This window comes from Sciurus vulgaris (assembly GCF_902686455.1).
Source record: "Sciurus vulgaris genome assembly, chromosome: 10".
NCBI classification, from domain to species: domain Eukaryota; kingdom Metazoa; phylum Chordata; class Mammalia; order Rodentia; family Sciuridae; genus Sciurus; species Sciurus vulgaris.
The window spans coordinates 55,700,836-55,772,924 of record NC_136470.1 but is presented as its reverse complement, the minus strand read 5'-3'; the positions used below and the strand labels follow the sequence as shown (position 1 = coordinate 55,772,924).

At 38.3% G+C, this 72,089-nt stretch overlaps 1 long non-coding RNA gene across 1 annotated transcript; it reads right to left on the bottom strand.

Moving 5' to 3' along the window:
- Positions 1-29,375: 29,375 nt before the first annotated feature.
- Positions 29,376-61,864, bottom strand: LOC306670536. The gene is made up of 3 exons (XR_013766437.1): positions 61,775-61,864; positions 31,022-31,218; positions 29,376-29,414 (listed from the first exon to the last, which is right to left on the bottom strand). It is a non-coding gene; the product is annotated as an uncharacterized lncRNA (long non-coding RNA).
- Between the last annotated feature and the right edge of the window lie 10,225 nt (positions 61,865-72,089).

The following is a 72,089-nucleotide window of genomic DNA, read 5'->3' as shown; positions in this document are numbered from 1 at the left end:
TATGGAGGAAATTTGAATGGTGAAGAGGAAAATGGGGCAGGAGGGGTGGGGAAGGAAAGATAGTAGACTGAGATAGACATTATCACCCTATGTCTTGGTATGATTACAAGAATGGTGTGACTCTACATCATGTACAACCAGAGAAATGAAAATTTGTACCCCATTTGTGTACAATGAATCAAAATACGCATATAAAAACTTAAAAAAGAAGAAACTACTATACTTCCACACTTTTCATCTCAGTGACGTGGGAGGCTGAGGGAGGAGTATCACAAGTTCAAGGACAGCCTTAGAAATTTAGAATGGCCATAGATAACTTAGTCAGTCCCTATCTCAAAACCAAATATCATAAGGAATGGGGATGTAGCGTCAGTGTAAGGCACCCCTGGGTTCGATCCCTACTAAAGAAAAAATAAACTAATTAATAGCAGAATATTTTTAAAAAGTTACAATCTGTCATCTTTATAGACATAATTTTTGATTAGATGTGCATAACATATAAAAAATAATGGTTGGACAGAAGGTATAAAAAGGCTTAAAGGAATGATAATTAATAACTTTTTGAGAACTGAGCACTAAATTTGTATTCCTTCCTCTCTGCACAAGGAACCCTATCAGGCATGAGTAGAATCCAACAGCACTTAAGCACCCTGACCAGCCTCTCTCCATGGCTCCTCTCCTCGGACTCCTGCTCTAATTCTGTGCCTCAAATGCCCTCATAATGCATAGGACCAAAATCAAGTGGCATCTTCTTCTTCCCCATCTTCTACCCACCTTCCTGCTTCCTCTCCTTCTTCCTATTTTCTTGGGGGAATCTGGGCAACAGGATTCTCTCTGTTCCTTTACTGCTTTTCTTCTACCCAAAATGATGATTTTTTGTTTTTTGGTTGACTCATTTATTCAGATTTATTTTCTTTGAGTGCTGGGGATTGAAGAACTTTGGGGCTAGCACTTGCGAAGCACATGCCTGACCACTCAGATGCACCCCAACAGAAATTGTTCAGGGCATCAAAATCACCTCAGTCAATGGGTCATGGTGGCACCCATGTGTAATTCCAGCAACTCGGGACACTGAGGAAGGAGGATCACAATTTCAAGACCAGCTTCAGCAACAAAGTGAGACCCTGCTTCAACATAAGACCCTAAAGGGCCTGGGGATGTAGCTCAGTGGTAAAGTGCCCCTGGGTTCCATACCCAGTAGCAAAGAGGTAAAGCCCAGTCACTGCACTGGAGGTGGAAGCACACTGCAAACAGCAGGGCTGGCCTACGTTTTATGTGGTGTCACCAACTCTACAACTAGACCCTGAGCACCATGGAGTGCTCAGGAATGCGCAGAGAGAGGGGATCATGGGAACCATGCAGGAAACTCAGCCCACAGCACCCAGGTACAAGCAGAAGAGAAGCCCTGAGCTTTAAGCCCTAAGACATGCAAGAGGACTATTTCAGCTACTTCTGGATGCAGAGGCTGTGTCCTGGGCAGAAAGAGCAGTCTGAAGGATGTCTGCTGGCTTTGCCCAATGATGAGAGCACCTCCATGACAGCCTGGGCAGAGTCTGGGCTGATGAGGGCCAGGGAATGAAGGATGGATCTGGTGAGCAGGATTAGCTCCACCAGGGAATAAGGCATAGAGGGTACAACAGGTGGAGTGGGCACCTCAGACATTAAGGGTGGGGGTCTCATGGATTTAAGATGAGACACAAACATGTGTAGAGGACCAAAACAAGGAATGGTAGTAATAGAAGCAGCCACTTTCTGGTACCATTTACTGTTTTCATACATACATACACACAGACTGTTCTCATTGGTACATGATTCCAGAAGGTGAAAAACCACAAGGACTTAGGGAGAAAAAATGACAACAAATGATGAAACGCTTTTCTGGGTTAGAGAAAGTGGTTTCACCTTGATCATGATGGAGAATACACGACAGTATCCATTTGTCATATTCCCTAAATCGGGTGAATCTTACTGTTTGTAAATTATTCCTCAATAAATGACTTCATCAAACAGTTCTACCGTGGCTCCCAGGTTTCCACTTCTTCCCAAGTAAAGCCATGCTTGAATTTCTGGGCCTTTCTAATCTCGACCCTCACAGGTTCAACCTCATTGCCCATGCCACCCAGTGCTTGAATTACAGCCCTTTCCTCATCGTTCTCCTAACACCCTACTTTCTTGTTTCTGTGCATGTTTGCAAACTGTGCCTCTCACAAACAAAGCCCTCCTGGCTTCTTTCTCTCCAAAATCACACGTAGGATACACAGAGTGTCATGTCCAACTCTACAGCTCAGTCATCATCAAACTCAGTTCCTACCAGTCTGCGCCACCAATCTCAGCAAGTTCCTGGGAGTTTCCCAGCGATTTCTGATTGAAGGTTGCTTATCAACACAGGTGCAAGATGGATGTACCTCTATATCCATCCCTCAAATAACATGCAGCCTAGCACACACTAGGCTCTCCATTCAGTGCAGCCAGGAAGGAGAATGGCCCCAGAGATCCAGGGTGAGAAAAGATCTGAGCTGTATCTTAAGAGGTGGGTCTGGAAGGACTCATGAGCACCCTCAGGGCCAAGGGCAGTGGAGAAAGCACAGAAAGTGCCTAGTGGGAGAAAGATGCCTCCTCACAGCACAAGATTTGGTTCAGCTTACCAGGCCTTCATAGGGCACCTGGCGGTGCTCACTGCCAAGATCTGCATGAGCAGCTGCATGATGAGCGGGAGCAGGAGGCCAAAGTTGGGTACAGTCACTAAGAAGCTATACTAGGGTTAACCAAGGCATTGGACAGATCTGCCTTGGCCCCTCCTTTTGTCTAGACCCCTCCCTCTGATCCCACCCCACCTGGCCCCCCCCACCCATTTTCCTCCATGGACTGGACTGTTAGTCCAGTACACCCAGGGTGACCTCACTCCACTGCACTGTCCTGGTGCCTGTTCCTTTTCAAGATTTATTATTACTCTCTGTGGCCCTGCTCCATTCTTTATTCTAGAGTCCATCCTACCCTGCCTCTCGCCAGGAACCCTCTGACCTTCAACATGTCCTTCACAGGTCCTAGAAGTGACTGCTCAATTCCCACTCTATCAGCCCCGCCCTTGGTTACCCTCCCCCACCCTCCCACCACCCCTCTTCTTCCAGTGTGTGCACTTGGGTGTGTGTGGATACGCCATGGCCTTGTCTAGAGAGAAAGGTGTGAGTCTCCTACGGACCAGGAATACCACACAACACACCAGCACGGTTCGCAAGTACAGACTGAAAGAGAGGAGGAGGAGCATGTATCTTCTGATGTTCCTGTGGACCACCTAGTTGTTCAGTCACCTGCAACCTGGTAAAACTCCTAGGGGAGAGGAAGCAGGACTGAGGGTCTATCTGCTGTGGACTCCATCACCCCCAAATATTGAGACCTCCCCAATCCCTGCACTGTAGGCTGCTTGCCTTGTCCCAACACAAGGGCTCCCACCTCTAGGGATAAACTGCCATTTACATAGTTAAAGCACAGTTAGGACTTCATGTCACCTGTCATTAGCAAGCTCTCAGAGACAAGACCTGCCGGGTGTCACTCTGAGCATCATATAGAATATCTCTGGGACTTTTTGCTCAGGTACTGGATAAAATTAAAAAAAAAAAAAAACACTTTACCCAGCTGCCTTGTGCACTTGTAAACCCAAGTGGCATGTGCACAGGAGAGAAAAGCACTCAGAACACAGGAAATTCTCCTACTTGGACACAAAAAGGTGGACATGCAAAGAGGCCCAGAACAGGGCAGCAGCCAGTCTAAAGGTCTAGGTATATAGTATCAGCAAGCCAGGGGATGGGACAGGCACTGCTCTCCTACCCATGAGTCCACCAGGCCCAGCACACATGTGATGCCTTTTGCATGTTAGCACTTAGGCAAGCAAGGCCAACCTCACAGGACAGGTACAGACACAGAGGCCATGGCATATGGAAGGGACAAACAGTTGCGGAGAAAATTGTACTTATTTGGGTTTGTGTCCATGTCCTCTATTCTGTACCATTGCTCTACCTTTCTATTTTGGTACCAATACCATGCCGTTTTTGTTACTATTGCTTTGTAGTAGAGTTGAAGTTCTGGTATTGCGATACCCCCAGCTTCATTTTTCCTGGGAAGGATTGCATTAGCTTTTACGGGTTTCTTATTCTTCCAGATGAATTTCATAATTGCTTGCTCTATTTCTGTAAGGTACGTCATCGGGATTTTAATTGGAATTGCATTGAATCTGTATAGCACTTTTGGTAGTATGGCCATTTTGACAATATTAATTCTTCCTATCCAAGAACATGGGAGATCTTTCCATCTTCTAAGGTTTTCTTCAATTTCTTTCTTTACTGTTCTGTAGTTCTCATTGTAGAGGTCTTTCACCTCTTTTGTGAGATTGATTCCAAAGTATTTTATTTTTTTCGAGGCTATTGTGAATGGGGTAGTTTTCCTAATTTTTCTTTCCAAAGATTCATCCCTTATGTATAAAAATGCATTAGATTTATTTGCAACGAGCTTATATCCTGCTATTTTACTGAATTCACTTATGAGTTCTAAAAGTTCTCTGGTTGAAGTTCCTGGTTCCTCTAAGTATATAATCATATCATTAGCAAATAAGGATAGTTTGAGTTCTTCTTTTCCTATTGGTATCCCTTTAATCTCTTTTTCTGTCCAATTGCTCTGGCTAGAGTTTCAAGGATGATATTGAATAGAAGTGGTGAAAGTGGGCATCCCTGCCTTGTTCCAGTTCTTAGGGAGAATGCTTTCAGTTTTTCACCATTTAGAATGATATTAGCCATGGGCTTAGCATAAATGGCCTTTACAATGTTAAGGAATATTCCCAATTTTCTCATACTAGACAAAGGGGCCAAAAATATGCAATGGAGAAAAGATAGCATCTTTAACAAATGGTGCTGGGAGAATTGAAAATCCATGTGCAACAGAATGAAACTAAAACCGTATCTCTCACCATGCACGAAACTAAATGCAAAATGGATTAAAGACCTCGGAATCAGACCAGAGACCCTGCAGAGTATAGAAGAAAAAGTAGGTCCAGATCTTCAACATGTTGGCTTAGGACCAGACTTCCTCAACAGGACTCCCATAGCACAAGAAATAAAAGCAAGAATCAATAACTGGGATAGATTCAGACTAAAAAGCTTTCTTTCAGCAAAGGAAACTATCAGCAATGCGAAGAAAGAGCCTACAGAGTGGGAGTAAATCTTTGCCAATCATACTTCAGATAGAGCACTAATCTCTGGAATCTATAAAGAAATCAAAAAACTTTACACCAAGAATACAAATAAACCAATCAACAAATGGGCTAAGGAAATGAATAGACACTTCACAGAAGAAGATCTACAAGTCATCAGCAAACATGGAAAAATGTTCAACATCTCTAGTAATAAGAGAAATGCAAATGAAAACCACCCTAAGATTCAATCTCACCCCAATTAGAATGGCGATTATCAAGAATACAAGCAACTAGAGGTGTTGGGGAGGATGTGGGGAAAAAGGGACACTCATACATTGCTGGTGGTGCTGCAAATTAGTGCAGCCACTCTGGAAAGCAATGTGGAGATTCCTTAGAAAACTTGGAATGAACCCACCATTTGACCCAACTCTCCCACTCCTTGGCCTATACCCAAAGGACTTGAAATCAACATACTACAGAGATATAGCCACATCAATATTCATAGCTGCTCAATTCACAATAGCTAGATTGTGGAACCAACCTAGATGTCTGTCAATTGATGAATGGATAAAGAAACTGTGATATATATATATATATATATATATATATATATATTTATATATATATATATATAAATAAAATGTAATATTACTCAGCCATAAAGAATGATAAAATATGGCATTTAAAGGAAATGGATGAAATTGGAGAATATCATGCTAAGTGAGATAAGCCAATCTCAAAAAACCAAAGGACTAATGATATCCCTAATAAGTGGATAATGACACATAATGGGAGGAGGGAGGGGTTAGTGTTAGGCGTAGAGTTACGGTTAGGGAGGGGGGAAGAATGGAGGAAGGAAGGACTGTATAGAGGGAAAAGAGGGGTGGGAAGGGTGGGGGGAATGGAAAAATAACAGAATGAATCAAACAACATTACCCTATGTAAATGTATGATTACACAAATGGTATGCCTTTCCGCCATGTACAAACAGAGAAACAATATGTATCCCATTTGTTTACAATTAGGGAAAAAAAAAAAACCAACCACAGTTTTTTGACATTCCCTCCCAATGGCTCCTTGTGCAATCAGAGCAATAAATGACCCAGTCATGCCTCGGCTGACACCCTAGTGGTCATTTCCCTAGTAGGCCTCCAGATCTTTTTCCATTTTCAGAATAGGAATATAAAAGGAGTAAGACATTTTTTGCTTCTATGGGTTATGGAGACTTACATTTATTGTTTAAAAATTAAAATTTGAGCAATAAAAAAAAAAAAAAAGAGTGGCAGAGAGACACTTTTAAAGTCCAGGAACATGGACTCACCCACTCCTGGCCCATTTTTGATGTGAGGTTCCAAGTCCTGGCCAGGTGCCCCTGATGGGTTGGTAAGAGGACAGGTGGGAGGAGTACTCACTTCCACACAGATGTTACAGGAAGAGCAGTGGAAGGTGCAAGGTGGGCATTGGAAGCCACAGTGTTCTGGCTAGGGCCATTCCACAGTGAACCTTGAAGGTTTCACCATGACTCCTGCCCTGACTGACCTTATCAGGTATCCTGTCGAGTCTGGTCTGTGATAAGGCTCTGCGCAAAACCCCAGGATCCACACCTCCTAAAGAACCAAACTGCATTCTCCCAAAGTCATTCCTCCCAAGCAGTCCCCTCACCTCTCCCATGAAGTCATTGAGACAGGGACATTTTTCATGGAATGATTCATGAAGAAATGCTTGGGTTACCTTTCATCAAACAGTAAGTCTTTAGAAGCTTTAAGATATCTCCTCATTGTTATTTGTGTACTCCCTGAGTTTCTTTGACTACAAAAGGGAGGCATTTTCCATACTGCCCTTCTGTAAACTCCTCCAGGAAAAGGGTGTTAAGCATTTAAAAACCATAGATCCCCTCCTTACTCTACAGAGATTCCTTGGACCCACAGAGCAGAGAAATATACCACAAGTAGGTCTCCATTTCCCCCTGGATTGTCACATTTGGAAGTTCATCATGGCAGGAGAGGTCAGTCACCTCTCTAAGTCTGAACTCTCCAGGTTCTTGGCCATATATTCATTCTGCCAATGGTGCCACCAATAGACTTGGCAGAACCATGTGATGACAGACAGGTTTGCTGGCCATCAGAAGCTCATAGGGAGAGGTCCCTGAAGGAAAAAATGGAGTTTTCTCTGGCATGGATGCATGAGATCTGTTTTCTTATACTCAGATGGTAAGTTCTTTCTCAACAGTTATGTTCCAACACTAGCCTACTCATATGTACAAAAAATCAATTGAGATTTTCATGTTGTTCCGAAGAGATCGTTGTCCTCATAAAAGAGGTGTGGAAACTGCTGACCACTACAGGCTCTGGGAAATAGATACTCAAAAATGCCTCATTTTCTTCTGCTGCCAGTCCTGGAAAATGACATCATTGCTGTTGGAAAAAGATCTTTCATAATTTTCTGCATCCTATCTGCCCTGATTACCAATTGGGGGAATGAAAACTGGTCTTCCAGGCAGACATAAACCAAAGAACCATACGTTAAGGGCCTGATTTTACAACAGAAAAACAAATGGTTAAAGTGCCCTATGTAGGAGGCACTTTTCTCTCAACTCAGGACAGTAGGTTCTCTTACTTCTTACCTACTTCAAGATTTCTATCTCTCCATGGTTGATAGAACTTTAAGAGCAGGCAAAACATACAAGGCTTGCAGAGGACTGGTGTGAGACCTAAAGAAACAAGAGCTGTCACCTTGAAATTCGAGTCATTGTAGGACCTAAGTAGCTGGCTATCTTATCTGCTCTTATGCTCTACTACCCTGGATTTGTAAAATGTCCTTCCCTAAACACTACTGTAGAAGAAGGAAAAATGGAATGATCTTGTATATACAAACCTCTTTACCTTGGGAATCTTTACCTAAGGATTTCAGGACTCTCATAGTTTCAGATAGATGGGCCGACTCTGTTCTGAATCAAATGTGCACTCTGATCTGATGAAGATGTTCTTCATGCTCCCTTTCTCTGGTAACTATGGCTGTGTCAGTTTTTGGGTTTCCTTTTTTTTTTTTTTTCCCCGTTTTTTGTTTGTTTGTTTGTTTTTGTTGTTGTTTGTGTTTGAGCTCATGCTTGTATGGTGAATTCACTTTTGATCCTGTGTCCCTAAATGAAAACATTTTTCTCATCAATCTTACTTTCTTCAACTGTGGGGTTTTGACTCACTTTCTTTGTTCAGAGGTCAATTTTTCAAGGATTGGCTCTCAAATACATTGCAAACTCTCCTTCACAAAATCCTAAGAAGAACATAGACATAGTGAGGTTAGGATTTAATCATCTGATAGCCATTGGGACAAATGGGTATCTGAACACTTGATTTCAGTATCCCCCATGGTTGTTGGACTTTATACCTGGCATTTGCAATTAAACAGGCTTGCTGGGAAATTTAAATCATAATATAACAATCTGATAGGCATGCACTTTCTAACAGGTTAAATCTTATAAAAGTTTGAGTAAACATCTGTTGCATTGCCTCCTACATGTGTTGTACTTCTACAAAAAAATACAAGATCTCTGTTTCCTGGCTATTTTATTTAGCTGTGCACACCTGTCTATTATACTAACTCCTAAGTTTTTCTAAGTAGTTAGACCAGTATGAGAGTGTTGGTTTGTATAAAATGTCTACAATGTAATATCCATTGATTCTAGGAGTTTTTGTCAATAGAGAGAGAAGGTTAATACTGTTAACTACACTTGTCTGGTATCTTGGTATTTATAGTTAAAACAGATTTAGGTTTAACATCAATGGGATTAATCATAAATGTGTTTGTTACCCAAGACATCTGAGTAAATTGAAAGTTATAATGCTAAATCCTCAAATGCCTAATACAAAATCAAATACATTTCACTTCTTAAAGTCCTTACGGTAATTTATACAAATTCAGAAAATTCATAAATATTGTTTGGAATATGAATATTTAAATGGGACTACAAAAAAGGCACTATATATGGTAAGTGGTTTTAGTAGTGAAAGTAGAAGAAAAAAGAAGTGTTTCTGGATTAGAAAGTCTTTTTCGTGGTGAAGAGAATAGTTGTAGAATAGTTGTAATTTGCAGAAGTTTTGTGGAACTTAATTTTCAAAAAAATTTCATATAATCAACTTGGTTATATAAAATTATCACAATCAGTTAAAGTTATTTAAGGATTTTTTCTTATGCTCAATTATTAATGTATTTCTATAAACCAATTTTTTTCAATTTATTGAAATAACAAAATTTCATAATACATTAATCTGCTCTTAACTATCAAGATAACTTCTTGTGTTGATAAATTTTTAAAAGTTTTTTTTGTTGAAGATGAATAAGATACCATTATATCATTATTTATTCCTTTTTTACTTACTTTTGTAGTGCTGAGGATCAAACCAGGGCTGCAAACATGCTAGGGATGTGCTCTAGCACAGTTCCAAAACCCCAGTCCTAAGTTTTATTATTTTGAGAATCTAGTCTTAAGAAAGGAGGTATGTACAACTCTGGTAAAGAACCACTGTGTATGGGAATATTATACTACATTAGATTCTGATTTTTCTTTCAAAACTAACATTGTTGAAGACAAGAACATCAGTGTAATTGTGGTGCTATTACTGGATTCGTGGTATAGATGTATTCAGGTTTTAAGTACAGAAATCATTTAAATACAAGGGTGAGAAGAACATTCCATCAAGGTGATATTCTTCAAACTGAAATTTAACGTAAAGATATGGAATTATAAAACTTATATTTCACGGATAACAACTACTATACAAACTCAATATTTTTTACTCTTACTAATATCATTTTATATTTTCTTGAAGCTTTATAACAATTTTCTGTTACTCCTTGACAAAATTAGAACTTTCAGTATGACAATCTGAGTTCACTTGAGATAATAGACCATAATTGATATCAAAATGTATAAATGCATTCTAGTTTCATGTAGAAATATGGGCAAAATATAAAAAAAATTTTAAAAAGCCAAGGGGGAAAAAAAAACATGTAAGGCTAACTCTCAGTACTAACACTGACCCCAATTAAATAGAAGGGGTAAGATAAGTACAAAGTTAGACATTAAAGTTACAAAGCAGTATTTCTACCTCAAGACAGGTAAAACTGGATTGTTGCATATTCAAGACCAGAGATCAAAATGCCATATGTTTTCTCTGATATGTGGATGCTAATTCACAATAAGGGTGAAGTCTTTGAAAGGATAGAGCTACATTGAAATAGCTAGAGAGAGTGAAGGAAGGGGAGGGTTATAGTCATAAGAATGATTGGAGAATGAATCTGACATTATTACCTTTGTACATGAGTGACTATATTACCCATGTCATGCAACATGATGTCCAACCAGAAAAATGACAAATTATACTATGAATGACATGTCAAAATGCATTCAATGGTCATGTATAACTATTCAGAACAAATCAGAAGAAAAAGAATGAATGGTGGAAGCCAGGGGCTTGAAGAGGTTATCTAAGCAAATTTTAAATGTGCTGCAAGATTTTGCTTAATTTCTTACAAAGGGAACCTAATTAAAGTTGAAATTTATAACAAACAGTGAAGCAGTCTTTATTGATTTGGAATAGTATCAGCATGGAGTCATTATAAAGAAAAATAAAAGGTATATTTGGGAACAAATATCAAGGATGTGGATAAGCAATGATTTGATAAGGAGATACTTATGGACAGAAAGAATCCAGAAGCTATTCATTAAGATAATGGGACAATGACCCTGAAGGCTATTCTGAGATCTTTAATGATATTAATTCCACCACATTCCCAGAAATTTAAGGGAAGAACAGGTTCGAGGAAGGGTCCTAGAAGATCCACAATTTCTTGGTGTTTAGGGTCTCTCCGATTAGCACTGCCTCAGCTCTCTTCTCTCTGTTTTCTAATGCAATGCTATTATGCCAGCCCTGCCATTACCCAAGCAGTCTTAGGTATTATTCAGTACACTGGTATCAAATATATAGGTTGTAATCCGGAGAAACATATGTACAGTGCTAAATTTGCAGGCACAAGCATGGAAGAGGTGTAGAGACAAGGATACCCCATCGTGGATAAAAAAAAAAAAAAAAAAAAAAAAAAAAATCTCATAGACCCTTCAACTTGGTCAGAGAATTTCCACAGAGGCTGGGCTGTGTACAGAGTCCCCACTAGGCTAATGACCTGGGTGGTTATGGGTTTAAAAACATCACAATAATATTCCATTAAGACAAAGCTTAGTGGAACCATGAAATTGGGCTTATCCAGAGGTCCCAGAGCTATAGCGTCACCAGCATGTAACCCCATCCTGGGAGAGCCCAAGGCACATGATTTCAACATAGGATAGTAGAGTCTGTGCTCTACCCACCAAAGACATGAGGACATGATGTCCTGAAATTTGGAGGAACTAACCCCCATCCCAGTGTCTGGAAGGTTGGTTACAGAATCCAAATAGTTATTCTCAAGCCTGAAACTTTAATGCTGATTTTCCTGTCAGGTTTTGGATCATTGAATCGGATACTTTCTTCTTGTCTCTATCTTCCTATTGGAAAGGAAATGTCTATCACATGCCTGTACCACCATTGTGCTTTGTAAGCACACAAAGCTTGATTTCACAGCCTCATACCTGAAGGATATTGTCCTCAGGAAGAATCACATATTGAGTTTCATTCACATAAGATGCAGATGATATGACTTTAGAGTCAGACTTTTTATGGTGAAAGGTGTCAAAAGTTTTTGGGGTCCTGGAATAAAATGAATACATTTCATATAAGGATATGAAAGTTGGGGATAAAGGGTGGGATGCTATATAGCTCACAGGATGGTGTTCCCTTAAGAATTCATATTGAAACCTAATCTCCTATGCAGCAATATTTAGAAATGGGTCAAAAACTTGCTTAATACAAGATGAAAGCTGAGGAAATAATTTCAAGATTTATTCAAGAAAAGGTCATCAAGTTAAAAATCTTCTTCAGAATGAAGGACACAATTACAAAATTGAGGAGAGAGCCTACAGAAAGTCGTTTCTAGCTATCCCCTTTCAAAGGACTAATATAGATAAAGAACTAAAACAACAAAACACAACATCAAAAAAGAAATCATCCAAATAATAAATAAACAAATGAATAAAACAGACATTTTTTAAAAGAAGAAATAAAAATAGCCAAAAAATATGGAAAAAATATTCAATGTCATTAGCAATAAGGGACATGCAAACCAAAATTTCCCTGAGATTTTACCTCACATAGTCAGAACAGCAGTCATCAAGAATGTAAATCATAATAAAATGTAGAGAGAATCTGGAGAAGAAAAGAACACTTTTACACTCTTGGGGGACTGTAATGAGTAGGACCACTATGGAAATCAGTATGGAGCTTCCTCAAACATTTAGGCATAGAACCACCATATGATCCATCTATACATTACCTCTTGGGATATGTCCTAAAATACTAACGTCATCATACTGTAGGGATAAATGCATATCCATGTTTATGGCAGCACAATTGATCATAGCCAAACAATGAAACCAGCCCAGGTTTCAAGAAAAAAGGCAAAGAAAAGTGAAGGGAGGGCAGAAAACATAATGAAAATCAAACAGAGATCAGCAGAATGGAGGAAAGAGACCAGGGGGATGGAAAAGAGCAAAGGAGGGTAGAGTGATGTGATGTGCAGTGACTTTGTCCGAATTATATTGTTATATTGTGTGCACATACAATGGAACAACAAACCCCATCGTCAGGTTGAACTGGAAAGCACCAATAAAAACTAGTGGGGAAATGCAGCACTGTGGCTTCTGGGTTGAACACCTTTATAAAAGGTTTTAAGGCTGAAGAAAGCACTCTCTTGTTTATCTGCCTTGCACCTCATGAGGACAGAGCAAGATGTCACTTTGGAAGCAAAAAGCAGCACTCACTTGACACCAGCGTTGGCACCTTGATCTTGACTCCTCCAGAACTGTAAGATATTAATTTCTGTTCTCAATCTACTACTCACTATGGTGTTTAAATTACCTATCCTGAAACATGTTGTTATAACAACACCTACTGGGGCACTAATTTAATCCAGCTAAAAGTTTTCATTTAAATATGATGAGCTTTTTAAAGAACCAAACAAAATCAATAATTTTTTCTATTATCTATTTTATTTTTTCCTTGACCTAATTTTATTTTTTTTCTTCCTTCTATTAACTTTGTGTTCTTTTTTTTTTATTGTTTCTTTTTCTGTTTCTTTTGTTGTTTTTTTGTTTGTTTCTCAGCTTCCTAAAGGTGTATTTGAGTCAGATTTCCTTTTCTAGAATAACAATCTGAGATGACTCAACTCATACTGAGAGGAGGCTTATTGTGACTCAGTTTTGGAGGTTCTTGTTGATCATGTTACTTTCAACCTCTGGTGAGAAGGGAACTCATGATGGAAATGCCTGCAAGAGCAAAACTGCCCACCTAATAGCTGGGAGTGAAAGACAGAATAGGCAGGGGCTGGAGTCCCACCACCCTCCTCATTCAAGTCAGCCCGCACTGAGATACACCCCTTACAGGTTCCCACATCCCCCAGTAGTATCAGACTGGGAGCCCTGCTTTTACCATATAGCCCTTGGGGAAACACAAAGTATCTAAATTACATCAAGGTCTAAAGACAGGCTGGTTATTTAAGATCTTTCTTCTTTTGAAGTACAGGTATTAGTCACTATAAGCTTCCATTTTTGTACCCCTTTTGCTTCATCCAATCAGAGTGGGTATTTTGTATTTTCAATTTTGTCCACCTGATGGTATGTTCTCATTTCCACTTTGATTTCTTTTTGATCCATTGCTTGTTCAACTGTGTGATTTCATTTTTGCCTATTGGAAAAATTTCCAGTTTTCCTTCTACCATTACTTTCAAGTTTAATTGCATATTAGAATTGAAAAATATATACTTTGTGTGATTTCAATCTTCTACATTTATTCTTATACAGAGACTCAAATAGATATATAGTTATATCTGTCCTAGAGAGTGCTTGAGAAGAATGTATTCAAATGTTGCTGGTTGGAAAACATCATGTATGATACTTATGGTCATTTAATCTGCAGTGTTATTCTAGCCCTCTGTATGTTTAATGATCTTGTATCACTATGTTGTCTCCCTACTGAAAGTGGGGTATTAGTATCAAAGTAAATAAAATTACTAATGTGTTACTATTTATCCCTTCAGTTCCTTCAATGGTTTATGTATTCTGATTCTCTGTTACTGAGTGCATGCATATTGATAAGTTTTTTCTTTGTGCCCAATTAATTGACCCAATGTCCTTCTTTGCCTCTTTTCACAGTTGTTGATTTATTCTATTTTATCAGATGTACATGTGACAACCCTGCTTGCTTATGGTTACTATGTCCATGAAATACTTTCCCATCCTTACATTCTGTGAATCCTTAATTATAAATACAATTTCCTGTAGATAATATTTTGTGGAATCTAGTTTTTCCTATTTTTTATCCAGTCATCCACTCTAAGTTTTTCGATTGATATTTAATTCATTTCCACTTAGTGTAATTATGGATAGGGTAGTATTTACTAATATTCCATGACATTAAACCAAGAAAAGCAGAGCTCCTCTGTTAGGAGGTTGAATGGATAAAAATTTGGATGGTCTTTGCTGGAATTTAATATTGTACACTCAAAGAGATTGGAAACTCAGTCCATCAAATATATTAGGGAAGGAATTCCTAGTGCCACAGCTATGAAGCTACAGCAGAAACCATTGGCACAAGCCGGAATAGTTACTCCATGAACAGGGTAAATTGATAACGGATTCAAAGTAAACTGCATATTGAGGAGGACTGTGGCATGTCTGTGTATGGAGCATTTAGAGACCAAAGACACTGCCAGGGCTGCTGTACAATATCTTGTGCAGGAAACAAAACACTGCATCTGTCCCAACACTGTGCAGAGGGCAAAGGAAGGTACCATTTTGCAGCCTGAGCATGGTCCCCACAGCATTTGAGGAAGTCAATTTTTCACAGACCTGAGTCAGGCCCAAAAAACTAGCCTGGCAAACCAATAGTACATGAGAGAGAGTGGGCCTAAATGACCAGGAAAAAAGCAGGCAGGTTGTATATTGTTTGCATTATATGAGGTTATTATTTGTCTCTCCATTTATGGTGAGGAACAGTGTCTCGAGGTGAAAATTCTACTGCCTAAGATCCATATTGCTGCGTGTGTAGACACCCAAATAACATGAAAAATAAGAAACACATTTTCCCAAACAAACCAAGATTCTCCAATAAAAAAACCACTAATTCCAATGTGGAAGCTCTATCAGAGAAGAAGGAGTTAAGAAGGTACTTACTAAAACTCATCTGCCAGTAAAAGGACAATTTAAGAAGTGACATTAGACAGAGATCACAGGAAATGAACAAGCACCACAATAAAGACATAGAGATTCTGAAAAATAATCAATCAGTAACACTTGAAATGATGCAATCAATAAACCAAATTAAAAATTCAATGGAAAGAATGACCAACAGACTAGACCACGTTGGAATACAGATTTTTAGGCAATGAAGACAAAACTTATCTTGAAAAGCATGTTGACCATGGAGAGAAGATGTTGAGAGACCATGAACAGAACTTCCAAGAAATATGACATAACTGAAAAGACCACATTTAGTATTTAACAGGATAGATTAGGGCATAGAGATTAAAATCATGGAATGCACAAATTTTTCAATGAAAGTATATCAGAACACTACTGAAACCTAAAAAATTAAAAGGAAAATTAAATAGAGGAGGCTTGCAGGACACCAAAAGTACTAAATTATAACTGACCCACATCAAGTCACATTATAATGAGAGTGAGTAATATACAGAATAAGCATAGAATCTTAAAGGCCATGAGAAAATGATCAAATTACATATTGTGGGAAACCAACTCCAACCTCAGCTCATACCTCAACCCAAACACTCAATTCTTGGAGGTCCTGGAATGATATATTTCAAGCTCTGAAAAAAAAGTAAAAAGTAAGCAAGAATTTTGTATCCAGCAAAATTAAACTTTAGATTTGAAGATGAATTAAAAATCTTCCATGATTTAAAAAAATTAGAATTCACTACTAGAAATCCTGCACTATACAACATTCCCAACAAAATATTCCATGAAGCTGAAATGAAAAAGGAAAATCAGCAAAGAAAAGAACACCAAAAGAATTATCAAGGAAAAGAAAAATTAAGTTAAATTAAAAATCATAAATAAACCAAAATGAGCAGAAATACAACTTGTATCTCAATAGTAACCTTAAACGTTAATGGCCTAAACTCCTCAATCAAAAAACATTGAATGACAGATTGGATGAAAAAAATAGACTCAACAATATATTGTCTCCAAGCGACTCACTTCATAGGCAAATACATGCACAGACTGAAGGTAAGACATGGGGAAAAAAAATGTATCATTCATATGCATTGTGTAAAGGAGCAGGGATTTCTATACTCATATCAGAAAGAGTGAGCTTTATCAAAGTTAATCAAAAGGGACAAAAAAGTACATTCCATACTGCAAAAGCGATTATCTATCTATATCAAAAAACATTCTGAGTTTCAAGCATCAAATAGATGACAAACAACAACACTGGGTGTAATTCACATATCCCTCTCATTACTGGACGGATGTTCCAAACAAACACTAAATGCAGAAAGTACAGAACTAAAGAATACAATCAAAAATTTAGAATCAACAGACATATATAGAATATTCCATCCATCAATGAGCAAATACACTTTCTTCTTGGCATTACAGAGATCCTTCTCTAAAATAGAACATGTCTTATGCCACAAAGCAACTTAGTAAAAACAAAAGGAATGGAGATATTCCCCTGAATTCTATCAGATCATAATGATGTTAATTTAGATATCAATGATAAAATAAAAATGAAAGCTACACTAACACCAGGAGGCAACATAATACACTAAATCTGGGATGATTTTGATTTAAGTAAGAAGGGTAAAAGTTCCAGAAATTGATTTGAAGATGGTATCAAGACAGGCAGATTGAAGAGTACTGGAAGGAGGTTCTCCAGGGAGGGGAATGAGGTGGGATTAAGATGAGTTCAGAATTGCAAAAGATTGAATCTGAATATTCACATGACCAAATTTTCTCTCTCTACAGGATCAGTAAAAAAATTGTGTTCTTTTCATTTCTACTAAAGCAAACAACAAAATAAGTAGCAGGGAAGAGTGACATATGCCTGTAATCCCACCAATTTAGGAGATGAGGCAGGATGATCACAAGTTCGAAATCAGCCTCAGCAATTTGGTGAGGCTGTAAGCAACTTAGCCAGATCCCACCTCTAAATAAATAACGAAAAGTCTGGCAATGTACCTCAGTGTTTACTGCTCCTGGGTTTAATCCTGAGTACCAAAATAAGTAAATGAAATCACTTCCCGGAATCCCTCATGGTGCACCTGTTACAGGCTTCTATTTTATTGTGGCCTTCACAGCTAAGTGGTTTTTATGTATGTTCTCCTTGCACAAACTACTATTTAACACTTCTTTAGTTTCAGTTCCTGACTCCACTCCTGCAAAACTGCTTTGACAAGGGTCAGATGTGTCTTTCCTAATGACAAATCAAAAGGTCAATTTCTGTTCTCAGTTCCTCAAGAGCATTTGATAGAATCAATCTACTCTTTAAGTCCACAAATTCACTGACTTAGCACTATCTATCATAAGAACTAAAGAGCGAGAGCATAATAACACATGCAATTTACATTAGTGAATGCTTTAATGAATAATGCAACCATGCATTTATGGGCATTTTAGATGGAATGTTAAACTTTTACAATGGATAGTTCAAAACCACAGTCACCAAAGGCATGGCATTTTTCATCTTATTATTATTATACCAAAAACTAAAGCCTTTGCCTTTACTTTGGTCCTGTTGTCTTCTCAAAAATGCCAAGATTTCAAAACAAACTAGTCAAGGGCAATAGCAGAGAAGAGAGTGAAGCTACTTTTAAGACCATGTCACCCATTATTTCCATCATTCCAAAGCATGATTTATGCTTACATTTTTTCTCACTCTGAATTCCACATAAAAATTAAAACACAATTCCTTTATATTAGCACACTCAAAATGAAATACTTAGGTATAAACCTGTCAAAGTCTATATAAGATCTACAATACAAAAACAAAATCTGATCAACAAAATCAAACAAGAACTAAATAACTGGGAGATGTTCCATCTTCATGGAGAGGAAGACTCAAACTTTTCAAGATCTTAGTTCTTCTCAATGTAACTTATAGACTCAATGCAATCCCAAATAAGTTCTTAGTAAGTTATATTGTGGATATTGACAAAGTGATTCTAAAATCTGAAAGAAAATACAAACGACTCATAATAAACAATGCAACATTGAGAAGAACGAATTTGGAAGACTGATATCACCTGTCTTGAAGAATTATTATCCAGCCACATCATCAAGTGAGAGCAGAAAAAGATAATATAGAGATAAAAACAAATCATAGACTAGTTGATATTGTTTTCAAGAGACACATGTTTGACCCAAAATATACAACAAATTTGTAAAAATCACAATAAGAAAACTGTCTTCTTCTTCTCCAGTTCTCCTATTAGATTTTCAAATATTTTGTGTTTCTTGTAATCTGTTTGTGTTTATTCCCTTTAAATTATAATGCATTTGTTATTACCATGCTCCTCCTCAAAAGATTTAAGGAAACTTCATCTCCAATAATGATGTTATCATCTTCTATGCATAGTTAAAGAGTATTTCTGTTTTATCTTTTTTTATATCCAAATAAAGTATTACTATTTTTAGCTAACTATTCTTTAAATATTTAATTGTTCTACACATACATCTCCTTCTTATATGTGAATTTTCCTTTGAAATTTCATTTTATTTGTATCTACAGCACATTCTCTGAAGTCTCTTAATGAATTTCTTTTCTGGAAACACAGTTTGATTTAAAGGATAGGACAGACAAGGACTACTCCCAAGGAAGAATCAGATCCAGATGTGGAATTCCACACGACAAATTTTTGGTGCCACCTTCTTTAACATGTTTTTCTGAAATGGCTTGATTTTGTCCATGTTCTTTTGGTTTCTTTGATTTTCATTGGGGTGCTGGGTGTTGATCTATGCACACACTCTAACATAAGCAGCCTGCATTCCACCTTATTCTTTATTATACTTATATGTCAAGACAATTTAAAAAAAAAACACAGGAATCTCATATTTCTGGTACTAATGCTTTATAACTTAAATATATTAGTCTTCTGACTTTTGGTTTCTATTAGTAATATTTTTTGGGGGGATAACTCCAATTGTGGTCCTTTGAAATATACTTCTTTTAATGTCCAGATGATTTTAAGTTTTTTTTCCTTAGGTCCTATATAGTTTCAACTTGATTTGCTGAGCTATGTTTTTTCATCAGTTCAGCTTGAAGATACTGTTCTTTAATTTTATAATCCACTTGCCTAATTCATACTGGAAACTCTGTGCTTATTCTACTCTGATCTTCTCATGCTTGAATTTAGTACTTTTAATAACATCTGTCTACCATGATTTACATGCTCTTATATTATCTTCAGTACCATATTTAGTATTCTAAATAATCTTAGCTTTCTGAAGCATATTTTAGGAAGTTTCCCTAATTCTTTCTTTTCCTGATTTGATCTTCGTTCCATGCTGGGGGATTTAAATTGCAGGAGAATATGTTCTCTTTAATTTCTCAGGTACTTTCTGGTTTTGATTGGTAATTATGCCTCTGCTGTGTTGATAATATGCAATTACACTGTACACTTTGAACTTTGAATTCTATAGCCACTTAGAACTGATCATTACACGCTTAATCTGGTAATTTAAACATGAGAGTCTTTGACATCTAAATCTGTTGTGAAATTTATGGAAAAATAAGATATCCAGAATGGCCAAAGCAATACTTAGCAAGATAGGTGAAGGAGGAGGCATCACAATACCAGACCTTATATTATATTACAGAGCTATACTAACAAAAATAGCGTAGTGCTGCCAATAAAACAGACATGAAAATCAATGGTACAGAATAGAGGACACAGAGACATATGCACATAAATACACTTATCTCATACTAGACAAAAGTTCAAAAAATATTCACTAGAGAAAACAGCCTATTCAATAAATGGTGCTAGGAAAATTGAAAATCCATATGTAACAAAATGAAAATTATCCCCTATCTTTCACTGTGCACAAATCTCAACTCAATGTGTATCAAGGATTTAGGCATACAACAGAGGCCCTTCTTCTAAGAAAAGAAAAAACAGGCCCAAATCTTCACCATATTGGCTTAGGATTAGGTTTCCTTAACAAGTCTCCAAAAGCACAAGACATAAAATCAAGAATCAATAAATGGTTAGGATTCTAACTAAATAACTTCTTCTCAGCAAAGGAAACAATCAATAATGTGAAAAGAGAGTCTACAGAAAGCAGGGAAATCTTTGTCATATGCACCATAGATAGAGTATTAAACTCCAGGATATATAGAGAACTCAAAAAACTTAAAAATATGTATATATAAGCCAATCAATAAATGGGCTAAGGAACTGAACAGGTATTTCACAAAAAAGAAAAATAATCCATCAACAAATATATGAAAAGATGTTCAAAATCTGTAGCAATAAAAAAATTGCCAATCAAAACTACTCTAAGAATTCATCTCATTCCATTCAGACTGGCAATTGTGAAGAATACAAGCAAGAATAAATGTTGGTGAGGATGCAGGGAAAAAGGGACACTCATACATTGCTGGTGGGACTGCAAATTGGTATAACCATTATGGAAAGCAGTATGGAGAGTCTTCCAAAAACTTGGAATGGAAACACCAATTTTCCCAGGTATCCCATTCCTTGGTCTATACACAAAGAGCTTAAAATGAGCAAAATACAGTGATGCAGCCACAGCAATGTTTATAGCAGCTCAACATACAATAACTACACTATGGAACTAACGCAGTGTTCTTCAAGACATGAATGTGTAAAGAAATGTATATATACCCAATGGAATATTACTCAACTTTAAAGAGGAATGAAAAGATATTTTTACCAGTAAATGGATGGAGCTGGAGAATATCTTACGAAGAGAAATAAGCCAATCCACACGACAAAAAACTGCATGTTTTCTCTGATATATGGATGCTAATTTGCAATAACAAGGGTGGCTATCAAAGTATAGAGTTTCTTTGGTTGTGGCAAAGGACATTGAAAGGAGGCACAGGCTTATGGGGAGAGGAAGAATAGTTGAATGCTTTGGAGATTACCTCCCTATGTGCATATCGGACAAAATGACTGATAAGGTGTACATCACGTACAACCAGAAATATGAGAAGTTATACTCCACTTACATATGATGTGTCAAAGTGCATTCTATTGTCAGGTATAACTAATTACAACAAATATAAGCGGGATAAAAATTAGTGTCAGCCAGGGACTGGAGGAGGAGGAATGGGAATTTTTACTTCATGGTGACAGAGCTTCTGCTTACAGTAACAAAACTGTTCTGGAAAGTTTGTACAATATTTGAGTGTAATTAATGCCACTGGGTTCTCCAATTAACATTGTTAAAATGGCAATTTTCATGTCACATGTCTTTTACAACAAGAAACACTTCATTAAATTTAAGAAACATTTTCATGTTAGAAAATGGAAAAAAGGACATGAACCACGTCAGTGATGTTAATGGCGACTCCTCTTTTCTTTCTTAGCTGCCGGGATCAGTGTTGTCAATGTGGACAATGGTTTGGCCAGTTTCAGGAAGGGGTACTGTCAGGAAAAGGGGAGAGAGAAGAGCATGAAGTTTACCAACAGAAAAATAAAACTCTTCCTTTCAACTAAGCCCTGAAAACTACTTATGAATACAATTTTCTTAAAAATCACATTTCAATACCTACACAGAACACTCCTCATCAGTACATAAATTCCATAGTTGTACACAGAGTTGTTTAATTTTCCTAATTTCCAAACATAAACAGTGAAATAGTTCATAAATACACTCATGATAACGTTGAATGGATTCAATATTTCATGATATACAAGAATGTACATCAAATGTATTAAACTTTTATGTGTATATATGTATACATTTTAGTTGTAGGAGGACACAATACCTTATTTTATTTTTAGTGGTGCTGAGGATCAAACACAGGATCTCACATATGCTAGGCAAGAGCTCTACCACTAACCCACAACTTCTGCCCACAACACTAATCTTTCATTCCTGGCAGATGAAACCCTAAAATGTTGCTGCTGACTTATTGGTAGTGATCAATGAATAATGAAATGTTATTACCACTGTTGGTTATTCAAAAAGAGTCAACATTTTCCAAAATGACATCTTTTCCAAATTTACCTGCAACAATTCTGTGACTGGTGCCCTTATCTCCACATACATTTCCAAACATCCATTTAAGAAATCACAAAATATTGGGGAAAATGTCTCTGCATTCGGAAGTTCTGGAGTTCCATTTCTTGCAATCAGCTCTAAGGCCTAAAAATAGAACAACATCGGTGACCTTCTTTTGGGGGCAATGGCAGGGGTGGGGTTAGTTAGGGAGTGATTGCAGGGTTGCTTTATCAGTGAGCTACATTCCTAACACTTTTTTAAAAAAATTTGAAACTTGGTCTCACCAAATTGTTGAGGCTCCATCAAACTTGTGATCTTCCTTTTTGGCTTCCTCAGTCACCGTGATTACAAGTGTGCAAAAATTGCATAAGTCCTGACAGTCTTAATGTAGCTCAACAAATTTATAATGAACTCTATCAAGTTTATGGAACTCTCCTGTGTGTGTGTGTGTGTGTGTCTGTGTGTGTGTGTGTGTGTGTGTGGTGCTGGGATCAAAACCATGGCCTTTTGCATGTTCTACAAGTGACCATCTTCAGCCCATCTTAATTCTTCAGAGATAATCACTAAATACTAAAGTGAGGTCCTGATTATCTCTACCTTTTTGAATTTTGTAACCACTCTCCTTCACTTCCTTTATTTTGTATATCTCTCTCCCCCTTCCTCTCTATCTCTCTCTCTCTTTTCAGTGGGTGCTCCTGTCATTGAACCAGGCATACTCTAGTCAAGTCATTGCTCTAACACTGAGATGCACTCCAGGCCTCTATTTAATTTATTTTGAGACAGTGTATCTCTAAGTAGCTCAGGCAGGCTTCAAGCTTGAGATCTTCCTGCCTCTGCCTCTCTGGAAACTGAATTACAGGTGTGTACCACAAGGCCTTAATAATCATCTTTTCCGTGTTGGACTATGAATGCAATTCATCTTGATTAAGAAAACAAAATCAGCAACGACATGAAAAACATCACCTATGGTACATAAAAATACAAAGAACAGTGATGTCATCCTTCTATAAATTGTACAATCCTGGTAAACATTCCCAAGCTATTTAAAACTCACATTTCAAAACAATTGGATTTACTGAAACTCTGTTCCCAAACTAGCTATATGCCAGCTTTGTCATTCCTAATAACACATTTTAAAATAGATAACTGAACAGTGACTTACATGTGTATTCACAATTTAAAAAATCCCAATCATAAAATGATTGTAATCTTTCAGTTTTGATTTTATATTTAAATTTCTGGGAATGAAATTATATCTAATTAATTGACTATTTTATAGTAGAAGTTAAGTTTTTAAATGAAGCAGACAATATACACCATCGCTAAGTTGCCATGTGAAACAGAAGGAACCCTTTAATCAATCTCACTGAACTCCTTTAACATTGTAGACACAGCTAGAGAGCTTTGCAAATGTACTTTCCAAATGCCTACCTGATCTTAAAATGTGGATCCTGTACTGTTACCATATTAGACATTCATTTTATTATTAATAGCCTTCATTTCTGTACAGAATACTTATCAAAAATGATGTATATGTGTATGTATATTACTATATATAAAAACATTTTGTTGCTTTTGTGTGGTCCTGGGGATTAAGTGCTGGGGACTCATGCATGCTAGGCAAAGACTCTACCACTGAGCTACACCCCCAGACTAAGAAGAATGTAATTTTAAGAAGACCAATGTATTCTTTCATGGTTAGTCCTTTAAACAGTGTGGTACATACAACCACTGTGAAACCCAAGGTCACCCAGATTTTCTCCTGCATTAATTTTATTCTAATACCTTATGTGTCAGACAGCAATTAATTTCAGTTTAAAATATCAAGACTGTTGGAAACCCCTATACCTCCATCAGAAGGCATAAGGATGGGAGCCCATAAAATTCTCAAGCTTAGTATTACCACCCCAACCACCAAAAGTCCCCCCACCACTACCCCATTCTCCTCCCAACCTTGATATGTGATTCACTTTACTCTTTACTTTGTTTATGTTAATGATCATAAGCAGCCCAGGACTCCCAGTCCTTCCACAGTATTTCCACCCTAATGCCCATATGGCTCTGAATATGCTCCTTACTTTAACCAGCTGTGCTATCTGGGAAACGTATCATCTCACCCAACTCTAGGTCTAGAGATAAAGCAAGTGTCTTTTTGGCTTCTCATTGCTCTCTGAAGTCTTCACTGTTCTTTTTCTCTAATATGCAGACTTTTGAAGACAAATGTACCTTTCCTTGTTTTCAATGCTTACTAATCCCCAGGTCATTCCCTCCTCACTCTTTGAGATCACAGCTCTTTGCACTGTTAACTCTCACATTACTCCTGTCCTGATTGGTGGCTACTTCAATAGCTACACAGATGCCTGCTGCTGTTCCTTGTCCTCTGCTCTCATGCTCTCAGGAGCTTGCCTTTCTCACTTTATACACTATGTCCTTCCCTCTACCAGGACAGATACCAGCAACCACCACTCTTCTCATGTTGTTGCCTCTACCTCCTATCCTTTGAACACCCAGTACTCCAAGGTCAGCAATCCTCTGACTCCACGGGGACCTAGAATCCCATAGGACTTTCAGTGTTCATCATTCCTTTCATATGTCACCTCCATGACCCTCTCCCACTCACTTGACAGCATTTATCTGGCTAAGATGTGCTTACAAGTGTGGACTTCTTTCCTGTATCCATCAGCTCAATGTAGTGGATAAATACCACGTATCTGCAATGGCTGGCATCACTTACCATTGATGATCACTAACCTCACATGGGCTCTTGGTGCCTTCAGCAGTCACACTACATCTCCCTACTCCACTCACTCTCCTACTCTCCATTCCTGTCCTAAGACACATGCACTTAGTTGACATGTCTCCTTAGCTGCCTCTTGACTCCTCAAATTTCTCAGAATTCCCTTGTTTTTGTGACTGTAGAGAGTTTTTAGGAGCACCAGTCAGGTACTATATAATCCTTTGTAGGATACCCCTCTAATACAATGTATCTGATTCTTTCATGGTTATCTCAAAATTATGGTTTTAAAGAGGAAGGTGTTGAGTTAACAGTGCCACTTTCTTTACTTTCTTTTTCTTCGCTTTCAGTACTGGGGATTGATCCCAGGAGTTTACTTCCACTGAGTTACAGGTCCAGTCCTTTTTATTTCAAACTTTGAATCGGGGTATCACCACATTGTGGAGTCTAGCTTCCAAATTGTGACCCTCTTGCCTCTGCTCCTCACATAGCTTGGCCACCATGCCTGGCAACACTACTGCTGTCATTGCATCATATTTGGGGACATACAAGCAACATGATTTATGACTGCTGGTGTTGGCCTTATCAACTGAATAAACTTTTGTTAAGTGTTTCCACTGGGAAGCCTCTCTTTGCTTTCCATACTGTGTTCACTGGCAGTCATTCTATGCAGTCCATACTTGTGTAATCCCCTTCTTCCTGCAGAGTGGAGCATCCACATAAACTTTTAGAATTCTTCAGCTTGGGTGATTGACCTGTCTATTCTCCCAAATGTATTTATTCAATCACTTATATCAGCATGCACTCACAAATATTTACTTTAAATTTCAAGTTACAATTCCTTACAACTGTATATTGATGTTCAAATTGTCCCTGCATTCGTTAAGCTGCTCTTTCAATTCTCCCCTATGATATACCTTCCTCAATCTGGCCTCTTTTTAAATTTCACAACTTTATTTTAAATTGAGCACTAATAATTGTATCTATTTATGGGGGACAAAGTGATGTTTTGATATTTGTATGCATTACACCATGGCGTTTTCATTTAATGATTTATTTTTGTGGTGCCAAGGATTGATCTCAGGGCCGTACACACACTAACATTATAGGCAAGTCTCCACCACTGAGACATTTCCTGCCCAGCATTCCCTCCTCCCGTTTTTTAAATTAATTTTTGTTATTAGTCACAACTCTCTCATTTACAATTTAATGTTTGAATCTTTCTATGATCATACTCTACCCTTCTACCTTCCATTGATACACCCAGTGATACAGGACAAGACCCCTAGGGTTCTTCCCTTGTCCTGAAGCTTTTTTTTTTTTTTTTTGTCATTTCACAAATGCATATCTCCAGCCTCCACCATATTTATTTTCATATAACTAATTTTAACTTTTAAAGATATTCACATAACAAAAATTCATATATTTACCCATATAGTTAGAACTACATTCAACTTTCACATGTTTGAGAAAACTGTTATTTAGCTATGAAAAGGTAGATTTCTGGGCTCATTTTCTTCATTCAAAACATCATTCCACATTTACTAAAACACTTGAAACTGTATCCCAGCTCACTGATTTTATTGCATTTAAAATTATATTTCACCTCTATCTTTATGCTTCACTATGGCTCGTTTCTGTTGCTACAATAATCTATCACCAATCCATCCTCAAATATTATCATTTCCATAATGTGCTATTCAGTGTGGTGTCAATGGGACAAAAATTCCTGAAGAGAAAAACTTAGAGGAACAGGTATTTGGCTCACAGTATCAGAGGTTAAGTCCATGGTGCAGAGACTCCACTGCTGTGGGCTCAAGGTGAAGCAGAATATCATGACAAAGGGTTTGATGGAGGAGGGCTGCTCTGCTCCAGGTGCCAGAAAGCACAGAGTGGTAGAACGGGAAAACAGAGAACAGGGAAAATGAACCCTGGGAGGGCAGCCTCCAGGGTCCCATCCCATCCAGCCACACTCCTGCAGGTACCACCCAGTGCCTTTGAACTAGGAGAGACTGACTGTGATGACTCTCCCAATGCTCTCATTTCACTTACAAACAGTCCTGCATTAACACAGGAGCTCTTCAGGGACACTTCATATCCAAACCACAACACAACATTAAGGTAAATGTGGGTCTTTTCAAAATATGTCTTCCAAATATTTGACCCTTTAATACCTGGGTTATAATTATAAAAATTATTTTCCTGACATTTTGTGCTAATTCTTGTATCTGTGTCAATTCTGGATAGGCTTTAGCTAAATATTTGCTCCTCATAATGAACTTGGTTTTCCTACCCCTTTACCTGTCTATTAAAACTTTGGATATCTGGGTGCTTGTTGGTCCTGGTCACTGTGGATTCCTATAAAAATTCTCCTATGTATTCCAGGCAGATAAACGCTTCTTTTATTTGAATGACTGACCTATATAACTATGGAGGTCATACAGGAGGTAGAGCTTTTTCTCTGGCTCTCTTCATCTTTGAACAGTCTTGATGATCTCCTTTTCATTTCTTCACCTGGAGGTGATCCTCACAAATCTTGTGTTCTTCCGTTTCAGATGATTGGGTCTCAGCCAGTTCAGGGAAGATTCTCACATGTCTTATCTGCCTTCATCTTGTGGGTATGTTCCATGAGAATCTGCTTTGATTTGGGCCATGTCCCTTCATCTTCTGGACAGGCTCTGATACATGTGGATCTTCTTAGATTCCTGGTATCTTGAGAGCACCTGATGGACAATACTCACCCTTCTCATGCAGGATTCCTTTCTCACTGATGCCTGGACAACTGCCCTTCCTGAAAGCTAAGGTGCTTTTCCATATTGAGTCTGGGAATGCACAGTCAAACTCATACATGACCAGCCCATCTGTGGTCAGCTTCTGAATCTACTGATAGTTGATGACATATGGAATTTAACTGATTTCACTGGAGTACAACTAGAATTCTCTTGGAGACAGCGGAAGATGCTGAAGACTAGCCTCTTCTGAGGCCTAAGTATAACCATGGCTGGAGTTATCACCATAAAAATATTGCTAAGGTTTGTTCTTGGATGCACTTCTAAGCTATTTGGGTCTTCCAGTGACATCTGAGAGCAATCTTCCCCCATCCCCACCTACACACATGTTGTAGACTCCGACATGCTGCTCTGACAATGTTGGCTATTTGGAGCTTGTGATGTTGTGGATGTGTTTTTTTCCCCAAGGACTGGAGGCTTGGTCCTCAGTGTGACAATTTTGAGGTGGTAGGACCTGTAAGTGGCGGGGCCTAATGTGAGGTAATTCAGTCTCACTAGGGGATGAGGCCTTAGGAAGGGAGTAATGTACTTCACCTGGGCCTCATTTGTTTCTGTGAGAGTCAGTGGTTATAAAAAAGCAAGACTGTTCTGTACCCAGTTTTCTGGCCATGCAAGCTCTACCTTATGCATTTCCTGCCACCATGATGCCATTCACAATGTTGCGATGACCCTCACCAACGTTCAGTCACAGGGGATGTCAAATCCTGGAATCTGAGTATACCACCAAGTTAATGTTCTCAAACTAAAGTGTAAAGATATGGAATTATAAAAATAGGTTTCATGGACAACAGCTACTCGACAAAATCGATATGTCCTACTCTTGACTAATATTATTTTATATTTTCCTTGAAAGTTTATAAGAGTTTTCTGTTAATCTGTGAAAATGTAGAACTTTCAGTATGCAAATCTGAGTTAATTTGAGATAATAGGCCATAATCGATATCAAAATATGTAGATGCATTCTACTATCATGTACAACTAATTAAAACAAATTAAAAATTAATTAATAAAAACATTCTAGACAAAAATGATGTAAGGCTCACTGCCAGTGCTAACACTGACCCCAATTAAATAGAAGGGGTAAGATAATTACAAAGATAGAAATTAAAGTTACTACCCAGTACTTCTAACACAAGACAGGTAAAACTGGATTGTTGGATGTTTAAGACTACAAATCAAAGGCCATATGTTTTCTCTGATATGTGGGTGCTAATTCACAATAAGTTTTAAGGCTATGGAAGGATAGAACTACATTGGAATAGGTAGAGGAAGTGAAGGGAGGGGAAGGGTAGGGGGATAGGAATGATTGTAGAATTTTGTTTGTTTTCTTGGCAACATCTTAAATACTGCCTGGCAAAAGGAAGGTACAAAATTTAATATTGGCTTAATGAATATAAGAAACTAGAGGTTTTTAAAAATTGTTCTGAAATTTATTCTAAATAAATCACCTGAAAAGTATTATAACTGCTTACTTGAAGTGGAATCTTTGGCAATGGAGCAAAAAACTTTGAGGAAAGAATATCCAAATCCCATTTCCTCTGTTGTCTGGCCTTCTTTTGCTTAGCCAAATACTTTCAAGTGTCAATGTTACACACTCATCAGTACCTCCTTCCCTGTTACGGCCAAATAATATTTCACTGTTCATCAAATGACAGCTAATTGGGTAGTTGACTCGATTTGCTCTTCAACATAGTACTACTATGAATAGTTGGTGCAAGTTTTGTGTGCACATGTGCTATCGCTGCCTTTTTCCTTTTGGCAGTGTTGTGGATTGAACCTTGGGCCTTGTGCATGCTGGGCACTCTATCATTGAGCACCCTCTCCCACTTGAGGACATATGCTTTTCATTCGCTTGGATATATACCTAGTAGTGGAAACGCTAGGTCATGTGGTAACTGAATATTAACATTCTAAGGAACTGTCAAATTGTTTCTAAAGCAGTTATGTTAAATTCCCACCAGAAATATATGAGCATTCCATCCTGATTTTTCTTTTTTATTTTTGTGCTACTAGGTGTTGTACTCAGAAGTGTTCTACCTCTAAGCTATATCCACAGCCTGCTTTCTTTGGAGAAGGAGTTTTGGGAAGCTCCCCAGGCTGTCTTAAAACTAGCAAACCTCCTACCTCAGCCTCCAGATTCCCTGGGATTACAGGTGTGTAATCAGCAATTCTCATTGTCCCACATTCTCACCAGCACTGATTGTTGTCTGACATGAGGTGTAAAGTGGTGTTCTCTGGTTTTGGTTTATATTTCCTTAATAATTAATGATATGGCATCACAACACAGGTGGGACAATGGGCAAAGTTCTTCACCTCAACAGCTAAAGTATTTATATTTGCTTAAAGTCTACTCTGTTTGAGAAAGGACTTGAACATTGTCAGTTATACACCTTTTTCAGAGGTGTCATCTTGCTTTCCTCTTTCCTGGACCTTGATGATCAGAGGCTGAAGATGAAAGTTGATAACATGATTTCAAATCCAGGGTACATGAAAATGTGTGAAAAGGTACCTCTAACTTTGTAGTGAAAGCATCTATGGCTGGAGGTGTGGATCACTAGTAGATGCTTGCCTGGCAAGCATGAGTCCCTGGGTTCCATACTCAGCAACACATATAAATAAATAAAATAAAAGATCTACTTACAACTAAGAAAAATATTTTAAAAAACATGTATCCTTCTAGGGTACATCAACTATGAACAAAGGTGAGATTATTCTTACTGATATGCCAAAGAAGAAACCATACCACTTACTAATAAAAATCTACACTCTTGAGCATATACTTTCAGCTGTGTAACTAAGAAGTAGTATGATTTGTAGATTGAAAGTAAGGGCAGAGATTAGGTTTTCTAAAGTTTTGATTCTATGTTCTTGACCAATGAACAACAGAAGGAAGTTGTATGTACATATTAAGGAAAAGTATTTTTCTTACAGTAAAGTTGGCTTTAAAATGTTCTTACCCTTGAGGGACCTTCCTGGAGGTATGGAGGCTCTCCTTTGACCATCTCAATAGCCATGATACCCAGAGACCAGATATCCACTTTAGGGCCATAACTTTTCCCTCTAACCACTTTTGGTGCCATCCAGCAAGGTGTTCCAAGCACAGAACTGTGTTTATTCTGCTCAGGGGTGATGTGAGCACAAAAGCCAAAGTCGGCTAAGATACAGAAACAAAATATCTAGAGTTAATAGTTCTAGGAATGGTTTTATAAGAGAGCTCAGCTCAGGTAACATAATTACATTTTAACTATTAGGTTCTTTTATTGTTTTTTTTTTAATTAATCATAAACTAATCCAAGCTGGGATTAAAATATATTGATGATGTTAAATGCTTCCACTTTTGCTTTTTCTTCCTACAATAGATTGCAAATTATTAGGAGAGATTTATCCTGAAGAAAGTATTTCATCCAAACAGTTATATTAAAACTGAAAGAGATCCAAAAAGCCGGAGTGGGAAATCACCAAAGGTGGACACCAAACCAAAATGCAGTGAATCAGGCAAAGGTCAAGACACTGAAACTTCTTTAGAAGAAAATAAAGAGAAACGAGAATTACTAAGCATACAATTCACCAGAGAGCTTAGAAGGAAAAAAACATATCTAAGTGCAGTTGCACTGTCAAGGTACTCACCAGCACTAATATACTCCAACTTTCTCAACTAAAACAGAGGAATAGAAATCCTATGTTAGTACTTGAGTTTGATTTTGTGCAGAGTCAGGATGTGTATTTACAATCTTCTCTTCCACTGTTAATGCCAATGACTTTGCACTGTCAGTGTCAATTTTTTCCTCAATCCCTTTGAAAGAAACCTGATAGCTTGCACTGGAGACTCATGGATATATGAAATGCAGGCCACTTAACATGAGGACTGCAGCCATATTCATCGAAGCCCATAAGATTTCAAAAAGTCACAGACATCTTATTCATGTTTGGGGTGGGGGCATGTAAACACTTGAGTCTGACATGGTGACGCCTACCTTTTCTCAAACAAATGAGCACCACTGATCTCTCTTCTGGGTTGACACCCTGAGGCCATGACTATGGCAAGTGTAACATCACAGAGGTTTTGGAATGTGGGCTCCAGCTGCTTCCAGTGACATCTGACAGCAACCTTCCCCATCCCCACCTCACACATGTTGTAGACTCCGACATGCTGCTCTGACAATGTCGGCTTTGGAGCTTGTGATGATGTGGATGTGGTTTTTCCCCCAAGTACTGGAGGCTTGGTCCTCAGTGTGGCAATGTTGAGGAGGTAGGACCTGTAAGAGGTGGAGCCTAGTGTGAGGTAATTCAGTCACACTAGGGGATGAGGCCATAAGAAGGGAGTAATGTACTTCACCTGGGCTTCATTTGTTTCTGTGAGAGTCAGTGGTTATAAAAAAGCAAGACTGTCTGTACCCAGTTTTCTGGCCATGCAAGCTTCTACCTCATGCATTTTCTGCCACCATGATGCCATTCACAATGTTATGATGACCCTCACCCAAGTCCAGTCACAGGGGATGCCAAATCCTGGAATCTGAGTATGCCACCAAGTTGATGTTCCTCAAACTAAAGTGTAAAGGTATGGAATTATAAAAAATAAGTTTCATGGATAACAACTACTCTACAAACTCAATATGTCCTACTCTTGCTAATATTATTTTATATTTTCCTTGAATGTTTGTAACAGTTTTCTGTTCAACTATGAAAATGTAGAACCTTCAGTATGGCAATCTCAGTTAATTTGAGATAATAGGACATAATCAATATCAAAATGTATAAATGCATTCTATTTCATGTACAATTAATTAAAACAAATAAAAAATTAATTAACAAAAAAATTCAAGACAAAAAAGATGTAATGCTCACTGCCAGTGCTAACATTGACCCCAATTAAATAGAAGGGGTAAGATAATTACAAAGATAGAAATTAAAATTACCACCCAGTACTTCTAACTCAACACAGGTAAAACTGGATTGTTGGATGTTTAAGACTACAAAATCAAAGGTCATATGTTTTCTATGATATGTGGATGCTAATTCACAATAAGTTTTAAGGCTATGGAAGGATAGAACTATATTGGAATAGTTAGAGGAAGTGAATGGAGGGGAAGGGTATGGTGATAGGAATGATTGTAGAATGAATCTGACATTATTACCCTTGTACATGTATGACTACATAACCCATGTCTTCCTACCGGGTGTCCATCCAAAAGAATGAGAAATTATACTCTAATTATGAATGATATGTCTGAATGCATTATAGTGTCATGTATATTTAGAAGAAATCAGAAGAAAAACAATGAACGGTGGAAGTCAGAGGCTGGAGGAGGAAATAAGCAAATTTCAAATGTGCTACATGGTGTTTCTTAATTTCTTACACAGAAACTACTTAAAGATATATTTATAATCAACAACGAAGCATACTTCAAAGATTTGGAAAATTACTGAGTTGAACCCATTATAACACAATGTTAAAAGTAGATTAGGGAGAGAATATCAAGGGTGTGGCGAAGCAATGATTTGATAAAAGAATAATATGTACAAAAGGAAACCAGAAGCTATTCATCAAGATAATGGGAGAATGACCCTGAGGCTTTTCTGTGATCTTCAACCATATCAACTCCACCATGGTCCAAGAACATTAAGATATAACAGGTTCAAGAAGGGTTCTAGAAGTTTCAAAAATTATTGGTGTGCAGTGTTTCACTGACTGGCACTGCCTCAGATCTCTTCTCTCTGTATTCTAATGCAATGCTACTATGCTATACCTGCCATAGCCCAAGTAGGCTCAGGTATTATTCAGGACATTGCTACCAAATATAAAAGTTATATTCCTCAGAAACATGTGTAAGACTAACTCTGCAGGGACTAGCATGGAAGAGGGGTACAGACTTGGATACCCATGCTAGAATTTTTAAAATAGTTTTCCAGAGCCTTGGCACCTAGGCAGAGAATTTCCACAGGGCCTGAGCTGTGTACAAAGTCCCCACTAGGCTAATGACCAGAGGAGTTATAGGTTTATTAACATCACAGAGAGATTCCATTAAGGCAAAGCTTATTGGAACCATGGAAACAGGTCTTATCCAGAGATCCTACACCTGTAGACCCACCAGCATGTAACCCGATCCTGGGAAAGCCCAAGGCACATGATTTCAACCTGGGGAACCTATAATCATTGATGTACCCAGCATAGCCATGAGTACAGCATGTCCTGATATTTGGAGCAAACCTACATAACATTGTCTAGAAGGTGTGTTAAAGGGTCTAAAAACTTATTCTCAATCTTAAAACTTTAATGTGGATTTTCCTGTCAGTTTTTGGATTATTGGATCTGATACTTTCTTCTTGCCTGTATGTCCCCATTGCAAAGGAAATGTCTATCACATGCCTGTATTACCATTGTGTTTGAGAAGCAAATAACTCTTGATTTCATAGTCTCATACCTGGAGGGAAATGGCCCTCAGGAAGGATCATACATTGACTCTGAGTCACATAAGATGAAGATGATATGACTTGGAATTCAGACTTTTAATGGCAAATGGAGTCGAAAGTTTTTGGGGCTACTGGAGCAAAATAAATGCATTTTATGTAAGTACATGAAATTTGGGGATAAAGGATTGGATGGTATATAGCTGGAATGATGCTGTTCCCTTAAGAATTCATTGTGTAACTTAATGTCCTATGAACAATATTTAGAAATGGGGCAAAAATTTGCTCAATACACACTGAAAGCACAGGAAAAATGTCATGAGTTATTCAAGAAGACGGCATCAAGTGAAAAATCATCTTCAGAGCAATGAAGCAAGTAGGAACATGAATATAGAACCTACAGAATGGGAGAAAGATTTTTCTAGCTATTAATTTTGAGAGGATTTATATAGATAGAGAACTAAAACAACAAAGCCAACATCAAAAGGAGAAATTATCCAAATAAACAATTTTATTAAACAGACATTTTTCAAAAGAAGAATCATTAATAGCCAACAAGTATATGAAAAAAATATTTAATGTCATTATTGACTAGGGATGTGCAAACCAAAACTTCACTGAGATTTTTACCTCATACAGTCAGAATGGCAGTCATCAAGAATACAAATCATAATAAATTGTAGACAGAATGTGGAGAAAGAAAGGACACTTTTACACTGTTGGTGCGACTGCAATCATTACAACCAGTATGGAAATCAGTATGGAGTTTCCTCAAAAGACTAGGCATGGAACCACCGCATGATCCAGCTATATATCACTCCTTGGGATTTATCCCCAAGAATTAAATTCATCATACTACAGGGATAAGTGCATAGCCATGTTTATAGCAGCAAAATTCATCATAGCCAAACAATGAAACCCACCTAGGTGTCCATCAACTGATGAATGCATAAGGAAAATGTGGTATACACACAACAGAGTTTTATTCAGCCATTACAAAAATTAAAAAGTGAAATTTATGTTATTTGCAATAAATGTGGATAGAACTCTTAATCAGTATATTAAGTAAAATAAACCAAACCATGAAGGTCAAATGTTGTGTTTGCTTTCAGAAAGAAGCTAGGAAGAAAAAAGTCAAAAGCGTAGGGAGGGCTGGAATCTAATGAAAATCAAAGGGAGATGAGCAGAATAGACCAAGGGTTGGAAAAGAGCAGAGGGGAGAGTGAAGTGATGTGCAGTGACTTTGTCCAAATTATATTGCTATAGTGTGTGCAGGTACAAAGGGAACAACAAATCCCATCCTTATGTGGAACTGCAAAGCACCAATAAACCAAGAATACAAATAATCCAATCAACAAATGGGCTAAGGAAATGAAGAGACACTTCACAGAATAAGACGTACAAGCAATCAACAGATATATGAAAAAATGTTCAACATCTCTAGTAATAAGAGAAATGCAAACCAAAACTACCCTAAGATTCCATTTCACCCCAATTAGAATGGCGATTATCAAGAATACAAGCAACAATAGGTGTTGGCGAGGATATGGGGGAAAAGGTACACTCATACATTGCTGGTGGGGTTGCAAATTAGTGCAGCCACTCTGGAAAGCAGTATGGAGAGTCCTCAGAAAGCTTGGAATGGAACCACCAATTGACCCAGCTATCTGACTCCTTGGCCTATACCCAAAGGACTTAAAATCAGCATACTACAGAGATACAGCCACATCTATGTTCATTGCTGCTCTATTCACAATAGCCAGATTATGGAACCAACCTAGATGTCCTACAATTGATGAGTGGATAAAGAAACTGTGGCATACATATACAGTGGAATATTACACCGCCATAAAGAATGATAAAATGATGGCATTTGCAGGCAAATGGATGAAATTGGAGAATATCATGCTAAGTGAGATAAGCCAATCTCAAAAAACTAAAGGAAGAATGATCTCGCTGATAAGCGGATGAGGACATATAATGGGCGGTGAGAGGGGTTAGCATAAGGGTTAGGGTTATGTTCAGGGTTAGGGTTAAGGAGGGTGGGAAGAATGGAGGAAGGAAAGACTGTATAGAGGGAAAAGAGGGGTCAAAGAAGGGGTGGTGTGGAAGGAAAAAAATAACAGAATGAATCAAACAACATTACCCTATGTAAATTTATGATTACACAGTTGGTTTGCCTTGACTCCATGTACAAACAGAGAACAACATGTATCCCATTTGTTTACAATTAAAAAAAAAACTGGAAAAAAAAAAAAAAGAAACTAGTGGGGAAATAAAGCAGTGTGGCTTCTGGGATGAGCACCCTTATAAAAGACTTCAGGGCTGAAGGAAGCATTCTCTTGTTTTTCTGCTTTGCACCTCATAAGGACACAGCAAGATGCCACTTTGGAAGCGAAAGGCAGCACTCATGTGACACCAGTGTTGGCACCTTGATCTTGACTCCCTCCTCCAGAACTGTAGATGTTAATGTCTCTTCTCATTCTACTACTCACCAAGGAGTATAAATGACCAAATTTGTATTACATTGTTATAGAAGCACAGACTGAGGCACTTAGTTTATCCAGCTCAAAGTTTTCAAAAGTGATAATATTTTTAAAGGAACAAAAAAAAAATCAAATAATAAATTGAAGACAGTATGTGGAGAAGAACACTTTTTTTCTGTTATTTGTTTTTCTTTTCCCTGATCTTATTTTATTTATTTTCTTCCTTCTTTTAACTTTGGGGTATTTTGTTTTTTATTGTCTATTTTATGTTTCTTTTGTTGTTGCTTTTTTGGTTTCCTGAGTTCCAGAAGGAGTATGTGAGTCAGATTTCTATTTCTATACTAAGAATCTGAGATAACTCATAACAAAAGAAGGTTATTTTAACTCAGTTTTGGAGTTTCTTCCCATGATTGACCATGTTACTTTAACCTGTGGTGAGAAAGGGACTCATGATGGAAATGCATGCAGGAGCAAAACTGCTCACCTCATAGCTGGGAGTGAAAGAAGGGGCAGGGGATGGAGTCCCACCACCCTCCTCATTCAAAGTCACCCTCCACTAAGACACACCCATTACAGATTCCCACATCCCCCAGTAGTATCCCACTGGGAACCCTGCCTTTAACATATGGGTCCTTGGGGAAACATGTAGAATCCAAATTTCATCAAGGTCTATAATTAGTCTGATCATTTAGGTCTTTCTTCTTTTCTAATACAGTTATTACTGCAGTCAATAAAATTGGGTATGTTGTATTTTCACTTTTGTTCATCTGATGGTATTTTCTAATTTTCCCTTTGATTTTGTGTTTGATTCATTGCTTTTTCAAGACTGTGTGGTTTCATTTTTGCCTATTACAAACATTTCCAGTTTTCCTTCTACCAACACTTTCTAATTTCCTTCCATTAGAATTGGAAAAATATACTTGGTATGATTTCAGTCTTCTAAGTTTATTCTTATTCAGTGACTCAAATAGATATATAGGTATATCTGTCCTAGAGAGTTTTCCCTGTGCAATTGAGAAGACTGTATTTGACTGTTGCTGGGTGAAAAGTGCCAAGTGTATATTTTAGGTCCATTTAATCTGCAGTGTTATTCTAGCCCTTTGTATGTTTAATGATCTTCTGTCTCTATATTCTCTCCCTATTGACAGTGGGGTATTAAAGTTACTAATGTGTTACTATTTCTCCTTTCAGTTCTCTCAAAGGTTTCTTTATGTATTATGATCCTCTGATATTGGGTGCATATATATTGATAACTTTTTCCTTTTGTCCCATTGATTGACCCATTATCATTATATAATGTCCTTCTAAGTAGATTAAATATATTAGAGAAGGAATTCCCAGTGTCACAGCTATGGAAGCTACAGCAGCAACCATTGGCACAAGCCAGAATTGTAACTCCGTAAACAGAATAAATTGATAAGGGATTCAAAGTCACCTGCATATTGGGGACGACTGTGGCATGTCTGGATATGGAGAGTTTAGAGACCAGAAACACTGCCTGGGCATCTGCACAATATCATGTACAGGAAACAAAAAACTGCATCTCTCCCAACAGTGTGCAGAGGGCAAAGAAAGGAACCATTTTGCAGCCTGAGCATGGTCCCCACAGCAGCTGAAGAAGCCAATTTCTCATAGACCTAGGTCAGGGCCAATAAAGTAGCCTGGCACACCCCTGCTGCATGACAGAGAAGTGACCAAGAAACAAGTTAGCCTGGAGAAAGTTTTACATAGGAGAATGGACCTCAGAAAAGAAATCAGGTGCTGCAAGAAATGTAGTGAACTGATTATTTGCTTCTACATCATAGTTTGGAAAACAAGAACATCCCTTGGGTTCAGCCTTCCAGCATGGTGCAGAAATTTCTCAAGGTATGCTGATTTAAATATTTCTGAACAATTGGCTTTCAGCAAACTGACTTGAGCCCACCTAGGCCTAAAGCCCACCTCCGGGATTTCCACCTGCTGGATTAAACCTCTCGCCTTAGCAACCCAAACCTGAGAGGAGCAAACTTCACACTACATGCAGCAGAGAAGGGAAGCTCAGAAACGATTGATCTCCAATAGAAAAAATTCCCCAACTTTTCATAGAGATTTATCTTCACATATTTTCGTCTCCCATCACATTCCACCATCATTCAAAATAATTATTTTTTATGGATCATTTTATTGATGACTAGGATGTCTCATTAGGATATTTCCATTTTCATTCTATATATTTTTTCTCTCAATTATGTTTTCCTCAATTCTCTTTTTATTGTCCTGCTTACAGCTAAACTCTTTCTCTTCCACACTTCTTTAATTTTCACTTCTATCTTCTGCTTACTCTTAATCATCACATCCTATACTACTTCTGTTCTACCCTTATCCACCCTTCCAAAATAGAAACATCTGGCAAAGTTACATTTTTAATTTATGCAATTACTGTACATATCATTTTTGTTTATTGTGACAAAACTGTAAACATCTCCTCAGGAGATAATTTAGTTTGAGGTATTTGCATTGTTTGAGATTATTATTTGTCTCTCCCTTTTAGATGAGGAACATGAATCTTAAGGTAGAAGCCCCACCTCCTCAGATCCATAGTGCTGGATTGGTTGACACTCAAACAACATGAAACAATAAGGAACATACTGCCCCAAACAAACCAAGGTGCTCCATTAATAAATTCCTCTAATTTAACAGTGGAAGCTATAACAGGGAAGGAGATAAGAATGTACATAGTAAAACTGATCTGACAGAGAAAAGACAACTTAAGAATTGACAGTAGGCAAAAAATAAAGGAAATGAAAGATCACTTCAATAAAGAGATACAGTTTCTGAAAAATAATCAAGCAGTAAACCTTGAAAAGATGTAGTCAATAAACCAAATTAAAAATTTAATGGAAAGCATGACAAACAGGCTAGACAACTTGGAAGACAGATTCTTAGGCATTGAAGACAAAAGTTATCATCTTGAAATCAAGTTGACAAAGAGAGATGATGTTGAGAGATCATGAACAGAACTTCCAAAAAATATGGGATAAGGTGTAAGACCAAACATAGGATTTAACAGGACAGATGAGGGTATCGAGGTTGAAAACAAAGGAATGCGCAATCTTTTCAATGAAATCATATCAAAAAATTGCTGAAACCTAAAGAATGAAATGGAAAATCAAATACAGGAGGCTTGCAGGACACCAAATGTACAAAGGACAGCAGCTCCACATCAAGGCTCATTATAAGGAGAATGACTAACATATAGTATGAGGAGAGAATCTTAAAGGCTATAAGAGAAAACAATCACATTACATATAGGGAGAAACCAATAGATATCTCAGGTCATTTCTCAACGTAGACATTCAAAGCAAGGAGGTTCTGGAATAACATATTTCAAGATATGGAGGAAAAAAAAAAAGGATGGCAACCAATGATTTTGTGTCCAGCAAAGATAAGCTTCAGATTTCAAAATGAAATACAAATCTTCCATGATTACAAAAAGTTAAAATAATTCACAAGTAGAAACTCTGCTCTATAGAACATTCTCAGCAAAATATTCCTTGAGGATGAAATGGAAAAACAAGGGAAAGCAGCAAAATAAAGAACTTCACCAAAGAATTATCAAGGAAGGAGAAACCAATTCAAATTAAAACCAAGGAATAAACCAAAATGACCAGAAATACAACTTATATCTCAACAATAACCTTGAAAGTTAATGGCATAAACTCATCAATCAAAAGACATAGACTGACAGATTGGATGTAGAAAGAAGACCCAACAATATGATGTCTCCAAGCCACTCTCTCCATAGGCAAATACATCCACAGACTGAAGGTAAGAGCATGGGAAACAAATGTATCACTCACCTGGATTGTGTCAACAAGCAGGGGTTTCTATCTTCATATCAGATACAGTGGACTTTAAGCCAAAGTTAATCAAAAGGGACAAAAAAGGACATTCTATACTGTATAAGTGATCTTATGAGCATCGATGTACATCAAACAAATATTCTGTTTCAAGTATCAAATAGACAACAAAGAAAAATATTGGGTAGTGTTAACATACCTCCCTCACTACTGGACTGATCTTCCAAACAAAAACTAAATATAGAAAGTACAGAACTAAATAATCCAATGAATAATTTAGAATTAACAGACATTTATAGAATATTTCATCCATCAATGTGCAAATATGCTTTCTTCTTAGCATTAAATGTATTCTTCCCTAGAATAGAACATATCTTATGCAACAAAGAAACTCAGTAAAAAAAAAAAAAAAAGAGTGGAGATATTACCGTGAATTCTATCAGATCATAATGAAGTTAATTTAGATATCAGTGATAAAATTAAAAACAGAAGCTACAATAAAACCTGGAGACTCGATAATAAACTATAATAGGATGACTTCTGGTTTATGTGGCAAGGATAAAAGTTCTACAAATTGATTTGAGGATGGGTTAAAGATAGGTAGACTAGAGTGTACTGGTGGGATATTCCCGAGGGAGGAGAATGAAGTGGGATTTTGATAAGTTCAGAATTGCAAAAGGTGGAATCTGAATATTCACGTAATGAAAATTTCTATCTCTACAGGATCAAAATAATTGTGGTCTTTTGGTTTCCATTAAAGTAAACAAACAAACAAGAAGTGGGGCATGGTAGCATATGCCTGTAATCCCAGCAACTTGGGAGGTGAGTCAGGAAGATCACAATTTCAAGGGAAGTCTCAGCAAATTAATGACGCTGTAAGCAACTTAGCCAAACCCTGTCTCCAAATAAAAATAGCATAAGGTCTGCGGATGTAGCACAGTGTTTAAGTGCCCCTGGGTTTAATCCCTAGTACCAAAAAAATAAATATAATCACCTTCTGCTATTACTCATGGTCCACCTGCTACAAGCTTGTTTTTTTTTGTGGTCTTCACAGCTGAGTGGCTCCTATGTATCTTCTCCTTGCACGAAGGTTACCGTTCAACACTTCTTCAATTTCACTTCCTATCTCCACCTCCCATTCCATCAAAACTGCTTTGACAAGGTCAGATATGGCTTTCCTACTGAAAAAGCAAATGATAATTATCATTTTTCAATTTAATGCCTCAAGAGCACTTGATGGCGTTGATCTAATGCTTAAGTTCACAAAATGACTGACATAGCACTACACACCATAAGAATTAGAAAATGAGAGCAAAATCAGACACGTAATTTACATTAGTGTAATAATGATAACACTTAAATATATGATGCATCCATGCATTTATGGGCATTTTAGATGGAAAGTTAAACTATTACAATGGATAGTTCAAAACAACAGTCACCAAAATCATGGCATTTTTCATCTTATTATTATTATACCAAAACCTAAGCCTCTATCTTTCCTTTGATCCTGTTGTTTTCTCAAACGTGCCCAGATTATTACAGTAAAAGTCAGAATTCCCATCTTAGATAAAATGTCAGGATCCTCACAAGGCACTACACAGAGGCTCATTTCCCTGGGATCTTACTGCGTATATAATCACCTCCTGGTAATCCTCGTGGTCCACCTGCTACAGGCTTGTATTTTTTGTGCTCTTCACAGCTAAGTGGCTCCTATGTATCTTCTCCATGCACAAAGGTTACCAAATGCTCAATGCACTGTAACCATGCTGAAATCCTTGAAGATCTTTCAGTGTACCAGGAAATGTTCTTCTCTAGGTAAATTTCTCTAGGTAAATAAGCATCTCTCTCTTACATCTTGTGTTCAAATGTCATCTCAGTGAAGCCCTCCAAATGTAACCTTTTCAAAGCAAACCCCTGACCCTCTCTCTCTCTCTCTCTCTCTCTCTCTCTCTCTCTCTCTCTCTCTCTCTCTCTCTCTTTCTCTCTCTCTCTCTCTCTCTCTCTCTCTCTCTCTCTCTCTCTCTCTCTAAAGCATCCATTGCTTTATCTATTCATCTGCATAAGGGCATCTCTATTGGCTTCTTTGTTAAACAATCTCGCGTGGAGCATGCATTCTACCCTCGTGTATAACTCATTAGAACAAAATTTAAAATACCAAAGGTAAAAGAAAGAGTCAATTCCTAATGAATTATTCTTATATACCTTATTGTTTCTCCCCTACCAATAGAATGTATGTCCTACAACAGGAGGAATTTTTGTTGGTTTCTAGGCATCAACTTAAACACTGCCTAGCCAAGGCAGGTACACAATTTAATATGGGCTTAATGAATACAAGAAACTAGAGGTTTTGAAAATTGTTCTGAAAAGTATTCTAAATTAATCACCTGAAAATTATTATGACTGTTTATTTGAACTGGAATCACTGGCAATGGGGCCAAAAGCATTCAGGAGAAAATATCCCCATCCCATTTCCTCTGTTGTATGGCCTTTTTTTTCTTAGCCAAATACTTTCAAGGGTCAATGTTATACACTCATCAGTACCTCCTTCCCTGTTACAGCCAAATAATATTCTACTGTTCATCAAATGACAGCTAATTGGGTGGTTGCCACTTTTTGCTCTTCTACATAATTCTGCTGTGGACACTTGGTGTAAGTTTTGTGTGCACATGTGCTATTGTTCCCTTTTTCCTTTTGTCAGTATCATGGATTGAATCCAGGGCCTTGTGCAAGCTGGTCACTCTACATTGATGTACCTTCCCACTCTGTGGACATATGTTTTCCGTCACTTGGATATATACCTAGTAGTGAAATAGCTAGGTCATGGGGGAACTGAATATACCTTTCTAAGGATCTGTCAAATTGTTTCTAAAGCAATTATTTTAAATTCGCACCAGCAATATATGAGATTCAGTCTTGTTTTTTTCATTTTTATTTTTGCAGTACATGGAGTGGAACTCAGGAGTGTTCCACCTCTAAGCTACATGCCCAGCCTTCTTTCTTTTATTGTGAGAAGGAGTTTTGAAAAGCTTCCCAGGCTGCCTTAAAACTTGCAATCCTCCTACCTCAGCTTCCCAAGTACCTGGAATTACAGGTGTGCACCACTGAGCCTCGCCAACAATTTCAATTTTCCCACATTCTCCTTAGCACTGGTTATTGTCTGATATAAGGTCTAATGTGGTGCTCTCTGGTTTTGGTTTATATTTTCTGAATGACTGATGATGAGGGGCCAAAGCAGAGATAGGACAAGTGGTGAAGTTCTTCACCTCACCTGCTAGAGTATTTGTTCAAAGTCTACTCTGTTTGAGAATGGACTTGAACATTATCAGTTATATACCTTCCTCAGAGTAGTGATCTTGCTTTCCTCTTTTCTGAACCTTGGAGGTCAGAGGCTGAAGTTCTAAGTTGATAACATGATTTCTACATGCAGGATACTTAAACGTGTAGGAAAATGTTCCTTAAGTGTGTAGGAAAAGCATCTATGGATGGAGGTGTGGATAATGGTAGAAGCTTGCCTGGCATGTGTCATGTCAGGCCCTGCAACATATAGAAATATGTTCTGTACCCTGCAACATATATAAATAAATAAAATAAAAGATCCATTGATAACTAAAAAAATATTTATAATAAATGTATCAAACTATGGTACATTAACTATGTACAAAGGTGAGAATATTCCTACTCATACTCCAAACAAGAAACCATACCACTAACTAATAAAAATCTACACTCTTTGGCTCACACGTTTAGCTCTATACCTTAGAAGCAATGTGTTTTGTAGATTCAAAGTAAGGGTAGAGATTAGGTTTTCTCAAATGATTCTAAATTTTTGACCAATGAACATCTAAAGTTAATAGCTTCTAGGAATGGTTTTTCACTACAGCACACCTCAGAAGACATAATTACATTTTGACTATTAAGCTCTTTTATTGTTTTTTTAAAAATAATTTAATAATAAAGTAATTCGGACTGGGATTAAAATATTTTGATGATATTGCATACTGTCCCCTTTTGCTTTTTCTTCCTATAACAGAGTGGGAATTATTAGGAGGACATTTATCCTGAATAATACATTTTCTCCTAAAAGTTATAGTAAAACTGCAAGAGATCCAAAAAGCAGGGGAAAATCACCAAAGGTGGACAACAAACCTAAATGCACTGAATCAGGCAAAGGTCAAGACACTAAAACTTCTTTAGAAGCAAATAAAGAGAAACTAGAATCAGTAAGTATAAAATATAGCAGAGAGCTTAGAAGAAAAAAAAATATTAAAGTGAAGTTGTACTGACAAGGTACTCACCAGCATTAATCTACTCCAAAGATCTCAAGATAATAGAAAACTTACTTTAGTACTTGATGCTAATTTTGTGTAAAGACAGGATGAGTATTTACAGATATCCCTTCTACTGTTAAAGCCATTCAGTTAATTATTAATTACTGGCATTAGATCTGCAAGCTTCAGAGTGTTTCTTATTTACATAGGAATGAATAATAGCTATGAACTGCTTCTTAACTAAACCTAAGTAGGATATTTTGTAAACTATTGTTTTCAGAATTCCTTCCATATTAGTACATTTATGTGCCTCGATTAAAAACTATATTACAATAATAAAAACACCATTCCTTTACTGTTTAACCTTTAATGTAGTTTTAGTGTTTCTTTACCGTGATGCAGAGAATATCCTTTTACTAATTGTGGTGCACATAAATATTAAGTCTATAGGACTGAATATGGAACAGAGTACTGTTAAGAAAAAAAATAATAATAATAAAAAATAATAATATGTATAAATGCTGTTATATGACACCAGTGTCAGCACGTTGATCTTGATTCCTCCAGAAGATAATTAATTTCTGTAAGATATTAATTTCTGTTCTCAATCTACTACTCACTATAGAGTATATAAATGACCAATATTGAAATATTTAAATATATATAAATGACCAATATTGAAATATTTTGTTATAAAAGCTCAGATTGTGGCATTTAATGATCCCGCTGAAAGTTTTCAAATGTGATAATCTTTTTAAAGTTGCAATAAAAACAAAATCATGAATTTTTTTCTCTTATCTGCTTCTATTTCCCCATGATCCAATTTTACTTATTTTCCTCCTTCCATTAACACTGGGCTTATTTTGTTTTTTTATTGTCTGTTTTTATGTTGTTTTTGTTTATTTTTCGAGTTCCTGAAAGTGTATGTGAGTCAGACTTCCATTTCTATAATAATAATCTGACATAATTCAGAAGGAAAGAAGGTTTATTTTAACTCAGTTTTGGAGTTTCTTGCCATGATTGACCATGTTACTTTAACCTGTGGTGAGAAAGGAATTCATGATGGAAGTGCATGCAGGAGCAAAACTGCTCACCTCATAGGTGGGAGTGAAAGACAGAATAGGCAGGGGCTGGAGTCCCACCACACTCCTTATTCAAAGTCACCCCCCACTAAGGCACACCCATTACAAGTCCCCACATTCCTCAGTAGTATCACACTGGGAGCCCTGCCTTTACCCTATGGACCTTGGGAAAACACGAGGTATCTAAATTACATCAAGGTCTAAAGTTAGGCTGATTATTTAAGATCTTTCTTCTTTTGAAGTACAGGTATTAGTCACTATAAGCTTCCTTTTTTGTACCCCTTGTGCTTCTGCCAATAAGACTGGGTATGTTCTTTTTCAATTTTGTCCACCTGATGATATTTTCTCATTTCCCCTTTGATTTCTTTTTGATCCATTGCTTGTTCAACTGTGTGGTGTCATTTTCACCTAATGGAAAAATTTCGAGTTGTCCTTCTACCATTTCTTTCAAGTTTAATTGAATTAGAATGGAACATACATATTTGGTGTGATTTTAAACTTCTAAGTTTATTCTTACTCAGTGACTGATTAGATATATAGATATATCTGTCCTACAGAGTGTTCCACGTGCGCTTGGGAAGACTGTATTTGACTGTTGATGGTTGGAAAGTGCCACGTATGTGTCTAAGTTCCATTTAATCTGCATTGTCATTCTAGTCCTCTGTATCTTTAATGATCTTCTGTCTCTATGTTTTCTCCCTATTAAAGTGGGGTATTAAAGACCCAGTAAATAAAATTACTAATGTGTTACTATTTATTCCTTCAGTTCTTTCAATGGTTTATTTATTCTGATGCTCTGTTATTGAGAGCATGCACATTGATATATTTTTTCATGTGCCTAATTAATTGACCCATTTGTCATTATATAATGTCCTTCTGTGACTCTTTTTACAGTTGTTAATTCGAATTCAGTTTTACCAGATGTATCTGTCACTACTGTGCTTGCTTATGGTTACTGTGTCCATGAAATATATTCCCATCCTTACATTCTGTGAGTCCTTAATTATAAATTGAATTTCCTGTAGATATTATTTTGAGGAATCTTGTTTTCCTTATTTTTTATCCAGTCATCCACTCTAAGTATTTGGATTGGGATGTTTAATCACTTCCACTTAGTGTAATTATGGATAGGGTAGTATTTACTAAGGCTCCATGACATTAAACCAAGAAAAGCAGAGCTCCTCTGTGAGTGGGTGGAATGGATGAAACGTTGGATGGTCTTTGCTGGAATTTAATACTGTACACTCAAAGAAATTGGAAACTCAGTTGATCAAATATATTAGGGAAGGAATTCCCAGTGTCACAGCTATGGAAACTACAGTAGCAACCATTGGCACTAGTTGGAATAGTTACTCCATTCACAGGGAAAATTGATAAGGGATTCAAAGTAAACTGCATATTGGGGAGGACTGTCGCATGTCTGTGTATGGAGAACTTAGACACCAACGATACTACCTGGGCCGCTGTGCAATATCTTGTGAGGAAACAAAAAGCTGCATCTCTCCCAACAGTGTCAGAAGGCAAAGGAAAGGAACCATTTTGCAGCCTGAGCATGGTCCCCATAGCAGCTGAGGAAGCCAATTTCTCCCAGAATTGAGTGAGCCCCAAAAACTACCCTGGTAAACCATGATGCATGACAGAGTTGGGATAAAGTGACCTGCAACAACGCAACCAGTCTGTATATTGTTTGCTTTCATGAGGTTATTATTTGTCTCTCCCTTTATGGTGAGGTACATGTGTCTCAAGGTAAAAAGTCTACTTCCTCAGATCCACATTGCTGGGTGTGTAGACACCCAAACAACATAAAAAATATGAAAAAAAATTGTCCCAAACAAACAAAGATTCTCCAATAATAGAAACCACTAATTCCACAGTGGAAGCTCTATCAGAGAAGCAGTTACTAAAACTGATCTGCCAGGGAAAGGACAACTTAAGGAGTGACATTAGACAGAGATCCTAGGAAGTGAAAGATCACTTCAATAAAGAGAGATTTTGAAACATAATCAAGCAGTAACCCTTGAAATGATGCAATCAATAAACCAAATTAAAAATTCAATGGAAAGCATGACCAACAGACTAGACCATGTGGAAGACAGATTCTTAGGCAATGAAGACAAAAGTTATCATCTTGAAAAGCAAGTTGAACATGGAGAGAAGATGTTGAGAGACCATGAACAGAATTTCCAAGAAATATGAGATAACCAAAAAGACCAAATGTAATATTTAACAGGATAGATGAGGGCACAGAGACAAAAAGTAAAGGAATGCACAAACTTTTCAATGAAATCATATCAGAACACTACTGAAACCTAAAAAATGAAAAGGAAATTAAATAGAGGAGGCTTGCAGGACACCAAATGTACTAAACTATAGGGGACCCACATCAAGGCTCATTATAATGAGAGTGAGTAATATACAGAATAAACAAAGAATCTTAAAGGCCATGAGAAAATAATCAAATTACATTTTTTGGGAAAGAAATTCTAACTTCAGCTCATATCTCAACACAGACCATCAATCTTGGAGGTCTTAGAATGATATAAGTCAAGTTCTGAACAAAAAGAATGGATGGTAAGCAAGAATTTTGTATCCAGCAAAATTAAACTTTAGATTTGAAGATGAAATAAAAATCTTCCATGATTTAAAAAAGTTAGAAGCATTCACAACTAGAAATCCTGCACTATAGAACATTCCCAACAAAATATTCCATGAAGCTGAAATGAAAAAGAAAAAAGTGAAAATCAGCAAAGTAAAGAAGAACACTAAAGGAATTATCAAGGAAAGGAAAAATTGAGTTAAATTAAAAGCAAGAAATAAACAAAATGAGCAGAAATACAAGCTGTATCTCAATAATAACATTGAATGTTAATGGCCTAAACTCATCAATCAAAAGACATTGAATGACACATTGGATGAAAAAAATAGACACAAAAATACACTGTCTCCAAGCGACTCACTTCATAGGCAAATACATCCACAGACTGATGATAAGATCATGAGAAAAAAATGTATCATTCATATGGATTGCGTAAACGAGCTGGGGTTTCTATCCTCATATCAGAGAGAGTGACCTTTAAGTAAAAGTCAATCAAAAGGGACAAAAAGGACATTCCATACTGCATAAGGGATCATCTATCTACAATCACACAAATATTCTCAGTTTCTAAGTATCAAATAGATGACAAGCAAGAACCTTAGGTGGATTTAACATACCCCTCTCATTACTGGACAAATCTTCAAACAAATGCTAAATGAAGTGCTGCATCTATTTCCTGACACTGTGACACTTGACACGGTCTGTTGGAGTAGAGAATCCAACACTTGACATGGTTCTGTTGATCATCCTACCTCTTGGGGGCCGTAGGTGAGGCATGTCTGCATGTGTAGTTGCTTTTTAATATCAATAATCAATATATTATTAGAAACGAGTCACCCATTATTTCCGTCATTGCACAGAATTTATGCTCACATTTTTTCTCACCTTGAACTCCACATAAAAATTAAAACATAATTCCATCTATATTAGCACACTCAAAATGAAATACTTAGGTATAAATATAAACCTAACAAAGTCTATATAAGGTCTACAATAGAAAAACAAAATCTGATCAACAAAATCAAACAAGAACTAAATAAATGGGGAGATGTTCCATCTTCATGGAGAGGAAGACTCAGTCTTTTTAAGATCTTAGTTATTCTCAATTTACCTTATAGAATCAATGCAATCCCAAATAATTTTTTATTAAGTTATATTGTGGATATTGACAAAGTGATTCTAAAGTCTGTATGAAAACACAAAATACTCATAATAAACAATGTAACATTGAGAAGAACAAATTTGGAAGACCGATATCACCTGACTTCAAGAATTACTATCCATCCACATCATTGAGAGAGCAGAAAAAGATAATATAAAGACAAATCATAGCCTGGATGACATTATTTTCAAATGACACAAGTTTGACCCAAAATATACAATAAATTTGTAAAAATCACAATAAGAAAACTGTCTTCTTCTCTAGTTCTCCTATTAGATTTTAAATATACTGTATTTCTTTTAAACTGTCACACTCAACGGTGAAGTCCTACCCTGGACACTGACTATCTTTTCCTTTCCCTTATTCTATTTTCTCCTTCCTTCATTTTATTCATCAGCCTCGTCCCCTCATCCTTTCATACCAGGATAAGTCTCACCCCAACCTCAAGATCTTTAACTACCAAGATGCAACCACATCAATGTTCATAGCTGCTCAATTCACAATAGCTAGAGTGTGCAACCAACCCAGATGCCCTTCAGTTGATGAATGGATAAAGAAACTGTGGTACATATACACAATGGAATATTATTTAGCTATAAAGATGAATAAAATGTAGGCATTAGCTGGTAAATGGATGGAGTTGAGGAATATCATGGTAAGAGATATAAGGCAAGCCCAAATATACAAAGCCCAAATGTTTTCTCTGATAGGTGGATGATGATACATAATGGGGTGGGGGAATGGTGGGGAGGCAAGAGAAGTATGAAGGAACTTTGAATAGTGAAGAGGAAAATGGGGCAGGAAAGGGTGGGGGAAGGATAGACAATAGACTGAGATAGACATTGTAACCCTGGGTCTTGGTATGATTTACAGGAATGTTGTGAATCTAAACAGTGTACAACCATAGAAATGAAAAGTTGTACCCCAATTGTGTACAATGAGTCAAAATGCAGTGTGTAAAAATTAAAATAAGAATAAAATGCAGGCTGCAGGCTAGCCTGTCCCCCCACTCAAAAAAGTGCTTTAAATAAGCCAAACCCACAGAACCAAAGGTCACATGTTATCTCTGATAAGTGGATGTGGATACACAGCAGGGGAAGGGCAGTTTAAGGGAAGAATGGAGGAACGTTGGACTGTGAAGAAGGAGATGAGGGGAGGGGGGTGGGTGTGGAAGGGAAAGGTGGTGGAATGAGACAAACATCATTACCCAATATCATGTAAGATTACAAGAATGGTGTGACCCTGCATCAACCAGAGAAAGAAAAATTTGTACTCCATTTGTGTACAATGAATTGAAATACATAAATAAAAATTTTAAAAAAGGAAGAAACTACTATACTTTCAGGAACAGTAGCACATCTCTTTACCCTCAGTAACTTGGGAGGCTCAGGTATGAGGATCACAAGTTCAAGGACAGCCTTAACAATTTAGCAAGGCCATCGATAACTTAGTGAGACCCTACCTCAAAACCAAATATCATAAGGAATGGGGATGTAGCTTCAGTGTAAAGCACCCCCAGGTTCAATCCCTACTAAAGAAAAAATAAACTAATTAATAGCAGAATATTTTTAAAAAGTTAAAAAACTGTTAACTTTATAGACATAATTTTTTGATTAGATGTGTATAAAATATATAAAATATTGGATGGACAGAGGTACAAAAATATTTGAAGGAATGATAATAACTTTTTGAGAACTGAGAACTGAGCAGTAAATTTAAATTCCTTCCCTTCCACACATGGAACCCTATCAGGCATGAGTAGAATCCAACTGCACTGAATCACCCACACCAGCCTCTCTCCATGGCTCCTCTCCTCAGACTCCTGCTCTAATTCTGTGCCTCAAATGCCCTCATAGTACCAAAATCAAGTGCCATCTTCTTCTTGCCCCATGTTCTACCCAACTTCCTGCTGCCTCTGCTTCTTCCTCTTATCTTGGGGGAATCAGGGCATAAGGATTCTCTCTGTTCCATTATCTCTTTTCTTCTATCAGAAATGATGATTCTTTTGTTTCACAGGTGTTGTGGACACCCAGGACATTAAGGGTGGGAGTCACTTGGATTTCAGACGAGACAAAACACTTGCAGATAACCACAGAAAAGAATGGTAGTAACAGAACCCCTTTTGATAAAACGTCACTGTTTTCATACATACATACACGCATACTGTTATGATTCACACATGATTCTAGAAAAGTAAAAACCACAAGGACTTAGGGAGAGAAACTGACAAAAAACAATGAAAGGCTTTTCTGGGGTAGAGAAAGAGGTCTAACATTGATCATGATGGAGAATACACAGGACAGTGTCCATATGTCAAATTCCCTAACTGTGACTAAATCACGTGAATCTTACTGTTTGTACATTATTCCTCTATAAAGGACTTTATAAAAAAGTTCTACAATGGCTCCCAGGTTTCCACTTCTTCCCAAGTAAATTCCATGCTTGGATTTCTGGGCCTTTCTCATCTTGACCCCCACAGGTTCAACCTCATTGCCAATGCCACCCAGTGCTTGATTTAGAGCCCTTTCCTCATCCTCCTCTAACAGCCTGCTTTCAGGCTTCTGTGCCTCTTTGCAAAGGTGTGTCTCTCACAAACAAGGCCCTCCTGGCTTCTGCCTCTCCAAAATCACACGTAGGACACACAGAGTGGCATGTCCTATTCTCCAAGCTCACAGTTTCTTCCAGTCTGCTACACTACTCTCAAGACAGTTCCTGGGTATCTGCAAGGGTTATTCTGATGGCAGGTTTTTATCAACACAGGTGCAAGATGGACTTACCTCCCTAACATGCCTCAAACAACATGCAGCTTAGAACACATTAGGCTCTCCATGCAATGTCCCCAGGATGGAGAGTGGCCTCAGAGATCCAGGTGGAGGAGAGATCTGAGCTGCATCTTAAGAGGTGGGTCTGGAAGGACTCATGAGCACCATGAGGGCCAAGGGCAGTGGAGAAAGCACAGAAAGTGCCTAGTGGCAGCGGTGAAAGATGCCTCCTCACAGCATCAGCATTTGGTTCAGCTTAGCTGGTCTTCATAGGGGTGCCTGGCCGTGTTCACTGCCATGACCTGGATGAACAGCTGCATGAGAAGCAGCAGCTGGAGGCCAAAGGTGGGTACAGCCACTAAGAAGCTGTGCTAGGGTTAAGGAGCCAAGGCACTGAACAATTGCGCTGTGACCCCGCCTTTCGAACTGACACCTCCCTCCCTGGTCCCACCCCAACTGGCCCCGCCCAAACTTGTTCCTCCCTGAACTGGACTGTTAGTCCAGTACATCCGAGGTGACGTCACTACACCCCGCTGTCCTCGTGACTGTCCGTTTTCAACGTTCATTATCACTCTCTGTGGCCCTGCTTCATTCTTTACTCCACAGTCCATCCGGCCCTGCCTCTCACCCGGACCCGTCGCTTTCAACATGTCCTTCACAGGTCCTACCAAGTGGCTGCTCAAGCCCCACCCCCTCTGCCCACCCTCGTTACCCCACTCCTCCCTCCTCACCAACCCTCCCTCCCCACCACCCCTGTTCTTCCAGGTTGGGCACTTGGTACTGTGTGGATACCCCATGGCCTTGTCCAGGGAGAAAGGTGTCAGTGTCCTCTGGGCCTGGAAAACCACACAACCTGCCAGCACGGTTCCCAAGTACATGCAAGATGAGAGGAGAAGGAGCAGGAAAGGCCTGATGTTCCTGTGGCCCACGCAGTAGTTCAGCCAACCGCAGTGCTGGTAAAAATCCTAGGGGAGAGGAAGCAGGACTCAGGGTCTATCTGGTCTAGACTCCATCACCACCATATCCTGAGGCCTCACCCAACCCTGCCCTCTAGGCCGTCTGCCCTTGGCCCAACACAGGGCTCCAGCCTCTGGAGAGAAATAGGCATTTCCTTAATTAAAGCACAGTTAGGACACCATTTCTCCTCAGGTCACCTGTCATCAGAAAGTTCTTAGAAACAATACCTGTGTGGTGTCACTTTGAGCAGGATTTAGAATGACACTGGGCCTCTATTTTCTCAGATACTGCCTAAGAATGAAAAGAACACCCGGGCCCAGCCGCCTTGTGCAGTTGTGAACCCAAGCAGCGTGTGCACAGGAGTGAAGAGCACTCAGAACCCAGGAAACCCTCCTACTTGGACACCCAGAGTGGACAGGCAAAGAAGCCGAGAACAGGACTGCAGCAGTCTAAAGGTCTTGGTATGCAGTATCAGCAAGCCAGGGGATGGGACAGGCACTGCTCTCCTGCCCCTGACTCCACCAGGCCCAGCACACATGTGGTGCCTTTTGCATGTCAGCACCAGTGCAAGCAAGGCCAGCCTCGCAGGACAGGTGCAGACACGGAGGCCATTGCATATGTAAGGGACCAAGAGTGACTGAGAGGCACTTTTAGCAGTCCAGGAAGATGGCCTCACCCACCCCTGGCCCATTTTTGATGTGAGGTTCCAAGTCCTGGCCAGGTGCCCCTGATGGGTTAGTGAGTGGACAGGGGGAGGAGTACTCACTTCCACACAGATGTTACATGAAGGGCAGTGGAAGGTGCGAGGTGGTCTGTGGAAGCCACAGTGTTCGCACCACGTCATCTCATGGTCTCTGGGATTCAGCCACGTGACATAGGGGTCTTGAAGTCCTGCTTAAAGGAACCTGGCACCAAAAGAGATTTGGGAAGTGGAAGGAATCCCCTCCATCCCTCTCTTGCTCAGGGCAGTCAAATAGCATCAGTTGCAACATGAAGCAGGTAGGAGGTAGGCAGTAGATTTCTGGTGGGTATCTGCTGAACAAGCCGACCACTTGGATGCACAGGAGTCAAAGAGAAGGTGCTGTCAAGCCAGAAGAGGTCTGTACGGACTGTATCCTCTGAAAAAGTGGTCAGTGCTTACACTGGAGAGTCAAATGGGAAGGATGAGTGAACTGTGTTTTGGAAGAGCCTGCTGGTCTCTCTTGTCAGCCTGCCCAGACCTCCCTCATAAAGGAACTGGAAAACTTTCAGGATTTTGTTTTCTCACACCCCACAGGCTTGGGAAATGAAGTGCCAGGGCCTAATTGATGATGACATGGAGAGAAGGGATCCTGAGGCCACAGGTGTGGTGACCAATGTAGAATGAGCCCTGTCTACATCAGCCCATGAAGTGCCATCTCTTTCTCCCAGGTTTCTAAGGACTTATCATGATGGAGGATTCCAGGATCTGCCAAATTCAGGGTAACTAGGGTGCAAATTGTTACACCGAATAGTAGGACCATTGCCAGGGAAAATCCCCAGTCTCCTTTCTGGGCCAGCCATCTGCACCTGAGAACAAAGTCAGACTCAGTTCTAGTCCGGGGCAACCCAGAGTTCCCCATGAGGCCTACCCTAACCTGTGAGAGGACTCACTTCAAGGACACATCAAAATATCCAGGCTATCCACCGAATGTCACCAGCATTTCCAGACACCCACAGTTTCCTTAGTGCATCAAAGACTCTAGATCTCTGGGCTCCTAGCTGTATATATACTTATTTTTCCTGCTGAACCTCTCTCTTCACTTCCCTGCCTCTGCACTATCATTGTCAATTTTCCCCTCCATCACTTTAAGGGAAATCTGACAGTGTGCATTGGAGACTCACAGGGAGGGCAAATGTATGCCACTTAATATTGTTACTCCAGCAATATTCATGGAACTCCATAGGCTTTGACAATTCCAGGAACATCTACTTCCTGTTTGGGGAGGGGCATTAAAACATTTCTGTGTGGCAGGGTGACGCCTGCCTTGTCGCCAACAAATGAGAGCCAGAGATCTCTCTTCTGGATTGACACCCTGAGTGCCATGAATATGTTGAGTGTAACATCACACAGGTTCTGGAATGTGGGCTCCAGCTACTTCCAGTGACTAATGAAAGCAACCTTCCCACACCCCCACCTACACACATGTTGTAGACTGGGATATCCTGCTCTTAAAATGTTGCCTTTTTGGAGCTTGTGATGACGTGGATGTGGTTTGTCCCCCAAAGTACTGGAGGCTTGGTCGCAGTATGGCAGTGTTGAGGTGGTAGGACCTGTAAGAAGCAGGGCCTAGTGTGAGATAATTCAGTCACTGAGGATGAGATCCTAGGAAGGGAGTCATGTACTTAACCTGGGCCTCATTTGTTCCTGTGAGAGTCGATTGTTATAAAAAGTGCAAGACAGGTCCCACTCCAGGATTCTGGCCATGCAATCTCTACTTCATGCATGTCCTCCCACCATGATGCCATTCACCATGTTGTAATGACCCTCACCAAATGTCAGTCACTAATTCAGACTCTGACCTAAATTAAACTCATCTCTATAAAATATCTATTTAGAGGTATTTTATTAGAGGAAGAGAAAGCAGGCTAATAGAGAGACTATGTAATATGGTGGGCAGAAGTTGGGTTATTATCACAATTTCAGGCCCAGAGCTAATGAAAGCAGACTGTGCTTCTTCTTATCCTGTCTGCACTTCTTCCCTTTTGTTGTAACAGAGTTCCAGGTGGGGGAAGGAGGTAGCCTTCTCCTCCTCTCCAAGTAAATCTCTTTCCAGTTTCCCTCATTTCCAGGATAGCTGTTCTGACACAATTCTGGTTGATGAGTCCTTTGCAAATGTCTATTGATGGTTTCTACAAATGCTTGCATCTTTTCAATAAAAGGGAAGATGATGCAATTGGCAGAGCTCTGTCCCCCTTCTTTCTGTCTTGAAGCTAGACTGCTGGCTGGGATGCCACCTTGGACCTTTTAGGCAACAAGTCATGCTAGCCTGATACAATCTGAGCCCCTGTATTATCCCTCACCTGCTTCCCACTGATCTTAATTCTATGTAAAAATAACCGGGAGTTTATTACACTGACGTGTCATTGTGTTGTCACAGCGTCTGAAACCCTCTGGTGGATTCTTCCCACCTTAACTCTTCATGAGGGGCAGAAACCATTTTCACTTCCCAATATGAGCTGAAAATGGCCAAATACTTGTGGCATCTCTGACAGGTTACAGAGGCCTGTGGTCCAGGTGACACCAATTTTACTCTAGAAATGCTACCACTGACTGAATGAGAAGTCTCTGCTAAGATGCAGCAACTGCATGAAAGTTCAGTGTCCATGTGTCAACCTCCACTCCTCCCCTTTTTTTGGAGTGGAAATTGAACCGAGGGGTGCTGTGCTACAATCCCAGCACTTTTAATTTTGAGGGAGGTTGCACTATGATTCTAAAGCTGACTTCGAACTTGCAATCTTCCTTTCTCACTCAACGAAGCCTCAAGTTCTACAGGCTTGTGCCACCAAGGCTGGCCAAGAAAATTAAACAGATAAAAAATACATCAGCACTGGTGCCATTAAGATTGGGACAAAAGGTCAGTACTGTACAAAATGACTGATTAGGGCAGGAAGATGGTGGTGGATCAAAAAGGAAATAAAATGCTAATACCTCCAGAGCACTTCCCTGTCTACAACCAGTTTCCAAGGTTTTCCTGCCCCCAGCATTTGCTCTTCCCAGTAAAACATTTTTAATGAGTACCCACTGGTTAGCTCTCTTCCTGTCTTTGTGGGCAGATACGGAAAATAGGGAGAGGTATCCATATCTTCTTACCCATGTAGTCAGGAAAGGAGGACAGGGACATGAGAAAAAAGAAACCAGAAATCTATAAAAGGTGCAGGACACCCCCACACCTTGGACATCAGCTTGGAATCTCCTCTCTGGAGAACTCTCTCACACATAATGTATCTCAAGCTCTTTGTTCTCTTTTCTCCACATCCACTTATAAACATACATTTAAGAAATCTTGAAATATTGGGGAAAGTGTCTCTGCATTCGGAAGTTCTGAAGTTCCATTTCTTGCAATGAGCTCTAAGGCCTAAAAATAGAACATCTGTGACCTTCTTTCTGGCCCTGTGGCAGAGGGAGGGTTAGTTAGGGGGAGATGAGAGGGTTGCTTTATGGTGAGCTACATCCCTAATACTTTTTAAAATATTTTTGAGACTGGGTCTCAACAAATTCTTTAGGCTCAGCTAAAACTTGTTATCCTCCTTCTTTGGCCTCCTCAATCACCATGATTACAGGTGTGCAAACATTGCATAAGGTAGTCCTGACACTCTTAATGTAGCTCAACAAAATTATAATGTACTGTATCAAGTTTACAGAACTGTCCTGTGTGTGTGTGTATAGTGCTGGGATGAAATCCAGGGCCTTTTACATGCTGGGGAAGCACTCTATCAGAGAACATTTTCAGCCCTTCTTAATTCTTCAGAGATAATCACTAAATTGTAAAGTGAGGTCCTGATTATCTCTACCTCTTTGAATTTTGTAACTGCTCTCTTCACTTCCATTATTTTCTTGCTCTCTCCCTGTCTTTCTCTCTCTTTCCATTGGGTGCTATAGGATTTGAACCAGGCATCCTCTAGGCAAGTAAGTGCTCGGCCACTGAGCTGAACCCCAGCCCTCTCTTTAATTTACATTGAGATAGGGTATCTCTAATTTGCCCAGGAAGGCCTCAAACTAGAGATCTTCCTGCCTCTGCCTCTCCAGAAACTGAGATTACAGGTGTGTGCCACCAGGCGTGGCAAGATCATCTTTTCTGTGTTGAACAATGAATGCAATACATCTTGCTTAACAAAACAAAATCAGCAACAAGTATAAAAACACCACCTATGGTACATAATAATGAAAAAAATCGTGATGTCAATCCTTCTATAAATGTGTATAATCCTGTTAAACATTACCAAGCTAATTAATACATTTCAAATCAATTGGATTTACTGAAACTCTGTCCCTTAACTTGTTATATGCAGCTTCATCATTCCTAATAACACATCATAAAATGGATAAATATAGCAGTGACATATAAGTGTTTTCATAATTTAAACAAAACCGCATTCATAAAATGATTGTAATCTTTCACTTTAGATTTTTATTTAAATTTCTGGAAATGAAATTATATCTAATTAATTGACTATTTTATAATAGAAGTTGAAGTTTTGAAATGAAGCAGACAACATAGACCATAGCTGAGTTGCCATGTGAGACAGGAAGAACACTTTAATAAATCTCTCTCACCTCCTCTAATATTGAAGACACCACTAGAGAGCCTTGCAAATATATTTTCCAAATGCCTACCTGCTCTTAAAATGGGGATTCTATACAGTTACCATATTAGATTCTCATTTTATTATAAATATCCATCATTTCTGTACAGTATTCATATCACAAATGATATATATACATATATATACATGTCTATATATAAATACATTTAGTTGCTTTTCTGTGGTGCTGAGCATTGAGCCCTGGGAATTCATGAATGCTACATGAATCCTACCTTGAGCTACCCCTGAGTTCTAACCCCAGCCTAACAAGATTGTAATTTTAAGAAGACCAATATATGTTTCCCTCAATTTTCTTGATTTTCTCCTGCTTACACCTGAACTCTTGCTCCCTCTTCCACTCTTCTTTAATTTTTACTTCTATCTTCTACTTCCTCTTAATCATCACATCCTGTACTACTTCTGTTCTCCCCTTCTCAAACACTCAAATATATAAACCATCTAGTAAACTTACATTTTTATTGTGGGCAATATCTGTACATATCATTTTTGCTTATTGTTACAAAACTGTATACATCTCCTCAGGAGATGATTTAGTTGAGGTTGTATATTGTTTGCATTGCATGAGGTTATGAACATGTGTCTTAAGGTAGAAACTGTACTGCTTCAGATCCACACTGCTAGATGGGTAGACACCCAAAAACATGAAAAAATTAGGAACAAATTGCCCCAAACAAACCAAGATGAGCTAAAAATGGAATCCATTAATGCCACAGTGGAAGCTATATCAGAGAAGGAGTTAAGAATGTACATACTAAAAGTGATCTGCCAGGGAAAGCACAACTTAAGGAGTGACATTAGAGAGAAAATAAAGGAAATGAATCATCACTTCAAAAAAAGATAGAGATTCTGTAAAACAATGAAGCAGCAACACTTGAATGATGCCCTGGGTTCAATACTCAGCAACGCATATAAATATATAAAATAAAAGATCCATTGACAACTAAAAAAAATATTTTAAAATAAAAGAATCATACTATGGTACATCAACTATGTACAAAGATGAGAAGAATATTATTACTTATACTCCAAACCAGAAACCATACCACTTACTAATAAAAATCTACACTCTTTGGCCCACACGTTCAGCTCTATACCTCAGAAGCAATGTGGTTTGTAGATTCAAAGTAAAGGCAGAGATTAGGTTTTCTCAAATGATTCTAAATTCTTGACCAATGAACATCTAAAATTAATAGCTTCTAGGAATGGTTTTACACTATAGCACACCTCAGAAGACATAATTACATTTTGACTATTAAGCTCTTTTATTGTTTTTTAAAAATAATTTAATAAAGTAATTTGGACTGGGATTAAAATATTTTGATGATGTTGCATACTGCCCCCTTTTGTTTTTTTTTTGTGGGGGCGCCTGGCAACTCAACCAGTGCTTGACAGGGATCCACTAAGGGAATGATGTTTGCAAGGACTCATCGTCCCGGGAGATGCCAGATGCTTGCCTCCGGGCTCTGGTGCTTTTTCTACATTATGTTTCCAATATTATATTACTCATACTATTCCTTGGTAGTAATCACTGAGGGTGAAGAGAATACTACAGAATTTCCCAAGAATATTAATAAAACATTAGGGACTATAACTCCTTCTCAGTCACAAGTAGTAAAAAATATTTTACCACTGTGTGATGTGTCTTCTTCCTGGGGTGCTTGTTATGAACATGTAATGCAGTACATAAATTTGGCCACGGAACCATCTGTCTTTCCAACCATGAGTATGCAAAAAGCACCTCCCACAGTAGCTACTAGATATGGACTAGCTTATTTTATCAATGGCAAGCCCTGCTACCCCGCTAAAGGCAAGCCCTTAGAGAAGATAGATATATATCTCCCCCTGTCTCCTACAGGGTGGTTTAATCCAGATGATGGTTTTGTTTATGTGTGGTGGTAAGGTAAAAGAATAAGGTTTCACAACATTCCTTCCTTCCTACAAAAAATAGGCCATTCCTATAATAAACATTGGTACACAATGCCTTGTCCTGGGTAAAGGAGCTACATAAGACAAGGTAATTTATTTAGTAAAAAAAACTTGGCCACGAGAACCATTGGGACCACTGCCCTCCTGTAACCCTTAACTCAGTAATTTAGATATTAACCAGAAGAACCTAGTAGAGTTGGTCACATGACATTATTTGTCTACCACTTTAACCGCAAGAATAATAATAGTCTTAGATTACATAGAGTTTAGATATTAAGGATATAAACATTGTATTAGCTCATTGACTTAGTTAAATAATTGTAATCTGTACGGTTACTGATTTCTCACAATCTTTTGGTAAAAACAATTTCTGCCTATGCTTTGGAAACTTCTTTGATTTTATTAATCATAAGCCTGTCATCATAGCCTGAAGAAAAGTGTATATAAACCCCAGACTTCCCCAGAATAAAGTGGGATTGATTGCACCAGAGCTAGAGTCTGTGTCTTTCATTCTCCATCCATCGCCGACGCTGTCTCCCAGCGCCCCGTTTACCAGTATGGAACCCATGGACTCCTGCTAGGGCTGGACCCCAGCATTTTTTCTTCCTACAACAGAGTGGGAATTATTAGGACATTTATCCTGAATAATACGTTTTCTCCTAAAAGTTATAGTAAAACTGAAAGAGATCCAAAAAGCAGGGAAAAATCACCAAAGGTGGACAACAAACCTAAATGCACTGAATCAGGCAAAGGTCAAGACACTGAAACTTCTTTAGAAGCAAATAAAGAGAAACTAGAATTATGAAGCATACAATTTAGCAGAGACCTTAGAAGAAAAAAACATTTAAGTGCAGTTGTACTGACAAAGTACTCACCAGCATTAATCTACTCCAACTATCTCAAGTATAACTGAGAAACAGAAAACCTACTTTAGTACTTGATGTTAATTTTGTGTAAAGTCAGGAAGAGTATTTACAGATATCCCTTCTAATGTTAAAGCCATTCAGTTAATTATTAATTCCTGGCATTAGATCTGCAAACTTCAGACTTTCTTATTTACATAGGAATTGAATAATAGCTATGAACTGCTTCATAGCTAACCCTAAGTTGGATATTTTATAAACTATTGTTTTCAGAATTCCTTCCATATTAGTACATTTATGTGCCTCAATTAAAAACTATATTACAGTATACAAAAATACCATTCCTTTAATGTTTGACATTTAAGGTAGTTTTAGTGTTTCTTTACCGTGATGCAGAGAATATCTTTTTACTAATTATGGTGCACATAAGTAGTAATTCTATAGGACTGAATATGGAAAAGAGTAATGTTAAGAAAAATAAAAATAATAATATTTATAATATGGTGTCATATGACACCAGTGTTGGCATGCTGATCTTGATTCCTCCAGAACTGTAAGATATTAATTTCTGTTCTCAATCTACTACTCACTATGGAGTATAAATGACCGATTTTGAAATATTTTGTTGTACAAGCACAGACTGAGGCATTTAGTTAATCCAGCTCAATGTTTTCAAATGTGATAATCTTTCTAAAAGAGCAAAACAAAAAATCATTAATATTTTTCTGTTATCTGTTTTTTTTCTGTGATATAATTTTATTTATTTTTTTCCTGTTAACTTTGGGGTATTTTGTTTTTATTACCTGTTTTTTGTGTTTGTTTGTTTTTTTCTTGTTCTTTTTTTTTTGTTTTTCAAGTTTCTAAAGGTGTATGTTTGTCAGACTTCCATTTCTATAATAAGAATCTGAGATAACTCATAACAAAAGAGGTTTATTTTAAGTCAGTTTTGGAGTTCCTTGCCATGATTGACCATGATACTTTAACCTGTGGTGAGAAAGGAATTCATGATGGAAGTGCCGCAGGAGCAAAACTGCTCACCTCATAGCTGGAAGTAAAAGACAGAATAGGCAGGGGCTGGAGTCCCACCACCCACCTCATTCAAAGTCACCCTCCACTAAGACACACCCATGACAGGTTCCCACATCCCCCAGTAGTATCACAATGGGAACCCTGCCTTTAACCTATGGACCTTGGGGAAACATGCAGAATCCAAATTACATCAAGGTCTAAAGTTAGGCTGATTATTTAAGATCTTTCTTCTTTTTAAATACAGGTAAAAATCACTATAATCTTCAATCATAATATCCCTTTTTTTGCATCCAATAAGAGTTGGTATGTTGTATTTTCATTTTGTTCACCCAATGGTATTTTCTAATTTCCTCTCTGATTTCTTCTTTGATCCATTGCTTGTTCAAGACTGTGTGGTTTCATTTTAGCCTATTGGAAAAATTTCCAGTTTTCCTCCTACCATTACTTTCTAATTTCATTTCGTTAGAATTGGACCATATATACTTGATGTGATTTCAATCCTCTTGAATTAGTTTAAACTTATTCAGTGACTTATTATATATATAGATATATGTCTCTCTAGGAGAGTGTTCCATATACCCTTGAGAAGACTGTGTATTCTATTGTAGTTGGGTGGAAAGTGCCTTGTATGTTTCTTAGGTCCATTTACTCTACAGTGTTATTCTAGCCCTCTGTATCTTTAATGATCTTCTGTCTGTATGTTGTCTCCCTATTGAAAGTGGAGTATTGAAGTCCCGGTAATTAAGGTTACTAATGTGTTACTATTTCTCCCTTCAGTTCTTGTTTATGTTTAATATTTCCATGAAATACTTTCCCATTCTTTCATTCTGTGTGTCCTTCATTATAAATTCAACTTCTGGTAGATATCATGTTGAGTAATCTTCTTTTCATTATTTTTTCCAGTCAATCACTCTATGTATTTGCATTGGGATGTTTAATCCATTTCCCTTAATGTAATATTGGATAGGGTAGTATTTACTATTGCCATTTTGTTAATTGTGCTCTATTTGGTAGCATTTTTTTCCTTTTCCTCTGTGGTTTTTCATTTTTTATTCATTTGTCATTGATTTTATGAAGTGACATGCCTTGATTCTTTTCTCATTTTCTTTTGTGTGTCTTCTACAGATATAATTTTGTGGTCACCATTTGAGTTTCATTTATTTTCTTTCATTTATAACAATTTTTTTTAAATGGGTGTATACTCATTTTGTTTTGTAAATTCAAGAGCGAGGGTAAAATAAAGACAATTAAAAGGAATCAAAACCACAGAGAATTTTGAAATCACAGTCTCGCTGAATGAATTAATACATTTTTAATAAGAAATAGAGGGGTGAGACAAACTGTTGGAATAGAGAGATCACTACCCTAGATGTTCCGTTGCATTAAACAGAAAAAGGTACACAGGAGCTTCGCTGCAAGGAGTGGGTGAATGTACAAAAATTAGGAGGGTGTTTCCTGGAATTCAATACTGTACACTCAAAAGAGATTGGAGACTCAGAAGATTAAATATATTATGGAAGGAATTCCCAGTGTCATAGCTATGGAAGCTACAGCAGCAAACATTGGGATGAGCCAGAATAGTAACTCTGTGAACACAGTAAATTGATAAGGGATTCAAAGTAACCTGCATATTGGGGAGGACGGTGGCATGTCTGGATATGCAGGTTTAGAGACCAAAGACACTGCCTGGGCCACTGCACAATATCAAATCAGTGTGGAGATTCTTCTTTATTCATTCATCAAATGAAGGGCATCTAAGTTGGTTCCACAATCTCGCTATTGTGAATTGAGCTGATATGAACATTGATGTGGTTGCATCACTGCAGTATGCTGATTTTAAGTCCTTTGGATATGGGCCAAGGAGTGGGATAGCAGGGTCAAATAGTGCTTCCATTTCAACTTTTCTAAGGCATCTCCACATTTCTTTCCAGAGTGGCTGCACTAATTTGCAATCCCAGCAGCAATGTATACATGTACATTTTTCACCACATCCTGGCCAATACCTATTGTTAGTTGTATCCTTGATAATAGCCATTCTGATTGGGGTGAGATGGAATCTTAGGGTAGCTTTGGTTTGCATTTCAATATGAGAATCTTTAAGATCTAAAACTATTGTGAAATTCACTGGAAAAATAAGGAATCCAGAAGAGATAATGAAGTATTTAGTAAGAAAAGTGAAGCAGGAGGCATCACCATACCACAGATTAAAATATACTACAGAGGTATAGTAACAAAAACAGCAAAGTGTTGGCATCAAAACAAACATGAAAAACAATGGTGCAGAATACAAGACACAGAGACCTATTATCTCATATTGGACCAAAAGTGCTAAAAATATTCACTGGAGAAAACAGACTATTCAAAAAATCATGCTGGGAAAATTGGAAAACCTTATGTATCAAAATGAAAATAAACCCCATTCTTTCACCATGCAAAAATCTCAACGCAATTTGGATGAAAGATTTAGACACTAGAACAGAGTCCCTTCTTCTAATAACAGAAAAAGTTGGCCCAAATATGTACCACAATGTTTTAGGATTAGACTGCCTTCACGAGACTTCTAAATCTCAAGAAGTAAAATCAAGAATCAATACATGTGATGGATTCAAATGAAAAAGCTTCTTCTCAGCAAAGGAACCAATCAATAATGTGAAGAGAGAGCCTACGGAAAGTAAGGAAATTTTTGTCATCTGCACTGTAGATAGAGCATTAATCTCCAGGATATATAAAGAACTCAAAAATCTTAACACCAAAAAATCAAATAAACCAATCAATAAATGGGCTAGGGAACTGAACAGATATTTCACAGAAGAAGAAAATCAATCCATCAACAAATATATGAAAAGATGTCCAACTTCTCTAGCAATTGGAGAAATGCAAATCAAAACTACTCTAAGAATTGATCTCATTCCAGTCAGACTGGCAGTTTTTAAGAATTTAAACAACATTAAATGTTGGTGAGGATGTAGGCAAAAAGGGCATTCATACATGGCTGGTGGGACTGCAAAATGGTGCAACCACTAGGAAAAGCAGTATGAAGACACCTAAAACCTTGGAATGGAAACACCATTTGATGCAGTTATCCCACTGGTTGGTCTATACCCAAAGGACTTAAAATCAGCAAAGTACAGTGATGCAGCCACATTAATGATTTTAGCAGCTCAACTCACAATAGCTACACTATGGAATTAACCTTGGTTTCTTCAGATGAATGCATAAAGAAAATATGGTATATAATACAGTGTAATATTACTCAGCCTAAAGAAGAATGAAATGATGGCTTTTGCCAGTAAATGGATGGAGCTGGAGAATATGCTAAGAGAAATAAGCCAACCCATGTTAAGATTCAAGACTTTTGAAAATCTCTATACTTCCATCAGAAGGTACAAGAAGGGAAGCTCAAAAAATACTCAAGTTCAGTATTACCACTCTCACCATCAACAGTCCCCACCCCTGTCCCCAATCTCCTCCCCACCTTGACATCTGACTCACTTTACTCTTTACTTTCATTTATGTTAATGGTCATAGGCAGCCCAGGACTCCCAGTCGCCCCCAGTATTTCCACCCTAATGCCCATGTGGCTCTGAACATGCTCCTTAGTTTCACCAGCTGTGCTGTCAGGGGCAACATTTCTTCTCTCACAAACTCAGGTCTAGAGATGAAGGAAGTGACCCTTTGGATTTTCATTGCTCTTTGAAGTTCCATCACTCTAAAATTGAAAGAAGAAAAATAAAAGATTAGTAAGAGTAGTAAAGGCAAAGTAGTCAAAAGGCAGAAAGATAATGTGCAAAAGACTAGAAACCTTGTTGTTGAAATAACCATTACTGATTTCCAGAAAAGATTTTATACATATATAAAGATCAGTTGCAAGGAATAAAAAAACACAGTCCTCTGTCCTGAGATCAGGGTCCACTGGCAGTCCTGGGAGCACTGCCTGAGCTCTGCACTGGGTCCACCACATCACAGTCCACAGCAAGTCCCCTCAGGAGTTCTCTCTCCCTGGCTCCTCCCTTAGCTGGTGAGGACGTTCACTCTCAACTGTCTATTAAATGATATCAAGACTTCAAGAAAAATGTAAAAAACTAAAATAAAATACATAATCTGGGGAAGAGAAAAGATCCAAGATTTAGATATAATAGTTATGCACAATATGAAACAGGAAGAACAGAGAAATAGATGATTTCTCTAGAAAACAGGGCAAAATATAGAAAGAAAAAAACCAGTGAGTTAAGTATTCTAACTTTTAAGAAGCCTTTAGATTTTTAATTTTCCAAAATGTGTGATGAGTACTCTCTAGATAAACATCTTACTTTATTTTTAATTTTCTCATAGTAAATATTTTAAACTTGAGGGCATTTTGAAATCATCACTGAAAGTCAAATGCCACCTGCTGTTTTGAGAAACATACATGCACAGATGCACACACCAAGTCATGGGTCAATCACTCACTGATTCTGTATGATCTGTTTGTGGGCCAATGACAGGAGGTGCAGCCTCTTCCTCCCCATCATCCTCCTCTCTCACTACTGCTGATGTTTCTGGTCCCTTGGTGTTCAGCTGTGTTCATCACATGAGCAAGGAAATTAAAAGGTTACAATGTGATGGATCATCTCTTTTTTTATATATACTTTAAGAAATTATTTTTTCAATAGCTAATTTTTAAATGATTAAAACTCACTGGTTCCAATATCATCATTTAAAGACTTAAGTTGATTTTATGAAATATGGAAAAGTAAGTATATGAATTAATAGTATATGATAAGTATTCTTGAGTAATAATTGCAAAAATATTACATAGTTATCTACCTGTAATGGCGGAATTCATTTTAGAAAGAAAAATACAAACGGATTTGTATTGGGTAACCTGAATTAGAAGAAGATTTAAAAGAAATAAATTGACCTACTGCTGAGGATCCTCAAGGGAAGCCATCTTTTTCTGAATATGAAAGAGAAAGAATGCTAACAATTCAAGGAAGAGAACTTTCATATGACAAAAAGAAAAATAATATAAAAGAGCAAGTGATATTTCTTAAACTGATTACAAGTTAAGTAGAATTACTTCTTTCATAAAATGACAGTAATGGTAACATAAAAAGTAATTGATATAAGACTCAGTGAATAACTCTCCAATGTTAATGAGTACTCAAAATACATTTAAAAAATCCTGAATTGGTCAATAAAATGGGTGAATTTTATTGTATGAAAATTATACTTCAATACAGTTGTTAAGATCTAATTAATAAATTAAAACATTTACTGTTGAAGGTACTTTGTCCAGGGAATTGCCTACCAAGGAAGAGGGGAATAATAAGCAAACAAGCAAGGCAACTAGAAAAAGCATGATGTTTAACATGTGATTTGTTTCTAAAATGCAACTTCCTTTTTAGTTGATCCAAAATTTCTAAGTAAAAGTTTTTCCTTTTCCTAGCCAGATTGAAGTATACAAGGTTAAGATCAATATTACTTGCAAAGAAGTGGGCTTCTTCCTTGAACAAAGCCTTTATTTCTCTGATGATGGAAAATATTAATTACACTTGATTCAAACCACATAAAATTTTAACTGAATTATATTATTTTATAAAACTTGATATATGACTTTAGAGACAGAAGAACATATTAAATAAAAATAACAGCCATCCTGGTGATATAATTGGCAAAATCAACACTGAGATAAACAGGAGACATGAACTTGCATCTTTCAAGTACATTGGAAGGAAGAGAAAGCAGAAGAACCAGTGAAGGAAGGAGAGTGTAACTCTCACAAGACCTTCCTGAGATGGCTCAAGGAACTGTAAGGCATGGAACTCATTCTTATGATGATTTAAACAAACATTTTAAAAATCCATTATATTCCAGTTCTTACCCAAAGATATTCTAATTATGAGTTATAAATCATTTTAGTTATAATGCTTATGTTTATGAATTTATATGTTTGACAGATTGCACTATTTGAGTAGAAAATATTTTTTTTAATTGCAAACCCGTATATCTATATAGAAGGCAATTTCCTACTAATCACCATTAGGTAGACTTTTAATTCCTTTTTGCTATCTAAATAATGGGACAAAGCCCTTAATCTATGCTATTCTTTGTTTCCCTAGGACACACTTGCTAAAAGTTACATTTCTGGGTCAAAAGGTATACACACTAACATTTTCACTTTTTGCTTGGTGTATATATATACAGTTTTTTTTTTAATATTTTTGTTTTTATTCATCTTTTGGTGCTGGGGATTGAACCCAGGGCCTCCAGAATGCTAAGCACATGCTAACCACTACAATAAGTTTCACATCAAGCCTCCCAATTTTAATATTATGGAGTCACCTTGCTTTTTCTCCTCCCTGATGCCCTGTTCTGGGGATTGATTTCATGGGCTTTAACACTGAGCTGCATCACCAGTGCCCCCAATTTTTTTTACAAAATTGGAGAGAAGAGTCTTGCTAAGATCCCAATGCCTGCCTCAAATTTGTGATCCTCCTGACTCAGTCTATGGAGTCTCTGGGATTGCAGGTGTGAGCCATGTTTCCTGGCTTCATTCTTGTTCTTTTTGTTGTTGTATATATATACATATATACCTATATATAGTGATCCTTGTGTTCTCGTCTACAGAGTATTTGGAGATACATGCATGTGATGCCAAGACCAGCTTTTATCTTTTTATTTTTTTCAATTTTAGATTTTAGGCAGTACTGGAGTTTGAACCCAGCCACATTCTGCCACTGAACTACCTCCTCACACCTTTTTATTTAGCAGGGTCTTCCTAAACTGCCAGGCCTGGTCTCAAAACTATTATCCTCCTGCCTCAGTCTCCTGATTTTGTAGGATTGTAGGTATATGTCATTATGCACAGTCTTTTTAAATTGCTGCTTTATATTCTGGATTTACTCACCTCCCATAAGGATGCAATATTGCCACTCCCTGGGAGGCCCACAAATGGAGACTTGGACCCAGGAAGGTTTGGGAGCCGCTGTGGGGAACGATTGGTGAGCCCACAGCCTCCAGTGCTTTCTACTCTGTTCCCTCCTCTCTCTGGAAATGCAGGTCTTCCGACATGTACCTGGGCAACAACAGATCAAATGCAAGGGGTCACTTCCCACCTTGACCTGGGCTCCCTGACCACCCTCTGCACTCAGCTTGCAAAACACAGAGACCAGGGCTCTTAACCAGGAGCCCATCCAGCATGCAGTTTCCCTCTACCCCAATTCGTGGGGCAAGAATCAACAGAAAGTAGAGTGAAATTCATAGAGGCCCCCTGGTGGCTCTGGAGAAAACCCCAAAGGAAAGGATCAATGTGTGCCAGGGCCTGGGAGCTGGGGTAGGGACCAGAAAAGAGACCCAGCTTCAGCCCTCCCAACCAGCCCCAGGGATCCACCTGAAGCCCCAACTCACTTGGGTCCCAGTTGTGCACAAAGGGTGGTATACCAGTTCCTGGCCCAGCCCTGTCAAACTCATTGTCATGCTAAGGGAGATGGGGATGGGATGAGGAGCTCTGAATCTGCAGGACAGGGCAAGGCCATCTCCCAGGGACCCTCCCTAAGTAGGTCAGTTAGGACTGGGCCTCAACACAGGCGTGTGGAAGACTGCAAAGACAGGGAATCCTAAGCGAGACCAAGGACCTCCTGCCTTCCAGCATTCCTAGGAAGTGTGACCTCCCTCGACCCACTTGTGAGCAGCTCTCCCCAGATGAGTGCTAACAGAGCACACCTCTCCTGCCCCCTCAGGGTTCTCTCATCACCTTTTACCTCCCTCTGCCACATGCTTCTGTGTCTCCACTGACCACACCTGTCCTCCTGCTTCGTCCTTCCAGACACCTTTTAAAATCTTCCTTGTGCTGTTAAACTAATCCAAAGATGGTGTCTCCACCTGCTCCCACTTCACTTTCTTACCTCTCTATTATTTCTAAAGTGTCCCTTCATTGAATTTCACTAACAGGGAGAGCAGTGGCATCAGGGATGCCCAATTATACTTTCCTACTCAAAACTCACATGGCCCAGGGAAATCTGGCCTGAAGGCCTTCAATACACAATCAGGAAAGATCACACTTAAAGGTCAAGTCCTACCCTAGACATTGATGGGCTTCTTCCCTCCATTTTTCTGATTTCAGGTTGCTTATCAGCACAAGATGGACTTACCTCCATAACATCTCTCAAATAACATGCAGCCTAGCACACAGTAGGCTCTCCATGCAATGTACCCAGGAGGTGAATGGCCTCACAGCTCCTGGGGGAGGAGAAATCTGAGGTGCATTTTAAGAGATGGGTCTAGAAGGACTCATGAGCACCATCAGGGCCAAGGGCAGTAGAGAAAGCACAGAAAGTGCCTAGTGACTGGGGAGAAAGATGCCTCCTCACAACACAAGCATTTGGTTCTGCTTACCCAGCCATCATATGGGTGCCAGTCAGTGCTCACCTCCACGACCTGGATGAACAGCTGCAGGATGAGTGGCAACAGGACACCCAAGGTGGGTACAGCCACTACAAATTTGGGCTAGGGTTAAGGAGCCAAGGCACTGGACAGTTACGCCCTGGCCCCACCTTTGGAACAGACTCCTTTCCCATTGGTCTCACCTCAGTATGACCTGCCACCCATCTACCTCCCTGGACTGTACTGTTAGTCCAGTACACCCAGGGTGACCTCTCCCCACTGCACTGTCCTCGTGCCTGTCCGTTTTCAATGTTCATTATCACTCTCCATGTCCCTGATCCATTCTTTACTCCACAGTCCATTCTACCCTGCCTCTCAGCCAGAACCTTCTGGCCTTCAACATGTCCTTCACAGGTCCTACCAAATGACTGCTCAAGCCCCACCCTGTGTGTCCACCCTAGGGCTGACCATCATCCCTGCTCTTCAAGTGTGGGCACTTGATAATGTGTGGATATGCCAGAGTCTTTCTCAGTGAGAAAGGTGTGAGTCACCTCTGCACCAGGAAGAGTACACTGCTCTCCAGCTCAGTTTCCAAATACACACACAGAGAAAGGAGCAGGAGCAGGAAACTCCTGATATATCTGTGGCCCATGCAGTTGTTAACTCACCTACAGTGCTGGTAAGACTTCTAGGGGAGAGGAAGCAGGACTGAGGGTCTATCTGGTCTGGACTCCATCACCCTCAAATCCAACCAGGCACTCTAGGACCTCTGCCATTGACCCATAACAGGAGATACCACCTCCAGGGAGTACGAAAAACTGCGGCTTCTTTGCCAGCTGCTTCAAGCGGCTCCGCCACCGCTTCTCGCTCTTACGGCCCCGACCAGCGAGACGAAAGACACGTACACTTCAGAGGTTCATGAAGCAGCTTCCCG